Here is a 68,285-nt window from a genome sequence, read left to right as displayed (position 1 = left end):
ATTAGATTAGATATTTCTGCCTGCTTGAGTGGATAAACAGTAGACTGAACCAACTGAAAAATCCAGAACAATCCACACCAATTTGCTGAGTCCTGAAAAGAATGCAATCTCAAATATATTCATCTACTGAAACCATGACCCAAACCAATATCACCACCAAACCTACCCACCCCACCAAACACTCACTGAGGGAAGGGAGAGAGGGTGCAGAATAAGGACAAAAGGATTTTTTAAAAATCAAATAATTCTGCATAGTAAACCTGAACTAAAGCAAAATTCTATCAATCCTGCTTTTCCCATCAAAGACTAAGCATTTTAGAAAATAAAATAAAATAATTTAAGGTACAGTAATTTGCTTTCACCAAAATACAATTTTCCAACTTAAGAGTCACTTACATTTACAATGTGATTCAAAGTATCCTTTTAGTCTTTAATAAACCAAGCATTATAATGAAATAGTGTCTAAACAGCTTTCTCCTTTTAGTGGTCTGCACCAAAGAAGATGAATAGATGGGCTTAGCTACAGAAAAGCAGCCTCCATGGACAGGAGGTGAATGCATCCTTCTTCTGCATATGGTGCTGAGAATCCAGAGTGCTTGCAAACTTAATGGGATAGGTGTATCCTTCTTCTGCGCTTCACAATTAAGGATCTGGAACATCCCAGCTACCTCCAGGGTTGGCAGCAAGGAAGGTAACCAGATGTAAAAGAATGCAAAGGGGATCTCTGGAAGGGAAAAGTCTTTCAAGCTCTTGGGATTCTTTGGCCCCTTATTTGAAATTGTGTGTACCCTACTCTCCTGGCCTAAGGAAGGACTAGTGCTTGGTGAAGGCTGAGTTTTAGAAGTATGGCCACAGTGGCTTTGCAGCTGGTTTTCTGAACAAGTCCAATTAAGAGGCAGATTGAGATTAAGCTCAAAGAGAAGATTTTTAGTCATGGGGTAAAACTTAATTTTCCTGATGAGAGAAACGAGAGCTAAGGCGAGAAAGTGCTAATGAAAGATTCCAGGCAAAGAAAGCAGGGCCAGCTGCCAGTTCACAGACTGAGCTTGGCAGACAGACAGTGGAACTCTGACAGGGAGTTTCTCTGTGCATTTTAGAAGAAGGCAGAATAGATCTAAATGCAGCCAACCTATTGATTTATTCTCTTTGTACTGGACATGGCTTTTTATTAAAGAAAGCAGATATTCAATAGTGTTAACTAGTAATGGGAATTGACTTTTCACTAATTGCACAGACCTTGGCATTAATACACTTTAATGGAACCTGGGCTCTGTGTCCCTCAGATCAATCCTGAAGTTTTTCTCTAACTCTTTCTGGTCAAAGGATATGAATGGCATTGTAACCGAGGAGACCTTTTTTAATTTTTAATTTTTAATTCATGGAATGAATAGGCTGAGGAACTTTCTTTTATTCCAGGAGACCAGAGAGAGGGGTAGTTTTGTGTCCTCTAAAATGCATAGAAACTTTGTGGGTCTGAACTGACTTTGGAGTTTGGTGTTGGCTGTTTAAAATTTGGTTGTGAAGGCTGGAAAAGAGTTCAGCTTCCCATGTACCCATTGCTTGATTTTCTGAGGCAGAAGATTCATCACTTATTTATCATTCATTTGTTAGATTTATTAAAAGTAAATAGGATCCCTGACAGCTGCTAGACTTACATTCAGAGCTGGAACCAAGGATATGAGAATATATGCTGCCCTGTCAAACCTCTACAGCAGAATCTGACCTCACTCAAAGGCAAAGCTGCATGGAATACTGGATCCTGCCATGAACAAGGACATTCCTGAAGACCCCAGGATGGCAAATGTCCTACATCCTGTCCTCCAGAATTTATTGCCAGATTCTTTCTCCAACCACAGAAGACTAGGAGGACCCTCTACATCAATGATGCTTCATATCCAAAGCATGAGACTTTGAGGTTCTCAGGGAGGATGTTTGTCTCTTAATAATCTTTGACTATAACAATGCCTGGAGTAGGAGCCAGACAAACCCAGTTTAATTTACAGTTTTACCTCTTTCTAGCTTGGTGGTATTAAGTCAGTCTCTGAGATCCTCTGTGTCCTTATTTGCAAGAAAATAGAAACACATGCTTCAAAGGGTTGTTGAAGAATTCCAATAAAAATACTGTATGTAAAGCTTTTAGCTCATTGAGGGCTTCTTCAGTGAATGGTAGTTATGATTATCATCATCTTTGAATCCTTTGCACTTAGACATTGGGTAAATGTAAGTTCAGTGAATGGGTTCATTCTTTGATTCAACTGATTTTGTGCCTGTTACATCCCAGATACTGTTCTGCAGTGCACAGACACATCTCCTATGGGATGATCTCATGGAGTGTACAGTTTGGTGGGGTTACAGGAACAGAGAAGTAAATGAATGGATAAACTGTCGAAATTTAATTTTGGATGGTAATAAGTTTTATGAAAAATATCAAGCAAGATAGAATAGAAAGTGACTCTGTGTGTGTGTGTGTGCGTGCGCGCATGCGTGTGCAAGAGAGAGAGAAAGGATAGAAAGTGAAGGTCTATGGAGGAGACAAATGAATAAATATAAACAGGGTTTTCTTTAGGTACTTATAACGCACCCTGCCATACTTGTTTTAATCCCTCTGACCATGTGTTCATTCAACAACCTCTCTCTTTACTTGATAAACTCTTGTGCTATAGTTTCTCGTTACATAACTTCCATTAGGTGAGCGCCTTTATTCTTTCATCCTAGACTTTGGGTCCTTTTTCCTAAAATGTCCCCCACCTCCATCTCAGGACTTCATTTCAAAAATGAACATTACAACCTGGAGATTTTTCTACAACAATTTTATTTAAGGGAGGCAGGAAGATGCTTCCCTCTTTATATCTGACTTCTGTACTTCCAGGCTTGCCTTCCAGAAGTGGCCATGGATTCGAGATGTCTCAAAGTTTGAAGGAGTCTCTGCTTTCTATCTGGTCCTGCAAAGTGTTCCACAAATGGACTGCCATATTGAATTATTTTCAGCAGTAGAAATTCTTCAATGGCCCATTTCCGACCAGGCTCTAATTTGAAAGTAATAACATTTGGGCAAAGCTTAGATGCACTAAGTTGCTGCCGAGGGCTTGGTGGGCTTCGAGGTAATTGGTTTTACTCAGTTGCTGATGCTTCACTTGGACAAATGAGAAATCAAACTACAGCTCAGTTTGCAGAAAAGCCTGTGTCAGCAGTTTAGTCTGACTACTATTTCAGAGTTTGTTATGTTATTGGCAATAAAATGCAACTAATATACTGTTAATTAATATTGCATCCTACAGCTAATTTGTCACATTATTAATCAGAGTGATAAAGCCAAGGAAAATGCAGTTCACCTTTAGTGTCCCTTCATTTCTTTTAAACACTCGTATTTCTGCACAAATAGGTGTTTTGGTCAACACTGCCAAGTGTATGGGTGGTCCTGGATGAGTGTATTCCATTTTCAAATAGTAACTTGCCCCTCAGGAATATTTTATTTAGCAAGACAGGACTTAAAGTGAAAGGGTAACCATTTCTGAACGTAACCTTGGCTTTGTGCTTCTAGTAATTATCCTTTAATTGCATTACCCTATTTGAAATAGAGTTGTAATTGGAAAAAAACAATTTGACATTCCCTGATGCTTACTCTGACATGCACTATTTGCTTTTTATTCAAATGTAAATTTTTGCCATAATACTATCAAAGAAAGAAAAAAAATTAAGCAAAATTGAAATGTCAGTTGCAATTTCTGACATGCAGGCAGTGTCATTCGCTGGTGTTGTCTGGAAGGCAAGACTTTCACTTCAGATGGAAAAAAATACCAAACTATGAAATTAGCATGCTCTGAGGAGAGGGAGAGATGGATGGCAGAATCACAGATCTACTCCTTTGGGATATGTGTCCACTTTGCACAATGGCTTCGAAATATCAAACAAGCATCCAGCTATGATTTTCAGATGAATAATCCTTTATGCTTAATATAAAAAACATTTTTTCTTAGAAATAGAAGAGTCACAAACTTACCTCTATTTTACCTTAGGCATCTTGAAGGTATAATTTTTATTTGGAGTATATGTTAGGCAGTCTCTAAAATGGCTCTAATGGATTCTGTCTCCTGATATCACATGTCTGTAAACCCTTCCCTTTTGGTTGTGGGTTGGACCTTTTGACTTGCTTCTAATAAATAGAACACAGCGAAAGTAATAGCATGTCACTTCCAGGACTAGATGACACAAAGTACTGTTGCTTCTGCTTTGGGCTTCCCTGTTTTGCTTTCTCACATGCTCACCCTGAGGGCGACCAGCCACCATCTTGTGAGCTGCCCTATGGAGAGGCCTTTTGGTAACTGAGGGAGGTCTCTGGCCAGTATTCAGTTAAGAATTGATGCCTTAGGCCCAGTAACCCATGAGGAGCTGAATCTTGCCAACAGGTTGTAAGTGAATTATCTCTCAGTTGAGCCTTCAGATGAGCCCAAAGCCCCAGCTGACACCTATTACCTCATGAGAGACCTTCAGCCAGCTAAGTGGCACCTTGATTCCTGACCCACAGAAACTGTGAGGTACTAAGTGCTTGTTGTTTCAAGTTGCTTAGTTTTGGGGTAATTTATTACATGGCAATGCATAACTAATACAGGGCAGGAGAGAATAAATATTAGATAAATAATTCCAGATAACGTTTGGCTTGTCACATAGGTAGGAAAAAACATAAACAATGGTGGAGGATGACAACAGTTCTGTCTTTGTCATCAAAGAAGACAAAGAAGTTCTGTGAATAAATTACTCAAAAAATTTCTAAGTACTGTACATACATGAAATGATTGGTATTAAAGCTAAGAAATAACTGTTTCAGTCCAGGACCAGTGTGGCACTGACAGTGTAGTAGAAAGAGCGCTGTGCCTCAGTAGACCTGAATTCCAACCCAGGCCCTTTCATTAACCAGCTGGGTGACCTTGAGAAAGCCACTTAAGTTCTATCAGCTTCAATTTTCTGATCTGATAAACCTTTAGACACTGAAAGGAAAGAAAACAGGGCAAGTAAGTTTTGATTGATGAAAGCAGCTTAGGAGCATGGGTATAGTAATTGGGACCCTTTGGTCAAAAGTGACAGAAATCCAAGTTGAAATAGATTATCTCTAGGATCTACTTTAGGATTAAAAATATCGATTTTTCTTTTTTTAGCATTTCTTTTGCTTTCACTAGGTTTCCAATAGAATGTGATTATAATTTTCTTTTACTTTGAAGTCTACTTTTAAGGACATTTGTGTGTTGGAGTGAAAGAAAAAATACGTTTTCGAGAGCACATTTAGTCAAGTGACTCCATCACACAGGCAGGCACTGAGCAAAGGGATTGAGACAATGAGGTCTAGATGCTAGGCGTGGCAGAGTTGAGCACCAGCGCCTGTTTCTGGTCTTCGGATTTTTCCATCCCACTTTCTTTCTATGACTAAATCAGCCTGGAAGAGGTGTATTTATTTCAGGAAGAATCTCACACACTTCTAGAGTCTGAATTTTGCAGCTATGGCCTTAATGATGTTATGATAGCAGGGCGGGCCCTTGCCCAACTCTGAGATACGCATCTCCTTGAATCATTTGCCCCAGGCACTTCACTTGCCTCATCCAGTTCTGGCCCTGTATTATTTCCTTGGACCCACTGAACGTAAGCCTCAGGACTACTCTCTTCCTGGAAGGCAGAGTAGACAGCTGCTTCACCAGAGCTCTGAGGATCCTCTGAAAGTCCCCTGGACCACATCATCTTCCTCACTGGCCTTCACCAATATCCAAAAGTCTAAGCCTGGAGTTACTTTCTAAAGCAAGAGGGCATTGGGAAAAGTACACAGGATTTGGAAGCAAGAGAAAGGGGTTGAAACTCAGGCTCTGGCAAAAAATAACTGGGGGAACTTGGGCAAGTCACTTAATTTATCTGGACCTAATTTTCTAGTCCGTAAAATGAGGAGGGTATTATCTGCTCTCCTTTCCTCTGCATCTTTATGTGGATCAACTGACATACTGATTGAAAAATCATTTTGAAAATGGAAAAGCAGTATGTAAGTGCTTACTGTGATTGTTGAGGGTTAATATATTACTCTCTGTGTTAGAAGGAATAAAATTATCTGTTCAATGCTTGGAACACTGTAAAGAAAGGAGACAGGTTGAGTAAACACTGATTGATGAGCAAGGGGTGACAACATATGAGTCAGATCCCTTTGTTCAAGAGAAATCCAACTTCGAATAGTTTAGGTGAAAAAAAGAAGGAAATTTCTGAAAGGGCATCACACTTAACCTAAAGTAGAACAAGCTGGGAGATGGTCCTCAGAAAAAGTTGGAAAAGGAACTCAAATCCAACTAAGACTTCATTTTTCTCATGGCAGATCTTCCTTTTCTCTTATGTAAACTGTCTTCTTCCCTGTGCTGGGAACTTGGCTGATGCATGCTCCCCTCATTCAAATCCTATTGTGTCTACCAACCAGAGGAGCTGATTCTCTGTTGCTTCAGTTTTGAAGACTCCAGGGAAGGATGCTGATTGGCTTGGCTAAAGTCATATGCCCACTTCTGGACCAGCTGGAACCAAGGAGGCAGAATCTTTGTGGGGACACATAGCAACCCTTTCCCAAAGGAGTGGGGACACCTGGGAGCAGATGTCAAATGTTGTCCTCTGCAGTAAGGCCCTGACCAGGTCACTGGCTGCCACACACAGTTGTTTAGGTTGTGCAGTGTGCTGTCCGCAGAAGCCCCACCTGGCTGGGGAGACAGCTAACATGCAAGGTGCCTGTACAAAAGCAGTTCATTCCCGAAAAGAAATATACCCCAAAATGTGGCGGCTAAAGAAGTTTTCCAAATGTTAGTCCAAATGAGAGAAGATGGCAAAAGTTCCCATTGGAGGAAAGGATCAGCCTGTGCCAGAGAAGCCTTTGTTGGCCCTTTGCTCAGAGCCCATGAGTGCCAGGCAGTGGCCTGGGATGGATGACAGCTCCCTTCTCAGAGGTGTGGCCTCTCCACATTTTATATTGATGTGATGAAATGGGAAATTAAACTCTGACACCAATATGAATAGGGGAAAAAAGCAAAAGCTACACAGCGACCGTTCTTGCTTCAGACTTCAAAGACATGATTGCCCTGCCCAGTGTTGTTGGCAGCATGTTCCAAATTGTTTGGGTTGTTAATGTGGAGGAATGCCAGCCACCTTTGTCCTCTCCTGCCAGGATGAGTAGGTGGCACTGAACCCACCCGTCCCTCCTGCTGATGCTGCCGGGCTCATTTTCCTCCAGTCCACATGTGCTAATCCTGACTTTGTCCTGCTTGAAAGCCAAATGTACTCTCACCGCTGTCTGCCAACTCCTTAAACAGGCACCCAAGGCCCTTCACGCTATGGCTCCAATCTGCCTTTCCAGGTTTCTCTCCCATTTCCTCTTTAAGTCCATAAATATAGACTTTTGTTGCCCCCAGATATGCCAAACCAAGTCTCACCTTTGGGCCTGTGCTTGGGCTATTTTTTCTGCCTGGACATGTGCTGCCTTTCGAAAACTTCCCTATTCATCCTTTACAAAGCATTTCCTGGTTCCCCCCAAGTAAATGTGGCTTCTTGTTTTGATCCCCAGAACACATGGTTTGTACTTCTTTATAACACTAACCACACTCTGTCTTAAGTCATGGTTGCACTTGTTATATTTCATTCTTCCAGATGAGAAGATCCTTGAAAGGAGATTTGTTTTAAATGGTGATGATAAACACATATATTTCTTACTCTGTGCCAGGCCTGCTACATATTTTAAGTTATTTAATCCTAATGACAAACTTTTTCCAAATGAAAAACAGAAGCACAGAGGGATTTAGTAATTTGCCAAAGGTCACACAGCTAACCTAGGATTGAATCCTGGGTAGTGTGCTTCCCTGAGTCCATGCTATTGATCACAATTATAACATCTTTTTTGTGGAGTCAGAGGAGTATTTACTGGGAAGCCAACGAAGGTTTTTTCAAAGCAGCAATTTATAATTTTGTATACTTGTTCTAAAAGAAGTATTCAAATTTATATTAACTTCAGATCCTAAAAGATCCCTGGATGGATGTACTTGCTTGTGTTTGAATCCTCTAAAACTTCATTTGGTAATAATGATTGCCATGATGATGATGATGACGATCATTCCAACCCTTGTACAGAGCTTTTGCAAGGCACTCAACTATCTCTGGATCCTCAGAACAACCCAAAAGTTAAGCATGATCCTTGTCACTTTTACAGAAGATATGCTCACCTCAAAAAGATTGTGATTTTGCCTAAGGTCAGTGATGGAGCCGAGATTGAATCTCGGAGCCTCTGGTCCCATATGTCATGCTTCCTCCCCTCAGACATTTGCTGCCTATGGGTTCTGAGAGCTTTACGGTACTTAGTAGATGGTGCTGCTCCCCGCCCCAGACCCATGCAGACTCATTTGCAGAGCGCTCCATCACATCCAACAATTATCTAAATTGAAGTTGTCCATCCTGCCTTTTAAGTTCTTTTCTGGCTAATGAACCTTTTCAACCAACGCAGGGTGCTTGATGTTAATCACATAGAGAAATGCAAGCTCAATCTGTTCACCTTTGAATAGATAGCACCTAAAAGGCATAGAAATTGCATTTAACTTCTCAAGCCCTAATATTAAGAATTTCTTAGGGGAAACTTCTTCCACTGACTGTTTTCAAGAGACTTTCAAAACCCTCAAGCAATTGCTAAAGTGATACTAGAAACACATTTGCCTTTATCTAGAGACTTGGTGAGTACTAGCCTATAATTTATCATTCTGTGTAACAGAAAGCCTGGAGAATCATATTATAAAGAAGTCTTCAGCTTTCATAGCTGATATGTAAACATATTCCTAAGGCAGAAAAGTACTGGATTATTAATGATGCCTAAACACAGACCCTGAGGAAAGCACTCCTCATCCAGTTGTTTTTAAGGACATATTATCTCTGTGTCATGCAGGAAAGTGCCTGCACCAGAAAGGCCTGTCTTCCTTCCCAGACTCACATAGTCTGTGGTAAAGAGGTCACTGGAGATAGTGACTGAGAAGCCAATCTCTGGAGTTAGGCCAGCCCGGGTGTGACCTGTATATTCTTGCATAAATAGGGGTACGTGCACATATGCATAAACCTGGGTGCGGTTTATTTATATTATTTAACTTTATTCATTGATTCAACAAATATGTTCTGAGCACCTACTAAATGCCGGACAGTTTGGTAGGTACTGAAGAAAAAGGAGTGAACAAAACTACCTTGGGCTGCTTCCATTCATCTGCAAAACAGGACTGATTGTAGCACCTCGCCCATGAGGCTGTTTAAAGATTGCAACTGAGCCTGGTACCTGGCACATACTTATTAGCATAAAAACAAAATAATGTTTTATCTCATTTCTAGATTTAAAAAACCTCATGGTTCATTTGTTTATATTTTGAGCAATTTCAAACCATGTTTTTCAGAAAATTATTGTGGGGTTTCCTTTGATGGCGCCTGGCAGATATGAAATACAGTATCCAGCTCTTTGGGCTAAGTGAGCAGGAGTTGCAGTAGAAGGCAGGGCGGCCAGTCACGTGAGTGCATTTGGTAAATCTAGTCACGGTCACAAAGTGTTCAGGTGGCCTTGGCATAGATAATCACAGAAGATCTTCATTTTCAGTTTTATTCTGAAGGGATAGTGCTGATATTACTTTACCTCTAGAGTTTCTATCTGTCAAGAATACTATTGAAGAGTTTCAAATAAAGCATTTAACAGAAATTCCTGATGTTGTGGCTCAAATTCATTTTCTTCTCTCTTGCCCTCCTGGTCTCGGTGGTGGAGGGTTGAGTTGGACAAACCCATCTACTTCTGCCCAGTCTTCCGGGTACTTGTGTGATATTCCTTGGGCTTCTTTGTGATGCATCAGAACACAAGGCCCATCTTTGTGTGTGGGCCCATCTTTCCTTTGTACACAGATACAGAGACCCTCTGTCTCTGATAGACAAGTGGACTTTCCTTTCCTCCCACTTCTGGAGCATCATGCTTTCCTGTTTTATTTCCTTTGTCTTTTTATCCTTTGGAATTTGTTTCCCAATAGGGTCTGGGATCCTAAATTTCTTTGCCCCCAAATTTTGAGATGGGAAGTGAAATAAGAAGCAAAGTCAAATCTTAGGAAATTGCCAATGTCAATTATTTCTGACCTAAAGGAAGGAAGCAAGGAAGCAAAGAAGGAGGGAAAGAATGGAGGAAAAATTTTGAGGAAGGGAGGGCTAGAATTAGGTGACTACTTATGTATTCTATTCTTTAATGATAATTACAGTTGATTGAATGCTTCCTCTGCACAAAGCACTGGCTAAACATAGTTTTACATATATCACCTCACTTAATCATCAACTGCATGATACTTCCCTCCACCCCTAAATTATTCGCATTTTAAGGATGAAAAAACTGAGGGTAAGAGTTAAAGTATTTACCCAAGGCACTGCAACATTTAACCATAAAAGTCATGGTTCATCTGCTATATGAGAAGAAAGAGATACAAATCATTAGCACCAGCAACTTCCACTACCTTTTAAATAATGTTATATACATTTTCATGCTTATAAAAGTAATTATGTTCAGTACAGGAAATTTGAAAATTATAAAGATTTGATGGAGAAAATGAAAAATCATATGAAGTCAAGGATAACTTCTATTATTATTGTAGAGTCTCTCTCACTTTGTTTTCCTGCTTTCTGACAAATTTGGAATTGTTTTATTTTCTTATTTTATACTCTGCCTTAAAACAATTAACATTGTTAGGAATTTTGCCCCATTATTTAAAAATTTCTCCAAAAAACTTATTTGGATATATTACACTGATGCACAATATAATATAGAATATTATATATATAATATACCTTTATTCAATTGTTTTTCTCATGTTAGAAAATTAAGCAATTACCAAATTCTGCTGCTATAAACGTGATGAGCATCATTGTACAAAATCACTACTTTTGACACCAGTGGCAGCTGTGTTTGTCATTTAAAGGTGATTTCTTTTCCACAAGAAGTGCCATCGCTTACATTTTCTGGTTGTTCGGTCGCAGTCACCTCCATGGCGTGACTAGGTCAATGGAACTGATACACTGCATCTGTTGGGAGCTGACCTGGCCAGTCCTGGGGTATAAGTGTCCAGACCAACGCCAACTCCAGCCAGGTGAGAGGACGTGCAGCTATCTCCTCCCCTTGGTGCTGTCCTGGATTCAGCCTGGAGAGGATTTCCTAGAGGAGGCAGGGATGAGCAGAGTAGACAGCTGTGTTGCTCTGAGAGCTTACTGCTGGCTGCCACACGGAGGGCAGCACCTGCCTTAGCACCTTTGTCACCTGGTGGGGCCTGAGCTATGGATACTGCACTTTCTGAGACCCCAAAGTGTGGCCTATGACAGAATTCTAACCTACTGAACATTAAATAAAAAACAGCAAAACACTTCCTTTTATTTCTTCTTCCTTCTTTCATTCCCAAACTTTATTCTTACTTGGTTAAACTCACTTTGCTTACTCAAGAAGAAAGGAGGTGGCTCATGCCTGTAATCTGATCACCTGAGGTCTGGAGTTCGAGACAAGCATGGCCAAGGTGGTGAAACTCCGTCTCTACTAAAAATACAAGTTAGCCGGGCGTGGTGGTAGGTGCCTTTAATCCCACTGTAACCCCAGCTAGTCGGGGTGGGGCTGAGGCAGGAGAATTGCTTGAATCTGGGAGTTGAAGGCTGCAGTGAGCTGAGATCCCACCATTGCACTCCAGCCTGTGCAACAAGAATGAAACTCCTTCTAAAAAAAAAAGGAAAAGAAAATAGGGGCATACCTTCTTTTATTGGGGCAAAGAGAAGAAAATAAAGGGGAGAAAGCCGAAATATACATATTAGACTGCACTGCCAGTTTTACCTCTTGCCTTGTGCTTTTTTTCTTAAAGTATGACTTTACTTTTCTCCATATTCTAAAACATTTTATTCAACAAAATTTATTGAATGTATATTACGTGCAAAGCAATAGGAAATGGAAATGACTTAGGCTCTACTTAAAGAAAAATTTTACATAACTTTGCTTAGAATGGGTGCTAATTCAGAAGTTTAGAATATTGTCTATATTAATTTTTCTACCTACTAGAAATGTCAAGCCCTATATTAATGAATTCTAAGTTTCTTAAAGTCTCCTCCATTTTTATTTTAGTTTTCCCCTCTGTGCCAAAGAACTTTCTGTTTAACATTGTTAAATTTAGCAAAGAGAAACACAGGACATGCAATTAATACTGGATTTCAGGTGAACAAATACCTTTAAGTATATTTCATTAAATATCCATACGTGTGTTCCAAGTATTGCATGAGACATACTTAAACTAAAAAATTATTTGTTCCTTATCTAAAATTCAAATTTAACTGGATGTCTTATATTTTATCTGGAAACTCTATTTCTATTGAATGAGAAATTGCCATTTATTGAGTCTCTGCATTGGGCACTTTTTTTTTTTTTTGAGACAGAGTCTTGCTGTGTCGCCCAGGCTGGAGTGCAGTGGCGCAATCTCTGCTCACTGCAACCTCTCTGTCTCCCCATTCAAGCGACTCTCATTCCAGGCTCCCGAGTAACTGGGATGACAGGTATCCACCAGCACACCTAATTTTTGCATTTTTAATAGAGACGGGGTTTTGCCATGTTGGTCAGGCTGATCTCAAACTCTTAACCTCAGGTGATCCCCCCACCTGCCTCTGCCTACCAAAGTGCTGGGATTACAGGCGTGAGCCGCCGTGCCTGGCCTGCATTGTGCTCTTAACCTGACACATTTAATGTTTATACATCTCTATAATGTAGGTATTGCTATCCACATTTTATATGCAAGGGAGGCCTCTAGAAAACAAGTGACTTGTCTGAAGTCCCAAAACAAGCAAGTAGTGGAGATGGCATTCAGACTCAGGTTCATCTGACACCTGGGCCCGTGTTCTTGCCTCTGGATTACAAGTACTTAGAGCTGAAGTATGGACTAGTTCTGGAATATTCCACTTTAACTGTATTTTAGTAGAATATTTGATTTTCAATGGAAAGAACAACCTATATAAGAATGAGGTGGGCGAGAAGGCGGGCATTTTGCTCTTTTTCCCATGTTATTTAGAAGAAACGTTTTGCCACCAGAGCACTTGAACAAATGACACTTCTCCAACTCCACCTTACGATACTCATCTTCTAAATCTGTATTGTTTTCAAAGCGGTTGAGCATTTCATTGGAAGTTTGTAGTAAAATATCGCCCTCTTCTGGACCCATGGATATCATACAATGCAGATGGCTACAGAGGACTTTTTTGTTTTGTTTTAGTTTTTATTTTTTCCTTCCAACTTTTTGATGCGTGGGGTACATGTGCAAGTTTGTTATATGGGTAAATTGTGTGTTGCTGGGGCTTCGTGTACAAATTTTTTTTCAGCCAGGTAGTGAGCCTATAATAATACCTGACAGGTAGTTTTTATATTGTCATCCTCCTCCCACCCTCCACCCTCAAGTAGGTTCTTGTGTCGGTTGTTCCCTTTTTTTGTGTCCACGTGCACTCAATGTTTAGCTCTCACTTATAAGTGAAAACATATGGTATTTGGTTTTCTGTTCTGTGTTAATTCACTTAAGATAATGGCCACCAGCTGCATCTATGTTGCTGCAAAGGACATGATTTTTTTTATTATTTTATGGCTACATAGTATTCCATGGGATACATGTCCCACATCTTTATCCAGTCCACTGTTGATGGCCATCTAGACTTAGTCCATGTCTTTCTTAATGCGAATAGAGCTGCAATAAACATACACATGCATGTGTTGTGTCTTTATGGCGGAACAATGATACAAAGGCTTTTTAAGAGTTAGGACAAAAGTACAATTCGATTATGTATCCAATCACACGATAATCAGTGTACTTTAAATCAGTACACTGATCAGATGTACACCTTCTTTGCTGTGACTTCTCAGAATGAAAACAGAAAGACATTTTAGAATTGGCTGAGTAAAAAATTCCATCCATGTTTATGGAGCTGGCTGAGTGGTGGATATGAAGTGGGCAAAATCTTTACCTCCAGGACACACGTTAAGTAACCAAACTGCAATAATACCCAAGTCTCAGAATCACATAGCTTCAGAGAATCCTGAATAGGAAGAATTTCGCATGTATAAGATGGATGGTGAAAGAAGAATAGAAAAATATCCACCAGCATTGACACTTTGGCGTCAAACAATCTATTTGGATTCTTCTCTTCCACTTACAAACTATGCAACCTTAGGCAAGTTATTGAAACTCTTTAGCTCTCAGTTTCCTCATCTGTGAAACGATAAAAAGAGCCATTTATTAGGACAGGTGGAATCAAGAAATGCGGTAATATCTGCTAGGGTCCAAAGGTTTTCGTCCCCCTGAAATTCATATATTGAAATCCTCACCCCGACAGCGATGGTATTAGGAGGTGGGGCCTTGGGAGATGGTTAGGTTCTGGTGACAGAGCCTCACAAATGGGATTACTGCTTTTATAAAAGAGGCTCCCGAAAGATCTCCTGCCCCTCCCACCATGAGAGGTTTACAACAAAGAGACATTGTTTACGAGCCAGGAAGTGCCCTCAACAGACCCTGAATCTGGAGGCAACTTGAAATTGGACTTCTCAGCCTCCAGAGCTGTGGGGAACAAATTTCTGTGGATTGTATGCTATCCAGTCTATGACATTTTATTATAGCAGCCTAAAAGGACTAAGATATAAAGTATAAAAAGTTTCATTTTCTAAAGTGTCCTATTTTCACCTAAATCTGTTTAGCAAACCATATTAGTTCTCCAAATGTATCCAATTTTAGAGCTGTATATTTTATCGAGAAAGTCAATGATATCACCATAAAGATGACTTGAAGCAGGAACCTCAGAAATATGTGAACCTATGAAATTCAAACCAAGTATAATCTAGCCTTTGTCTTATGTAATTTCAAAACTGAAAAAAGTTAAAAACATACATCAATATACTAAAATATCAAAAAGATGAAATTCTCTTAAATATCCCCATATCACAAATGATTAAGAATATCCAGCTTTATAAAAGATGCTGTCAAGTATCAGAAAGTCATTGTGCATTTATTTTGGGCATCATTATTTCTGGAAATGACATAGAGAAAATGTTGAGGTGTGTGCTGGGTTCCCTTTTGTTTGGCAGGAGCCAGTTTCACATTCCCTTCTTTCACACCACAGAACTGAGAGTCCTGTGAGGGTAAAAGGGAAGAACAGGAGCTGCTGATGCTTACACTTCATTTTGCTCGCCCTGTGTTATAAAGTTAATGATATGCCTTTAACTGCCTGACAAGTTATTTAATCCAGCTACAGCTATTAAAAATTCCTATTCATTTGACCTAGGATGGAGTTCTAGCTATGAAACACAGGATGACAGAGAAAATTATTCAAATATTCTCTGTGTAGCTTATAAAAAACAGAGATTTAGTTCTTACAGTTCTGGAGGATGAGAAGTCCAAGGTCCGATTTTCAAATATGCTAAGCTCTTTAAAAGCAAGTAACACAAATTGGTAACTTAATTACAAATGCCTTATTGTTATCACAGAATGTTGAACCCTCATAGTAAATTACCACACACAGGCCATGCTACATTTGTCTAAAGGAGGTTGACATCCATGAGAATGGTATGGAAGATTCTCCAGGGAAGAAATGAAGATGTGGCTGTAAGTCACAGCTGTTTGCTCTTCTTTAAAGATATGAAAGTTCCCAAGGGCATGAGTTTCAAACAGGCCATTCTACCCTTGCCCTTTTATCCTCAGATGAGTAGAGCTAACTTTCCATCTAGTCACTACGTGGTATTCACTTCATGGTCAATCGTGTGCAAAAAGAGAAAATAACTCACATAACTGAAAAGTCCAGGTTTGACTTCAGGCATAACTGGGTCGAGATGCCCAAATTCTATCTATCTTGGTCTCTGGCTTCCACATTCATCTGTTTTCATTCTAAGGCAGATTCTTGTTTAATGCCAAGATTAGCCACCAGTAGGCCCAGTCTTAAACCTATAAACTTAACAACCCTCACTGAAAAAAAGCAGCACTTTTTCCCTAGTGTCAGTGACTGAAGTTGATTGGCTTTGATTGGCCTGGCTATAGTGCTTATTACATGCACTAAGGATAGTGAGATGCTACACTCTCAAAGGCTAGGACTTGGTGATACAACCGCCCTGCAACCCCAAAGTAAAGCCAACTGCATCTGAACCACATGGGCTGAGTACAAGGTTTGTTTCTCAATGGGAAACTGAAGAGTGCTAATTCCAGAAGGGAAAATGATACTGGGCATGCAAAACACGACAAAACTTTGATGTGGTGGAAACAAAAACAAAAACCCAAAGCAGATTCAGTAATTTTTCAAGCAGTGACCAAGCGGATTTGATAATATGAACAAGAGAAAGGAGTAAAAAATAACTGACTATATATCTTATTGACTCATCTAAGGCTAGATACAGCAAACAATCTAATAAAGTGTTCATAATTTCTTTGAGCCAAGACTTGAGAATGAAGTTGAAATAGAAATTAATTAGGTCACTGTATTAGTTGGGGTTTTCCAGAGAAAAAGAATCAATTGCATGTGTCTGCCTGCCTGCCTGTCAATCTATCGATCTGTTCATCCATCCATCCATCCATCCATCCATCCATCCATCCATCATCTATCAATCAAGAGGTGTAAGGAGCCTCTGAACATGGATTGTGGGTATGTCACACAGTGTAAAGCTTGGTTTGTCAAGGATTTGTAGCTGTGCACTGACCCTAAAATCTATGTGTAGTTCTTAAGCATGTTTTTTCAATTATAAGTTTTGGGGATGAGTTGGAAACTTTTACTGAAAAAAATTAGAAAATCTTTCCTTTTCAACATTTTCTATAGGAAGGTCTATTGTCCAATTTAGAGATGTCATGAGCTATTTTGGAATAATAAATTTATTTTCATACACCAAACTCTAAGGCCTAAATTTTACAGAGAAATTTTCTTTGCATAGACTCATTCACTAAGCCACAAATGACTAGATGCTTGCTGGCATTTTTTAAAAACCTCAGTGATACCAAAATTCACTAAGCAATCCCAAATACCTCTCTTAATGCCAAAATTCAATTTGTATTTTATCTAGAACCTCGTAGCCTCCATTTACATGGTACCAGTACTACCACCATTGCTTACTCCATCTTATGTGACACAATAACCAATTTAATTTTCAATTCAAGCCCAAATCATGAATTTGGGGTGCGAGAACACAGCAAAAACCAACAATTTAAATTACATTTTTCAAATTCTTCAATGTAACTGATTGCATATTGATAACAAAGGGAAATTTGTTAAGTTTAGCAATGTTTGCAAACATTAGTTTTTTTTTTTTTTCCATATTCCAGTATTTTTATTTATTTATTTTATTTTATTTTATTTTTTTGATTTTTTATTGGATTATAGGTTTTGGGGTACATGAGCAGAGCATGCAAGACAGTTGCGTAGGTACACACATGGCAGTGTGCTTTGCTTTTCTTCTCCCCTTCATCCACATTTGGCATTTCTCCCCAGGCTATCCCTCCCCACCTCCCCCTCCCACTGGCCCTCCCCTTTTCCCCCCAATAGACCCCAGTGTTTAGTACTCCCCTTTCTGTGTCCATGTGTTCTCATTTTTCATCACCCACCTATGAGTGAGAATATGCGGTGTTTCATTTTCTGTTCTTGTGTCAGTTTGCTGAGGATGATGTTTAATAAGTCCATTTAGTTCAAAACCATAGGGCAGATAGATTATGGCAAGTTGTTTTTTGTTGTTGTTGTTGTTTGTTTGTTTTGAGACTGTCTCACTCTGCCACCCAGGGTAGAGTGTGATGGTGCAAACTCAGGTCACTACAACCTCCACTTCCTGGGTTCAAGTGTTCTCCTGCCTCAGCCTCCTCAGTAGTTGGGACTACAGGCATGTGACACCATGCCTTGCTAATTTTTGAATTTTTAGTAGAGACAGGGTTTCACTATGTTGGCCAGGCTGATCTTGAACTCCTGACCTTGTGATCTGCCCACCTCCGCCTACCAAAGTGCTGGGATTACAGGCATGAGCCACTAGGCCTGGCCAGCAACTCTTTAAAAAAAAAAAAGTTTGTTTGCTTGTATTCTCACTCATATTCTTGAAACTTAACACCCAATATGGTTGACTGCTGTTGGGCAAGACCTAAGAATGATAGAGAAACCATTTGATTTTCAAAAACATCCACTTCAGCAGGCTATTACATAATTACATGTTCACAGTTAAATTTATAAGAGATTAAGGGAAACTAGTAATTGCTGAGGGCAGTTTATTTTCATGAAGATACCAGACGTCAGCAAAAACAGGCAGTGTCATGAATTTTGCACAAGAATGTTAAGCTATAAGCAGGGCAACCATAGTGGAGGTAGAAAACCTCTACCAAAATCCAGTTCAGATAAGACATCAGTTTTCTACACTGTGACTCAACATGTAATCACCTTTTGGAGGTGGAAGGGGTATATGAGGCCAGTGGGATCTGATGTTTCAGGGCAGTCATAGCTCTTCTCAAGGACTCAACTGTTCTGCTTTTGTTTTTCTTTAAAACAGCCACCCACAACACTATTTAACAAACCAATCAATAATTTAGCCAATCTCGACTGAAAAAATAAAACGGTTTACAGAACATTTCATACCACCTAGGCACTCTAACACATGTTCAGGAATTCTGAACATGGATATTTGTGAGTACATAAATGCAGGTATTTTTCTGGGAAGTTAGTTCATAGTTTTCATCACCTTCTCACAGGGGTCTTTAACTTCCAAAAAGTTAAGACCATAATAATACTCACTACAATTATTTTCGTATTAATAAATCATTATGGGTATTTAAAAATTTACTTGCTAAAAATTATTTCCTTGAAACCATGCCAGGTAAGCAGTTTTAGAATAGACTGTCAGGTTGTAGAACAGCCTGTTATACAGAACTAAACAAAATATTTTAAAAATAGAAGAATCCTGTATGTTACAAGGTAAATAGCTATTTCCATATTGTAAAAAAAAATCCTAACATTTTATTCATATACATGCATTTCTACCTTAATATTTGTGATCAACATTGTGTGAGACCAACATTTGTGATCTAACTTCTCAACTAGCATCTACACACAAGAGAAACTGTTTATAAAACTTTGCTTTTTAGATTAATAGAATTTTAAAGTAATTTAGTCACCTGGAATATTTAGGCACAATATAGAGGCTCTAGATGATTTCATTATATTGGTTATTTCTGTAATTTCATATTACAAAATAGTAAGTAGGCGCATTAATTTTTTCAAAACACAGCTTTATTACAGCTTTACTGTAAATCAGATACATCTTTCTCTGTACACATTTTGTATGCTCATTAAAAGTTTGGTTCCCTAAATTGGTATGAACAAATATTGGCAAAATTGTTCAAGAATATTTTCCTTTGAAAAACTTATTACTATGTCTTTGAAAAATAACAGGTCTAAGAAATGCTGCAATATGGCAATTTTAAAGTCACTTATTCCGTAACAAACATTCCTATTTTAAGTAAAAAACCTAAGATTTTAATTTGTCCCTATGAAAAGCCTAAGCAATGTCATACTTAGAAAAACTAAAAGATGGTAGAAACAATGAAGATCTAAATGATCCTTATGTTTGGATAAAACTGGAGTGTTTATATTCTCAATAACAAAATATTTCCTTAGAGAAAAGAAATCTAGTATCTGACTTAAGTGAATAAAGCTGAAATGGTATTTTTGCCAGTGCTCAGGCAAATCACACAGATCAAGGAAGCTAACTGTACTTTTGATACGGCAAGTGAATAGGTGAATGTACAATCAAACCTTAAAAATGATATGTAATTCTAAAGTTGAACAAGCTACTCCGTCAAACCAAAAGCAGTTACTTTAAAAACATAAAAAACAAACAAAACCCTCTAATGGTCAATTCAAACTGGCTGTATAAATTGAGTTTTAATGGCTACAAAATCTTTCAAATTGCTAAGAGCACAACTGATTAAACTGAAGGACTGTATTTAGGGTGGAAAAAAAAAACCCAAAACCTATGTCAGTGACAATGTCCTAATGTGACAAAAAGCTTTTAGACAAAATGACAGCCGTCTTTAAAAAAGTGCAAAGAGATGATACCATTTCCCCATCTTCCAAACAGCATCCAAGCAATTTCCATCAAGATGCAATCTTATTAATCTCTGTATTAACCAGTGTTTCTCTTTTTCATCATCACTCCCTAAGGAGTCTTTTTATAATCCTAATCAACCACCTCCCAAATTTTCATACCAGGTATATTATCTGTTTATGTACAGTGTGTATATTCATGCTTTATAGATTTTTTTTGTCCCCCAGAACCATTTTGACAAGGAGCACGTGGTGCAAACAATGAAAAGTTTATAGTATTAAAACGTTTTTATTTGAATAAGCAGGGAGAAGAGAAATATATTTCAGCACTTAGATATGTAGATTATTTCCAAAATAGTTTAACACTCAACTAGTCAGTTCTGTCAAATCAGTTTTCCCCAAAGCAGGCATTGTTTCAGGGACAAGCAGTCCTCACTTTGCACAGTATCGTGGGACCATAAAAATAGCCATGCAAAACAATCTTAATAATCAATGGGGAAAATGACTGCTCCATAACCTTTAAAATTCTGCTAAAATATTAAAAACTCTTAAGATCACTTGTAAAAAATGCAAAAAAGTTTAAAACTATTTATGTAGTACAATGTTATTTAAAACATTAGAAATAGAATTAAACTGTTTTATTCCATTGTAGAAACTAGTTTGACTAGGGCTTGCCTTTTCTTCTGCCAAGTAACGTATGGTACTGAGTAAGCATCTTTTCTATTCATGGCAAACTGTCATACCACCTTTTTAAGTTTGGGTCAGCTTCCCCCTTTTATTGCTTGTGCTTTTGAAATATTTCTGTATTCACATTAAATATTCTTTAATGCATTTTTCCCTTCTTCTGGGACATATTTTTCTTTCCTGTTGCTGGAGTGCAGTGGCACAATCTCGGCTCACTGCAACCTCTGCCTCCTGGGTTCAAGCAAATCTCCTGCCTCAGCCTCCCGAGTAGATGGGATTACAGGTACATGCCACTATGCCAAGCTAATTTTTTGTATTTTTAGTAGAGATGGAGTTTCACCATGTTGGCCAGGCTGGTCTCCAACTCCTGACCTTGTGATTTGCCCACCTCAGCCTCCCAATTACGTGGCCTGTCTGTAATCCTTGGCTCATGGATTATAGGTGTGAGCCACTGCACCTGGCCGGGACACATTTATCTTTACTGCAACCACTTTTCCTACATGTACTGATAAGTTTGCCTTCGCTAAGCTCCTATGAATGAATAGCAGCAAGAACAACATTCCCATGATCAGTGACTTCTACAAGTCCATTTATGTTTGATTCAAATTTCACTTCCAGTGTTATTACTATTTTTCATTGCTTTGCTGCACTTTGATCTTTGTTGGCTAATTGTTCCCTTCTATAAAATGTCAAGTGGATGACAAAAAGACAGCATAACTACGTGCTCTGCTGTGAGTGAACCGAGTAACAGATGCGCAGGGACCAACCACTGGAAGAATTTGAAAGAAGTAACATGACTGGTTGCTGATCATGACCATGAAGCATATCTGTTGTTTACATAGTGATTTGTAGACTGAAGAACTAGCAGAGAAGTTTGTACCTCATGTAATTACTCATAGTTATACTGTGCTAACTAAAATTTTAACTTAGATTTAAACATCACCAGTTTTCTTTCCTTCCTGGTAAGGAAACTGGTGGTGTTTAAATCTAGGTCATTGAAATTTGTGCCCATGGGAACCATGCAAAGTGAGGACTGCCTACACCCTCTACTTGTGTATACTGATCCAGACAGGCTTAACACTGACTACTGAGAAGTAGCCTATTTAATTTATATCAAATAGTGAATCTTAAAGCACCGAAGATGAAAAATTACTGCACATTGAGGTGGTTTCAAAATCTCTGTCATTTGACAATCAAGCTTGAAATGTATCTTAGAGTAACAGAATTTTAGAAATAAAGACCTTCAAAGGCCCCATAGTTTGATACCACAGGTTAACCAGCATGTTTATTATGAATTATTTCTCCTCCTTCAATTTCAATTTGCTCATACAGCCATTTGCGGTCACAGCGGCATTCCGCTCCACATTTGGTAGAACCACAGGCAGGACAAGCGTAGAAACATCCTAAGCAATCTTCATCGAGGCAGTCACAGAGGTCCATCCCACTAAAAATCAGGAGCCCCTGGCTATCATAGACCTTACTCTTCGCTGGTATCACCTGTCTGTAAAATAAAACACAACGAATTATACCTCATAAATACGTTATTTTTGATTTAACTGAAAATACAGTATAAAAAAATTAAAGGAGATAAAATATTTTGAGATGAAGTCCTGCCAAAATCATCTATCATTTATCAGGCTCAAGGCTTATTCTATCATCAGCAGTAAATGAACTCCATGTGAGAAGAGACGTAACTCTAGAGTGTTGAGACAAATCCAAGAAGTCTGATGTGCCTCCTGAAGTCCCTTTAAACGTCACCTCAGCAAAGGAATGAACAAGAGCTTTGTCTAAAAAATAAGTATAATTTTCCCTTTACTTTAAACAAATGTAAAAGAATGATGGGTTAATAGTGGTTCATTTTACTAGCCACCAATCTCTTCACTGTTTTATCAACATAGTTTTATTTGTATTACAGTATGCTGCCCCTACAGATTTTTAACCTGCAATTAATGTTTCTTCTTTAATGGATTCTAGTAAATTTGGCCTAAAAATATTTAAATGACTCTATGGTAAACTTTAATAGACAGAATAAATGGCATATACAGAAATTTTGACTGAACTTAAAATAATTCTGAATGATTATGCTAACATTTGTTTTAAAAGACTCATTTATAAACAATTTAATTCTCCATTCTACTGACTACACAAACTGCATTTCTATTTCAGACATGTAAAAACTAAAAACCTTGCATTCTCATAAAATGTAATTACCTTTTAGCTGGCACCCATAGAACAGAGATATATGAATTACAGGCACACTTCAGAGGTATTGTGGGTTTGGTTCCAGACCACCACCAATAAAGTGAGTCACATTTTTTTTTTTTTGGCTTTTCCAGTGCATACAAAAGTTAAACTTACACTATAGTCTATTAAGTATGTAACAGCCTTATGTCTAAAACAAAAAAGGATGTACCTTAATTTAAAAATACTCTATTGCTAAAAAATGGTAACGGTCATCTGAGCCTTCAATGAGTTGTAGTATTTTTTGCTGGTGGAGGATCTTGCCCCAATGAGGACAGCTGACTGATCAGGTGGTAGTTGCTGAAGGCTGGGGTAGTTGCGGCAATTTCTTAAAATAAGACTACAGTAAGGTTTGCTACATCAGTGGACTCTTCTTTGACAAAAGGTTTTTCTGTAGCATCTGATGGTGTTGGATAGCATTTTACCTACAGTAAAACGTTCAAAATTGGAGTCATCCTCTCAAATTCTGCTTCTGCTTTATCTACTAAGTTTATGTAATCTAAATCCTTTGTCATTTCATTCATGTTAACAGCATCCTTACCAGTAGATTCCACCTCAAGAAATCACCCTCATCCATTCAAGTTTTATCACAAGATTGCAAAAACGTTGTCACATCTCCAGGCTCCACTTCTAATTCTAGTTCTCTTGCTATTTCCACCACAATTACTTCCTCTACTGAAATCTTAAACCCCCTCAAAGTCATCCACAAAGATTGAAATCAACTTCTTCCAAACTCTTGGATAGTGAATCCTTTCCACAAGTTCAATTTACTTTGCCCAAATCTACTGGAAGAATCACTCACTGTCTATGGCAGCTCTGGCTTCACAAAATATATATCTTAAATAACAAGACTTGAAAGTCAAAGTCCTTCTTGATCATGAGTTGCAGAATAATGTCACGTTACCAGGCATGAAACATTTCTCTCCTGGGACATCTCCAGCAGAGCTCTTGAGAGATCAGGAACATTTTCAATGAGTAGCAATATTTTGAAAGGAATCCTTTTTTCCAGTCAGGAGGTCTCTCAAGTGGGCTTAAAATATTCAGTGAACCATGCTGTAAACAGATATACTGCCATCCAGGTTTTGCTGTTCCATTTATACAGCACAGGTAGAGTACATTTAGCATCATTAGGACTCTAGGATTTCTGAAGAGGTAAATAATTGGCTTCAACTTAAAGTCACCAGCTGCATTAGTCCCTACCAAGAGAGTAAGCCTGTCCTTTGAAGACTTGAAGCCAGGTATAGACTTCCACTGTCTAGCTATGAAAGACAACATCTTCTTCCATCAGAAGGCTGTTTGTTGGTCTGTAATCCCAGCACTTTGAGAGGCTGAGGCAGGCAGATCATGAAGTCAGAAGATGAAGACCATCGTGGCTAACCGATGAAACTGTCTCTACTAAAAAGACAGAAAGTTAGCGGGGTGTGGTGGCACATGCCTGTAGTCCCAGCCACTCAGGAGGCTAAGGCAGGAGAATCACTTGAACCCAGGAGGCGGAGGTTGCAGTGAGCTGAGATTGGGCCACTGCACTCCAGCCTGGGCAACACAGCAAAACTGTCTCAAAAAAAAAAAAAAAAAAAAAAGACAGCTGTTTGTCTACACTGAAAATCTGTTGGGTAGTATAGCCAGCCACCTTCATCAACTACCTTAGCTAGATCTTCCGGATAACTTGCTGCTTCACCTTGCATTTTTATGTTATGGAGATGGCTTCTTTCCTTGCCCTCCTCATAAACGAATCTCTGCTAGCTTCAAACTTTTCTTCTGAGGCTCCCTCACTTCTCTCAGCCTTCAGAGAACTAAAGAGGGTTAGAACCTTGCTTTGGATTAGTCTTTTGCTTAAGGGAATGTGTTATACATAGCTGGTTTGATCATCTATCCAGACCATTTAAAGTTTCTCCATATTAGCAATAAAGCTGTCTTGCTTTCTTATCATTTGTGTTCACTGGAACAGTACTTTTAATTTCCTTCCTGAACTTTTTCTTTGCATTCACAGCTTTGCTAACTGTTTAGTGCAAAAGGCCCTGCTTTTGGCCTGTGTCAGCTTTTGACACGCCTTCCTCCCAAGCTTAATCACTTCTAGCTTATTTTAAAAAATGAGACACTTGACTCTTCATTTCACTTGAACACTTAGAGGTCACTGCAGGGTTATTAGTTGGACTAATTTCAATGTATTTGTTTCTCAGGAAATAGGGACACCAGAGAAGAGGGAGAGAGTCCAGGGAACAGCCAGTAGGTGGAGCAGTAACAACACACACAGCATTTATCAACTAAGTTCACCACCTTACATTGGTGTGCTTCCTAGTGACTCAAAACAATTATAATAGTAACACCAAAGATCACCATAACAGATATAGTAATGAAACAGTTGGAAACATTGCAAGAACTATCAAAATGTGACAGAGATAGAGAGTACATGCTGTTAGAAAAATGACACCAGTAGACTTGCTTACCAGAGTTGCCATAAACTTTCAATTTGTTAAAAAAAAAAAAAGCACCTTGTAGAGAGCAATAAAGTGAAGTACCAATAAAATGAGGTATGCCCATATATAACAATGCTTTTCAAATAAGTCAATTATCTTAATTGTAATTATTTTAAGTCTCATGACAAAATTACTTTCTTCAGTTTATTGCTACCTTCTTAGAAACAAAGTTTGGGAGTTGACAGGGATACCTTAATTTTATATGAATAAAAACAAAGGCCTTCATAGGTTTTTACTAATTCCATATTATCCAATTAAAAATATAAACCCAGACAATTCAAAATTTAAGAGAAAAATAGGGGAACAATACAGATGTGAAGCAGCAAGTTAACATGTCTTCAGTAACAGCCTACCTGTCTGAACCAGCGGTTGCATTTTTGGTAAGCCTTCTTTTTTCTCTTTTACCAGGTTCTGGAGCAAATTCAGTTTGCCTTCCTGGATTTGTAAATTGTAATGATCTCAAAGCTTTCGCAGTTCTTCCCTGAACAAAGGTAAACAAATGATCAACTCAAGTCTGGACATCAGACAATAGATTAATGTTTTATTTAATGTTAAAACAGATGATTCCCTAACCTGGAAGACAGTCTGGAACACACAAAAAAGAAAACAAGGGCAAGAGAATTTACATGGCCCTAGACCATATTCAAAGCTTACTGGTGAATGTATTAGTAACATTTCCATTATTTGATTTTAGTCTCTGGTGTATTAGGAGCAGAGGAGGAAGGTATTGTGAAAACTGCAATGGCTGCTGCCAACACAGGCGAGAAGGCACGAAACAGGTTGTTTATCCCGCTGGCATATAACAGATTTCCTAAGAATCTTGGGTCCTTCCTTATTATTGTATTTTATATATTTCTAAGAGCAGAGAATATGATTTCAAGTTCTAGAATAATATTATAATCTTTTTTAAAAGCTTTGGCAAAAGGAAATTTTAAGGGTTTATGTTTGTTATTTGGGGAGGAAAGAGCCTCAGTTGATACATTCTATAAGAACATTGGATAGATACGGTGAAGACATCTACAGTGACACTACCAGCAAGTATCTAGTATGAATTGCAGATATATTGGGCCCTTAAGATGTGCCACTGAAAAGAGAACAACAGGAAAACAGTATAATTTCAAATTTCAACTTGGTTTCATAAAAAGGAGAAAATTGAGAGAAGTATTCCAGAAGTAAGAATTATGAAATCATTACAAGTAAAAATTCTCAGAAGTACTTCTTTGACATACTTTTCCCACACAAAACATGGCTTTATGAAATATTCAGTTGTTCTGTTATGGTTAAATATGCATGTAGGCACGTAAATAAGGAATACAGGTAAAATATTTAATACTTTACAATGTAAAAATGTATTTTTTTTAACCACAGGGAGTCCTAAAATTAGCCTTGACCATACCAAGTAGGAATTCAGAGCTAGAAGCAAAGAAAACTCACAAGCATTTAAAAAACTCAAGAATGGCATCGTGTCAAAGGAAAAAGAGTGAAATAAAACACAATTACTGTTAAGTCACCTCTCCAATGTTCCTTTTAAAGGAGTGATTTCCAAGTCCTTCACAAAAAGGGGAATTCATCCTGTTACAAAGACCCTTGCTGGTTGCCATGTCCCATGTAGTTATACTTTGGTATGAGAAAAGAAACTAAATCTTGGCTTGGCCAGAATGTTCTCAAACCTACTCCTAAAGTCTTAGTACTATAAGTTGTAGCTTAGAGTCTTAGGCATATTTTATCATTCCTTTCACAGGCCTACTTCCTTTAACCCCCAGTCTCGACCTTCAGTATATGTAAATCATATTTAGAAACATCATCCACTTTCCCCCTCCTGTTAATTCACTGTATGCTAACAAATACAGTAATAATGTAAATATAGCTTCCTTACAGTTAAGCAAAATCTTACATGGTAGAAATCACATAGTAGGAAAAATAACTGCTATACATACATCTGACTCAGGTTTCCTTCTCTGGCGGTCTTCAGTATCAACATCCACACTTCCGTTGATTATCTGTGTGCATTTTGGACAAAGCTTCCAACCAGGTACAAGCTGTCTTCCAAATTTTGCACTCAGAAAAGTGGCGTCATCTAAGTCAATTACATGCAAATTCTTTTTTGCTAGTTTTTTGTGTATGTTAAATGGGTCACAACATGACTTCTGTAAATCCTCAAATCTGTCAATGTAAATTTTTACATGATGAAAGCAAATTGTATTGTTCCCAGAAAGTGTCATTCCAGTTCTAAGTTGAAGTAAAAGCATATCATTTGATGACAATTCTTGCAAAGTCTTAAAACCTGTGTGACGAGTATAGTATGTTTTATGGCACTCATTTGTAGTACGAAGCTGGACTCCAACTGAGCATGGATCCATCATTCTTGATTCTAGCAAATTTTCCCTGCTTTATTTTGTCTAGAGGTCTAGGTCATGGGCTGATCACCCTAGAGAAAATATTAAAGAGAATCAAATTTGCACTGCAAGTTTATCTAGGAAACTGAAAAAACATTTGATAAAATTCAACACGTCTAAAAGAAAATAAGGGGAAAAAAAGGGTATTTACCAAAGTCCTATTACAAACATTGAATAATCAAACAGAAGCATTCCCTGTAAAGCCAGAACTTCATCAGAACACCTGCTATTCAGATATTTAGGACCATATAAGAATTAAAAAGGAGGAAATAAATATTATTCAAAGATGATATCAACATCTACATGAGAAATACAACGGGTTTAACAAACTATTAGAACTAGTAAGAGAATTCACCAGGGATGCTAGAAACCAAAAAAACACTGTATCTTATAAAATATGTGAATCTTACAAAAGATATACAACGAGACCTTCATGGAGAAAACTATCAAATTGAAAGACGAAAATCAATACCCTAAATAAATGCAGCTATAGATCATGGAGTGCCTCACTATAAAAAATACGTCAATTCTCCAGGAATTCATCTATAAACTCAGTGCTATGCCAATAAAAGTTCCATGAGATATTCTACTCCCACCCTCTTGGAATTTAGTAAGCTGGTCTAAATGAAAGAATAAAGTTCTAAGAAAGCCAAGATAATGTTGTAGGAAAATACAGTAAGATACTGTACTATAAACCTATTCTAATTCAAACTGCAGTATTAGTATAGTACAGACAAACAGATCCATGAATAGATGAGGGCTAGGTATATGACACATGGTACTGTTTAATCAATTGGTATCACACATTAATGTAGAAGGGAATTTAACCAGTTAACTATATGGAAAAAGAATTAGATCTCTTCTGCACAAACAAAAATCAATTACAGGTGGATTAAAGAATTAAACCTGAAAAGAAAAACTAAACATGTTTATGAGAAAATAAAGAATGTTTTGTGACATGGGAGTAGGGAAGAATTTCAAACAAGCAAGCAGGTACCAAAAAGAAAAAAAAGATGGATACATTGGATTATATGCACAATTTACACACTTCTGTATAACTAAAGGAGAAAACAATGACACTTGAAAGGTGTTGTGAGGATTATTATTGCAAATATTCAAGTAACTCCTCACTTCTAAAAATCAATTAGAAAATGACAGTCCACTGGAAAACTAAACAAATATAGCTAGGCAATTCACAGAGAAAGAGAACAAAAGCCAATACATGCACACAAACTCTTTCCATCATAGTTCCTAGGAAAATGCAAATTAAATATCATTTCTTAAACATTTGCTTGAAATCAATTTAAAAATCTGATATCTGGTTAAGATGTGGCAAACTCTTACATGCTCCTTATAATAACTTTGGTAGGAATGTAAATTGCTGCAACTGTTTTAGAATGTTTTTGGCAATTTCTTGTAACACTGAGGAAGCACGTACCTTGGGACTGAGCTCTTTTTAGTTTTGGGTGTCAGTTGGAGAAAAATATCTCCAATGTGAGCACAAGTTATAACTTTCAGCATTCATTGTGAAAGATGACAAACAACCTAATTGTAAAGGATGTGAAATTGTTACTCATACAAGGGACTCCTGCATGTTACAACAGTTAAAATGAATAAACTACATGAATTACATGAATAAATCTCAAAGATAATCTTAAGTGAGAAAAGTTGCAAAGGTTATATAGTATCATCATTAAAGGTAAAATTAAGAAAAATAAGATAGTATATAAGATTTATAGATGAAATGTGAATACATATATACATGAGTGATACTTCTTAGGGGAAAAAACATTTTTTTCCCAAAAAAATTTACAGAAAATAAGGCTCGGTGACATGTACATAAGTGCCTCACTACTGTCCATAGTTCCTATTTGAAATTTTTCCTAAATAATAATTTTCAAAGCAAATAAACAAAACTAATTTGAATTGTCAAGAAAAGAGCAATCAATGCAAGTCATTAGGAAACAAACTGCTATTGAGGAAAGATGTGAACCACTGAAATCTGAGTGGCAGTACTGTGAAATCTAGGATTCAGCAATTTTACAAGTGTTTTTAAGCTTGGAGCCAAATTAAAAAAAAAAAAGAACTGGACAGAAATCTTAAACACTTTTTGATGTAGTTTCTTCAGAAAAAAACAATAATCAGCAAAATTATATAAAAAGAAAAGACCCTGGCCTCAGGTAACAAAAAATGGTGAATAAATGTCTGTTTGCGTTTTAGGTCAAAATACTATATTTAGAAAGTTAAAAAATAAAATACACTTTCCAGTGTTAAAAAATGGTATGGAACATTTTAACTGAAAAAATGCTTTAAAGCTGATAAAAACAGAGTATATTTGCATTCATTTATTCTGTTTTAGCCAGATTTTACAATGAACTAATATAGGCCCCAGTCAAATCAGATAAAATGGCTTCTATCACAGTATTAGAAAATTTTTTCTAGCCAGGAGCTGTGGCTCCCGCCTATAATCCCAGCACTTTGGGAGGCCCATGTGGGTGGATACCTTGAGGGCAGGAGTTCTAGGCCACACTGGCTAATACAGGGGAACCCCATCTCTACTAAAAATACAAAAATATTAGTCAGGTGCGGTAGTACAGCTACATGGGAAGCTACGGCATAAGAATCTCTTGAACCCAGGAGGCGGAGGTTGTGGTGACCTGAGATTGCATCACTGCACTCCAGCCTGGGCAACAAAATGGGACTCTTGCCTCAAAAAAAAAAAATAAATAAAATTTTTTTTTCTTCAAACAGATACATGGATTAAGATAAATTAAGGAGGAAAAAAAGCAAACCAGAGGTCAAATTACAAAACAACAAACTATGTGCGAATGTATCTTACCAAACAAAGGACATAATCTGGCTCTGATTTTTCTTAATAGTCAATACAAGGGAAACTAGATCAACTTTTCCTCAGTACTGTACCGAAAATGCTTAATATCTTGTTAATGGCACAGATTCTTTACATTTGTAGGTAACTATCACCAATTTTTAGCCACAGATCTATAATGGAATTTTTTTTATCATAAAGCTATTTCCTAGCATTCAAAACTTGGGCTACTTCAGCCATAATTGATAGGAAAAGCATTTAGGAATATAATTACTTTAGAAACCTTATCTGTCCATAGTAATAATACATTTTGACCCTTTAGAATAATTTCATTTACCCTATTAATTTTAGGTAAAAAGTTCTTTTCCTTAGTTATTGGAGAGTCTCTGTTCCATTAGTTTCCTTTAATCCTGACTAAATTACTACAAAATTCACAAGAGTTCATCATGATTAAAGGAAACGAATGGAACAGACTCTAAGTTATGTCAGTGAAGTTGAATACCTATTTCTGAAACTGCTGGCCTCAAGTGATCCTCTCACTTCAGCTTTCTGAGCAGGTGAGTCCTGTGATTTGTTTACAGGAAGTTCAGGTTTTTTTTAGTAACAGGCAGGACATTGAGCTGGCACCAAAGAAAGATCTCTACTTACTAGATGTAGAAAATGGGGTCACCAGATTTGGCAAATAAAAGACGCAGGATGTCCTGTTAAATTTGAATTTCAGACAATGAATTACTTTTTTACCAGATCAGCTCATTTTAAAATTAAAATATCCTATCTGATAGAAGACATTGTCAACTGTGATAAAAACGAAATTTTACAGATTAAAACTCAGCAGCAAACTAATCCCACTTGCTTGAGTAAAAATGCTCACACCTAACTCAAGGTAGTTCTGTACTCAGTCTTCAACAGATTAGCTTTCTGATCTACGATTAGGCAGTTCGTTCACGTACTGTGGAAGAGTCCAAGTCCAGCCAGCTCAAGGCACACTAAATTTCAGACACTGATCATAAGTAGTCACTGTCTGCCTTCTAAAAATTACACCGTCTGGTTGTTCCTCCTCTGTTATATTCCTCCATATCCTCATTTCTACCTCTTTCTGTCTCCCTCCTATAAGCTAAAGTTCTGCTGTAGAGCTCTTTGGGTCTGTTTCCTAGCAACAGTTTTTGCTCATTTTGGTCTGTGTTCTCGCAATGTGGCCTACAATTTATATTTTATTTTCTTCAAATGACAGTCCAGCAACTTCATGTTGTTCCTTTTACCTACAGTATAGTGTTAAGTTCTTCCATAAGGATGATTTATCTGGCCCCTTCCTTAATTAACACAGACAGAAATGCGTTACTATTTACTACCCCTGAATCAGCACTGGCCATCAGCTGAGACCTCAGGAGAAATGCAGAATCTCAGTAACAGCCCCAGACCCAAAGAATCAGGATCTGCATTTCAAAAAAAGATCCCCAGGTGATTTGTAAGCACATTACAGTTTGTCAGGTACTGCTTCAAATAATTCAATTAAAAAATTTAAATTTGAAATGTTTTGATATCTTCTATATTTTATAGGCAATGAATTACTTCTCTGTTTTATAGAAGATATCAAAAAAGAATAAGAAAAACACAGATATGTATCTGCCCTACAGGAAGTCTAACCTTGGGAAGATTATTGGGGGAGAGGAGATTTAAACTTGATGCACTAAGGACACAGAAAAGCGTGCTTCAATAGAAAACTGCACTGTTGAGAGCACAGCCTTTCAGGTTTTCACATTCTGATTATATGGAAGTCTGACTCTTTCAGCATATTGGAGCAATTTTACAACTGTCAACTATAGATAACCAACAGCAATGCAAAATACTTGTCTGTATTCTTGTAAATTCTATCTGGTGAAGGTTCAATGGACTTCCATCTCACCGTGGAAGCAGCCAATATTTGCCTTCACTTGCACATTTATTTCAATATTCCTACTCTATAAGCATGTCTACCTTTTATTGTCAGTTAAACTGGTTATAGCATGTTACCAGTTCCTATGTTAATAATCTTTTAACACAAGAAAAGATTTATTTGCTCCAGTCAATCATTTTGGTCAGTATAATACCTAGTACTCTTCATGGGAGAAGAAAAAGCATCCAGCTTCTTATAACAAGCAAATCAATAACCAAAACTCCAGTCTTCGAAATTCACCATGGTATAAATAAAATCCAGGTGTTCAATACTTTTCAATGTCAAATAATAAAGATACTTTTTGACAAGTTGAATTTTGCTTGAGCCCTGTGCTGGTTCTTTATTAGACATAATTTAAAAAAAATCCTCCCACCCTTGAGTTAGGTAAGACTCAAGGATCCCTCCTTGTTTACCTATGACCAGGCAAGAGAAAGGCCCTCCAAATTCCCATTTTTTGCTTCAATTATGAATTTATGAATAACATGCTGAGCTGCTTGGCCCTACAGATCAAATGGAACAAAATACTCGTTAATCGAACTTTAGTTTCTCTCCCTCCCCCAGGTCCCTGAAGTTTGGCCAACTCTCAGCCAGAGCCAGGGAATAAATTTCTCAGATCCACTATTAGATCAAGCCACCCTTATATCCTACTTCCTCACACCAGTTCTTTCTAGCAAGTTCATTCCTTGGAGACTCTTGCAAACCTTTTGGTTCTACCCATTACAAAAGTCCCTTTTCTCCTCCTGCAATAACCCTTTTGAATAGTCTCTCCTAAATCTAGATGTCTTATTTGGCATTGTATTTTAAAAATTCTGTACAGGAGAAAATTCAGACTTTCTTCTGTCTTAGGATTGACATCACTTCAGTGCTTAAATATAGGATGTTTTGTGATTATAGGATTAACATTTAATATTTTTGTAGCACTACCAAAGAGTCAAAAGAGAATGAAATAAATGCAGAATAGATTGATTAGACCTGTTCTACTACCTTAGGTAGCAAACAAAAGTATTTGTTCCTCATACAATTTGAATGCTGCCAGCTCAGGGAATTATCCAGCTTTACTTTATAACATCTGTAGTTTTAATGAGTTCTTAAGAATTATCTCCTGCTACCCATTACCAAACGGTAAGGAAGGTAGGTTAGGTTAATTGAGGAAGGTGAGAAAACTCATACGTGGCCATGATGCTTGTAAGACTTCCCAATAGGCAAGGTCCAGGACATTATCACAGGGGTTTTGAGGTGTTAAAGCAGAACACCCTCACCACCACTAACAAAACAGCAGAACAGTCACTAGCAAAACAACAGCAGAGGGAATTAAGGATTAATCAGGGAACTCACTTTTTCTCCCTAAATTTGTAGGAGAGATGTGGCAATACCTGTTCCAAAATGTCAATTTCCCTTCACATAGTTTTTTAGTTTACCAGTCTCCTTACTAGCGGGAAAAGTTACATTTAGAGGGAATTTAACCAAACAAAAAAATTACTTCGTTTTTGGGTCAACTGATGTCTCTTTTATGAAAAACATGGAAAAAAAAAGTTTTCATGAAATGTTTTATGAAAAAAAATTAAAGGCTTTTTTTGGCATAGGGTCTTACGACTTATAAGGTGTCTTCCCAGACGATCTCTTATTTAATAAAAATATAATTTATAGCTACTCCTACCCTCCAAATTAGCTTTAGTTATGGACACATATACCAGTCACACATCTTGCAACTGAACTTTTTGTGCCTGTCATCTTGAAATACTGACTACCTGTATAACATGAGAATTGGCATTAATCAAAGGGCGCAAAGGAGAAGAGGAGAGTCTCAATCCTCAAGATCTTGGCCCAATAATAAAGGTAAAGACAATTTGGCTGGCGCAGTGGCTCATGCCTATAATCTCAGCACTTAGGAAGGCCGAAGAGGATGGATCACGAGTGTCAAGAGATCCAGACCATCCTGGCCAACATGTGAAACCCCTTCTCTACTGAAAATACAAAAATTAGCTGGGCATGGTGGTGCGCACCTGTAGTCCCAGCTACTCGGGAGGCTGAGGCAGGAGAATCGCTTGGACCCAGCGGCCGAGGTTGCGACAGGGCGAGACTCCGTCTCAAAAAAAAAAAAAAAAAAAAAAGGTGAAGACAATTTAAAACAAAAATATAGTCCATAGCATCATTGAAAAGATTTGGTTGAAAGATTTGGTAGTTAGGACATGCCGGGTACAGTGCTTAGGGCAGACACCATCTCGGGAACCTTCAAAGCCACCCTGAGGTTAAGTACTGTCATTCTCATTTACAGATAAAGAAACTGAAGCCTACAGCTGTTGTTATCATGCCTGACACAGTGCCCAAATCCTGCTGTGACTCCCACCCCAACCCCGTAAGAAGCCACATACATTTCCTCCTTTGTCCACGGCTATTTACAAATGACTAAAACCAGCAGATCGGTCCCATGGGCATCTACTAAGTTCATGGTACCAGGATGGAAAAATAAACATCAGCCTCTGGCCTCAAACGGCCAGGGTTGACAGGATTCGGATTTGACAAATTAAAAACAGAAACAGCAGAGATACAGGCCGTCTACGGGGTTCAAGGCCACAATCACTCTAAGTAGTTCAACTCAAAATCGTAGCTTTGAAGGTCCTGGCCCTGCCCGACAGGCGACAACCCTCGGAGAGGTCAGAGGCGGCAGAATCTGTGCTGGGCTTTGACCCAAGGCGTCGCGGGATAGGGGTAGAGTGGGGGTGAGCGGTCCCGGCCAGCACCCGGAAATCCCCCTGCGCGTGCGGGCCTCCTCTTTCACCTCTCCCCCGGGTCCCCAGTGACTCCGCCGGGCTCCGTCGCCACCCAGGGGCCCATCTCAACTCTCCCGCTCCTTCCCAGGGCCTCCCCCACTCTCCTTCCACCTTAGCTTGAGCTCTCCTCCGCCCGGCGGGGCAGGATCTGCGTCGGTACAAGCCTCGCTCGCCAGCCGGCTTGCCAGCCTTTCCCCGCGCTACCACTGAAAGGACGGCAAGACCGGGCTAGAGAGGCTCAGCGCCACCACAGAGAGATGGCCAGGAGAAGCCTAGAGCGAACCCGAGACTGGCGGCCTCCGGGGGCGGAAGGGGCGGGGCAGCGTGAACTGGTAATATGACTCAAGGCGAGGCAAGAGTTGCTTCAGATGCTGTTTTTTGCAGTCCTCCTATAGGTTGGGGATTTGGGAGGTCCTTGGGGGCCGTCTCTTACAAGACACAGTTCCCACTAAATTGGATTGTATTTGTAAATCTCTACACCTGTGCGTGATAGTAAACTTTTGCACCCGAATACCCCTGCCCGTGAAGGAGAGTGAGTGAATTAAAAGGATCTGAAGAACGGACCCTTTGTTTAAGGTCTCACATTTTATTTCTTTCATTCAAGCGAAATACATTCCAAAATGCATCTTTCATTGGAAACTATAAAAATAGCTATTACTTCGAGTAAAATGTAGGCTCCAGGAAGTTGCTTGTAAATTTTCTTGGGACAGAAACAGTATCGTTTTTTCATCTAGAATCCTGGAGAACTGAAAGTTTCGTAGATTGAGGATTCTTGGCCTTTTAATTATCTTAAGGTCGGGATGGAGGGGAAAAAAACTGGTGAAAAATGTGGAACAAGCAAATAAGCTCCACTAAGGCCCAAGCTTGTTAGTAAGTCTCTGCATCTACTGTAAGCTGTTTTCTGCAGTGATCTGTGGTCCTCCCACCACTTTAATGCTGCTCCCATACTAGGCAGGCGATTGATGCCTAGAACGAGGGAATGACAGAAAGGAAAAAACAATGGATAATTTCTTCAGCTGTGTCTGCAGGAGGTTGCATTCTATAATTCTTAGTTTATTTTGTGGTTGGTACTTGGTTAATGACTAGACAAAGGCATAAAATTTGTGTATGCTTCCAAGGAGCTCACAGACTAGTGAGAGAGGAATAAATCACAGTGTGGTGTGAAAAGTGTCATAACAGAAACACATGAATATAAACAGGATAAAATGAGAGGGGCTAAAGCAGGAGCGTTCTGGGAGGAAATTAATGCCTTCATGGGACTCATGTGAGAAACGAATTTGATGCAATGGTGGCTTCCTGGTAAACTAGGCAAGCTATTCTAAAGGTAATGAAACAGAAGGCTCACAGGTTACATTAAGATTATTAAATAATATAGCCTATTCAATTTAAGTATCCAGTGAAAAGGTGAAAGAGTTGTGGTAAGTGGACACACTTAGGATAAGGTGCAAGCAAGTGGAAGGACACCTTCACCTGAATCATAGGTTAAGTAATGTTCATATATTCTATCTGCCACAACAGCCTTCTCCACTGATGGTATACTTAAGAGATGAGGTGTCAGCAAAGAGGTCCACAGGTGCAAAGTACTTTGGGCCAATGGTACACACCTGCTTTATTGGATAGAAGCAGGGAAGTATGCCTGGTCACAGCCAGAGCTTCCTAGGTAAGTTGTTGAACAGTACAGGTTTTATTTGCATTTCCTTGGCAGAGCACATATATGATATTCTAGGTGTGGGTGGCTGATTTAGGAGTGACATAGTTAATAGCCCAGAGATGTCGTGATTGCTCAAAGCTTAGTTTTTCCATCCCTTTTTGGCTATCAGTGACTCTCTATTCCATCATATTTCTATTTAACTTTGGCATGTCTTATAGTTTACTAACTTACTATATATATTTTACATAATCCTGCCTATGTTTCACAAAGTACATGCTTACTCATATTCTATATTTAAAATATGCTAGGAGTTTTGCATTTATCTCATAAGCTACTAGCTTACTGTCTATAGTTAACACTTCTTATGACTTTCATCCATCCCTGAAGAAACTGTAAAGCCTTTCAGTATGGCTAGAGTGGAAAGCTGGAAAGGCATGTAGATAACAAATAATGCCCTTTTTATGCCATATTAGTGATACTGAATTTTAAACTGTGAAAACTGTAAAACTATCAGGAGTGCAGAGAATAGAAGAGAGGTGCAGTCCTGGGCAAGATAGCCAGGTGGAAACTCTTGCCCTAATGCAGATGATTAAGAAGAGGGCCTCCATCAACTCAGTCAGTGGCTCTTTGGGGTGAAATGTGCTTCCCTCCCACTCACCTCCTTCCACTGGATTTGGTAATGTATAGACACGTTGTACTAGCAGGGGTTGCTACTAGTATCTAGTGGGATAAAGGACAGGGTAACCACTAAACATCTAACAATGAACGTGACAGCCCTCCTCCTCCACCAACAAAGAACTAACTGGCTCAGTAGGGCCAAGATTGAGAAACCCTAAATGAACGACATTTAAAAGGCAGAGAGGATAGAAGTTAAGCAAGCAGAATTGGTCAGATTTTTTTTTTTAACTGATTAGATGTAGAGGTTAGGAAGAAGTAATGAATTATTTTAGGTTTCTAGCTTGGATGACTGGGAAGTCCAAAGAAGGAATGGGCTAGGGAGACTAGAGATAAGAATTTAAATACTGAATATGTTAAGTTTTCTCAAACTTAGCAAGTGTACCTCCAAGTGAAGATAGGGAGTTGGAAGAAGGGAGTGGGATATGAGAAAGATCTGAGCTGGAAAATAAGAATTTTGGGAAATGTTAGTCTGTGAGTGGTAGTTATATCCTTGGAGGTAGACGGGGTAGGGAAGATGAGTTACCCATGGAATACAGAGGGTAGGGTTAAGTGAGAAAGAATAAGGCTAAGGATTAATCTAAATTTCTGGGCTCTCATTCTATTTTACTGAATCAGAATCTCTGTTCTCCAAGCCAGTCTACCAGATCATATTCTCTGCAGGTAAGATTCAAGAATCTGCATTTTTGGCAAGGAACCTAGGTGATTTTGCAGCACACTATGATTTTAGAACAACAGAAATCGGCCTCAGAAGAGAAGTCTAAGAAGGAGCAGACATGGAGGTAGCAAGAAAACTAGGGAAGCATAGAGACCGACAAACCAAGAAAGGAGAGAGTTTAAAGCCAGACCCTGTCAGTGCAAGAGGTTGCTAGAAAGCAGTACTGGCTAATAGAAATATAATGTGAATCAATTGTACATTTTCTAGTAATGATATAAAAAGGTAAATGGAAGCAAGTGAAATTAATTTTAGAGATATAGCTTGTTTAACCAATCATTAAAACATTAGCATTTTGCATTGTAATTAACATAAAAACTAATGAGGTATGTCACATTCTCTTATTCATATTATGTCTTGGAAACCTGGTCTGTGTTTTACACCTCCAGCCCCTCTCAATGAACTTAAAAGAAGAGGAGTCATTATTTGAACTTCTGTCTTCTAACCTCACACCCACCTTGTCCTTTCCTTCCTTGTAACAATATTTAAGAGTCAGTTGATTTAAAGAAACGTGATATAGGGGATTTAACTGATGACTGGACAGAAGGACAGATTGAAACTAGCTACACTTCAAATATTCAGTAGCTGCATGTGCCTCGTGGGTACCATAGTGGATAGCACAGCTGTAGAAGGTCAAGTAAGAAAAGAGCTCTTATCTTCCAACTCAGACTAAAATCAACTAGAAGGAAAATAAAAAGAACTAAATATATTCCTCAGCTGTACTAATAAGATAGTCATGGATGGTGTGGTAAGACCTGTTTCTGTGATGTGGTGATGGTAGAAGCCAGAATATACACAGTTAAAGAGGGAGAAGTTAGAGATGCTAACAGCTCCTGAGAAAACATTTTCAACAAGCTTTACTGTTACGTATAAAGAGGCCCCCTTTTTTCACCTCTGAATATGAATTTTAAGAAGAACACAATTCAGTTTTAAATTTAGGTTTTAACAATTACATTTGGATTTCTGCTTCTGCAAAATTACCCTATCGCTGGAAACACCTGAAAAATTGGGCACGGTGACTCACATCTGTAGTCCCAGCTACTGGAGAAGCTGAGATAGGAGGATTACTTGAAAAAAATATATATATATTTTATACATTATATAAAATATGTAATATGTATATAAAATATAATTTATATAATAAACATACAATATTTACATGTAATATGTATAACATAGATGTACTATATAAAATATATTTTATAGAGAATATGCATAAAAATATATAATATATACATAAATACAGTTATATAAATAAGTGTATATATACTTACATCTATTTAGGAAGGGGTTGTATATATACATATACACATATATGTATGTATATGTGAAATCATTTTTTTTTTCAGACATTAGACAATAGGCAGTGCAGGATTGTGATCCCTGAGAGAAGGGAAACAAATGAATTAAGTTCCATAATGACTCCATCTTACTATCTGGAGGCAGTGTCCAGAGCCTAGAACAGGGAGGGGAGCCCAAACAAAAACCAGGGATTTCACTGAATGGAGGCAACAGAGATGGGAATTTGGGAAGGTTGATGGGCAGAGTATCTGAGAAGAAGAAAAGGCTGGCACACAAGAGTCCTGGACATCTGTGGGAGTGTTCCTTTGTATTGAGTACTTCACTTTGGGGCCGAATACTTACTTCTGCAATTGAAGGGTGAAACTCTATGAGACTGGGGAAGACACCAAAAAAGCAGTGGGCCACACAATTTCTAGTTCTTACGGAGGGCTGGGAATAGTTTGTGTTCCCATAAGCTAGAGCAGATTGACAGATCTTGTAAGAAGCACTTACTTGTTTCCACCAATCAAAGTATCAGTAGGAGACAGGTCACCAGGTTGGTTGCTCTCTATCTCTCTGTCTCTCTCTCTTTTTCTGTTTCTCCGTCTTTCTTTCTCTTCCTGTCTCCATATGGGCTCTATGCTTAGGTTAGTTTGGTCTTCCTCACAGCATGGCAATCATAGGGTAGCTGGATTTATTACATGGTGTCTCAGAGCTTTCAGGTTTTGTACTCCAGGAAGCAAGGTGAAAGCCTCTTTGCCTTTTATGACTTAGCCCCTGGAAGCATGTAGCATCACTTCCACTGCATTCTCTTGGTTATGTGGGAGTCATTAAGCTTGCCCCAGATTCACAGGGAAGGAATGTAACCTCTACTTCTCGATGGGAGGAGTGTCAAAAAACATATTTTTAAAAAAATATTACAATACTTACACTAATGAATACAATAGCATGGTCTGGTGTCACATCTAATAACTACCATAATTGCCAAGTAGTAATGAATATGAATATCTCCTGAGATACCTGTAACACTATAATATGATACAAAATATAGGTGATTTCTTTTGGTGACAAAATTGCAGGCACTGTAGACAAAGTTATTAGTACTATAGCAGTACTAATAGGCACTGCTAATACTATTATTTGTTGCCTATCATTTGTAAGTAAATGAAATGCCAAATTTCAATTCAAGATTAGGAAAAACAAAGAGATAGCTCACTAGAGACATAGAGCAGTATTTAGGACCTAGATGAAGTTAGAGATCATCATTATGCAGAGACATCAATTAATGATGTGAAAATTTCAATTTTTCTTTTAGTGTATAAGTTTCCTTGTGTGGGACTAGTGAAGGCAAACAACAGGATTAATTTAAAGGGGAGCATTTGATGGCTAGATGTGTAAGAAGTATAAGAGACAGGAGAGTTTAGGATTTTGTAATGGAAGTCACTAGATGGTGAGAATCGCGAGGTAAGACATAATGTTGGTTTAATTTACTATAGTATTCCAAGAGCCTAGCACTGTTAGTTGAGTAAATGGAATGGTTGAGGTGATAAATCTCTTCAAATAAACAACTGAATGACAGAAGGAAAGCTTATTGAGAATGAAGAGAAGTGGGGCTTTCAAAATCAAAATTGAAGGCAAGGGGGTGAATCTGTGATCATATTGAAAGAATGAACGGTTGTAATCAGAGAGTGCAACTGGAGTTTAGGATATCAGCTGGTGAGGTAGTTACCTGTGAGAAATTCACAGCTTCTCATTAAAGGCACTTGGGAATGTGTGTAGTAACCAAGAATTAGGAAAAATGAGAAACATTTCCATGCAAGAATCCCAAGTTTGGGATGAGATGGCCTGCACTCTGAAAAGGAATAAAGGGGAATGAATTCTTAGTAATTGTTTTCATTTTCTTTGTATAAGCTTTCATATTGAATTTTGGCATACCACAAAGAAGTACAGAAATTCTAAGTCTATAGCTTGATACATTTTTTGTCTGTATAACCACTACCCAGTTCAAGAAATTATGAGCTTCCCAGAAGTCTCTCGTATGCTGTCTCCCAGTTATGAGCACCTTTGCCAAAGGTAACCACCAGTCTAGCTTCTTTGACCATAGATTGGTTTTGGCTGCTTCTGGACTTTGAGCTTTGGAATCGTAGCATGTATGTTATTTTGTTTCTGGTGTGTTGTGGTCAATATTATGTCCGTGAAATTCATCCATGTTGTATGTAGCAATTAATGATTTGTAATTGCTGAGTGGTTTTTCTATTACATGAAAGTGACAACATTTTCTTATATCTATTTCAATGTTGATGGACATTGAGTTCATTCAATTTGGGGCTTCCACAAATAATGCTGCAACAAACATTTGAACATTCTGTCTTTTGGTCCACATATGTTTACACTTTGATTTGGATATGTAGTAGGGACTGGGATTGTTGGATTATAGGCAATGTGTAGGTTCAGTTTGAATGGATACTGCTGAAGAGTTTTTCAAAGTGGCTGCATCAATTTACATTCCTTCCAGCACCCATTTACACTCATAAATATGCTTACCACCACTTGGAGTTCTCAGTTGTTGTTGTTGTTGGTTTTCATTTTAGTTATTCTTGAGGGTGCATGACTAATTGCTTTCTAAAGTTTCAATATCCTCCTTGGAGCATGAAATAAAACTCTAAGTGGGCTCTGGAATCAGACTGCCTGGTTCAAATTCTGGCTCAGCCACTAGTAGGATAACATGTGGAAATGGTATTAGTTCTCTAAGCTTCAAATTCTTATCTGTAAAATAGAGAAAATAGCATCTGCCCTATAGGATTTTTGTGGGGAATAAATGAATGTGTGTGTGTGTGTGTGTGTTACTTTTTATATAAAGAGTTTAGCATAGTGCCTGGCACATAGTGAGTTCCCAATGACTGAATAACAATAGCTATAATTATTCGTGCTACTATTTATGTACCTCCAATTATGTCTGAAAACACTGGAATGATGAGCTCACACATGTTATCTCACTCATGACATGGTATATTTCAATCTTGAAAGTTGGATATTAAGCTTAAAAGAAGTGGAGTCATTATTTGAAGTAGTGTCTTCTAATTTCACACTTACCTTGTCCTTTCCTTACTCGTAACAATATTTAAGAGTCAGTTGATTTTAAAAAAAACGTGATATAGGGGACAGAAGGACAGATTGAAACTGCATTTTTCAGTAGTTCTTCTGATTTGTCTCATTTGAAGTAAAGATTTCAGACTGTTGTGGGGGTGGCATAGGGGAAGGAAATACAGATTTGTTCACAGCTGCTACTCAAAATACTAGCCATATAACTAGGAAAGAATTTGGCTCAAATAAAAATCCCAGGGCTCTTTATTGCCATCACGATCATTATTGTACCAATTAGGATTCATCTGGGTGTCCACAGTGTGTTTGGCACACCATCAAGGAAGGAAGCTGATTATTACAGGAACCATTTTGGTTACATCTTCAAATGACCCAAATGGTGTGAATTAAATGCAGAAATTAATTATTAAAAATTAGTGATTCAACAGCACTGGGAATCAAAAGATATTAGAACTAGAAAAGGATCCAACAATTCTGTTGTGTAGCTTCCTTATTTAGAGGTTGATGAAACTTAATTCCATAAATGGTAATGTTATACAACCAGCATATAAGTGACAATTTTCAAAGGTTACACAACCAGTAAGTAATAGGGACAGTCCAGACACTCGCCCAGGTTGTCTAACTAAAAATGCAGTGTTTTTCCTACTCAATCAGGATGCATCTCAATCTGTAAGAATCATATTCTTAGAAAACCAGAAAATACAATCTATATTTATAATATTGATATCAATGACTTCTTTTGAATTGCTCTCTTGGAAAATTGGTCAAGCCATCAGATTCTACTTGTTCTATCTTTTCTGTATTCGTCATTATCTGTGATAAGAAGAGAAGGTAATGACGGCTTTGGTGGGCTTATTTAGATGAACATTATGAGCATTTTAAATATTTTTGGAAAAAAATTACAAAAACATAATAGATGTTTTTGAGATTCCTTGAAACAATTTCATCTGGGCCTTTGGACAGACCTGTGAAGAGCAATACTGCCTAAAAACCAGCAGAGGGAGAACAGAGCATTGCTTTGCTAATTTTCACCAAGTTTCTCCTCATTCTCTTTTACATTTTATTCTTCCACATATTTAATACATTTCTTGACCATGAGAAAATATTATCTTCTCATGTACTTTTGGAAAGGGAAGAGGATGCTGCTGTCATTGAATTAGAGTTTTATTTAACTTACTTGTTAATAGGTTATCAAATGAGCTGGGTTGGACAGTTTTTAAGCATAGTTTATTTATGTGGCTTTCACATACTTTTCTCTATAATATTGTGTTAATTGGGTGATTTTAAATATTATATATAATCAAGTCAATTATATAGATTCTCTCACCTCCAATAATTACTGCTGAGAGAAAGTTACAATGTAATCATAAGGTTTGGAATTATCTCATTGGTGACTTGATTTTGCTCTGTGAGAGGATGAAGCTATATTGACTCCAAAGAAAGTTGAAAATGATGACTTTTTAGAATGAGGGTTTTAGAAATAAAATTCAAATGCCAGTTAGTTGAAGTAATCACCTACTCATTATTCCAAAAATCTTCAATACATTTCCACATTCACTATTGCTTTGTTTTCCATATCTTCAAAGTTTGGGGCACAAAACTGAATATACTACATACTTGTCCTCAAAGAATTCATGAGACAGACACAGAAACAGATGATCAAAAATGTGAACAGTAGTGTTAGATGTGTTCATGAGGCAGTAGGTGTGCATAGGACACAGGCACCCAAGCCAATAAAGGGAAACTGGAGTGCTTCCTGGAGGAGGATCATCTGAGCTGAGATTCCTTATATGCTTAATTTATGCTTTTCTGGGTGATTCCCTTCCCCATCCACCTGGTTAAGGTGAGAGTAGTTATTCTGTACATCATCACACTGCGTCCCTGAGCCACAAGTGTTTGAGCCATGAGTGGGCACATGAAACATGCTGAGCCAATCACTTTCCCTCTCTAGGATTTTTCCACATGAGACTTACTGAAGCTTGAGAGCTGTCAGGTGCTGTGTTTTCTGCCGTTTGATAGAGGAAAACCAATAATAACAACAATGTGAGTTACACTGACATGCACAAGGAGAAGCAGAGACAAGCTGTGAAGAGAGTGCATTTTCCAGAGAATGCATTCTCCTGTTACCTACAACAGATATGCAATCACTTTCTTGCCCTCTGTTTCAGGAAACATCCCAGTTTCCTTACAGTAAATCTCTCTTTTTTCTCAAGTTAGTTTGAACTGGCTTGCCTTCTTCTGCAGCCATGAGAATCCCAGCTGATTTGAAGAGTTACTAAGGCAGAGGAAGGGTGAAGGACATTTCATGGACTGCATGAGCACAGCCACAGAGACATAGAAAAGCATGGCATGTATAGAGAAAAAGCAATCGTTCCGTTATGTTGAAACAAAATGAAAGAGAAAGAGTGCTAAGAGTGTTGGTGACAGATCTGTCATTTAAAGGGTTTAACTCTACCCTGAAGGCAGTGAAGAAGCCATACACTGGTTAAGAAAGTGAATGACATAGTCAGATGTGTCATTTTGATAGATAGATCACTCTGGGAGGAGTTTCTTCAATAGTTCTCTCTTATCTCTGGGCTGATCCTGTGTTCTCTCACCCAGGACCCTGTGGGAAGAAGATGGGACCTAGACAATGTATTCTTTCACTAGCCAGAGAAAAGCCCAGAGTCATGACTTTTTATTGTTTCCATTTTAATTGCTATTTAACAGTCTGTCTTTTCTTGCATTCTGAAAGTCCCACTGGAGCACATGCCATGTCTGCTTTGTTCACCATTGAATTCCCAATGCCTGTCTTAGTACCTGGAACACATGGTGAATCAATAAGAAGTTGTTAAGTGAGTAAATGTCTGAATGAGTAAATAAATAGTGATGAGGTGGAGGAGACAAATTCAAGGTATATTTTGCAGGTAAATAGTCAGGACTTGATGAGTTTTATACAATAGTCACCTTTACTGAGCACTTATGTGCTTTACAGGGGACAGAGTGCTTTGCATGCATTAATCTAATTTAAACTGCATAACAATCACCTGTGTAGTATGTACCATAGCTCTCTCTGTCTTTTCATATGGGGGAAAAAGAAGCTTAAAGAGACTAAATGCTAGTTTGAACCATAAGAAATTGCCACCTAATAACGTGCCCAATATAGTTAATGAGTAAATAATACTCTACAAACTGAATGTGTGTTTCCTCACCAAATTTATGTGTTGAAACCTAATCCCCAGTGTGATGATATTAGGAAGTGGGGCCTTTGGAAGGTAATTAGGTTGCACATGTGGAACCCTAATAAATGGAACTATTGCCCTTATAAGGGGCTGAAGAGGTCGGAGTTCTTCCTTCTACCATATGACAATACATACCATATCTGCCAGCTGCTGGGTCTTAAAGTTTATAGCCTCAAGAACTGTGAGATATAAATATCTTTTGTTTATAAGCCACCAATTTATGGTTCTTTATTATAGCAGTCTAAATGGACTAAGAAAAAGTGATGCTGAAACAGTTGAATATCCAGACACAAAAAAGTAAAATGTGATTTTTATGCCATACCATATACAAAAATTAATACAAAACAGATAACATATCCAAATATATCTAAACTATAAAAGTTCTAGAATCAAGCCTATAAGATGAATGTTTGTAGTTTTATGTAGACAAAAAAGCCAAAAAAGCCAGAACCATAAAAGAAAAAAATGATAAATTGGATTTCATCAAAATGAAAAACTCTCTTGCTCTTCAAAAGACACTAATGGAAATGAAAAGAAAACAACACACTCTGATAAAATACTTGTAGATATATATATGACAAAGAACTTATTTCTAGAATGTATCAAGAACTCTTATAATTCAATAATAGTAAGACAAATGACACAATTTAAAACAAAATTGGCTACAGATGTGAAGATATACTTTGTTGAAGAATGGTATGTGAAAAGATGTTCAGTATCATTAATCATTAATAAAATGCTAATTAAAGCCACAATGAGCTGGCACTTTGCATCTAATATATGGCTAAATTAAAAAAAAAAGATTGATAAAACCAAGTGCTTGAGGTATGTAGCAAACGACCTTCTCATACATTTCAGGTGAAAATGCAGAAGGGTACAGCCACTTTGGAAATGCCATTTGACAATTCTTACAAGTTAATCAGATCACTTAGAAATCCCACTCTCAGGCATTTATCAGGGACAAGTTTAAGTACCTACCTAATCAGTGATTTGGATCTGAATGCTCATAGCAACATTATTCATAATGGTTGACAAAAAGAAATGACAAAAGTGTCAATTGAATTATGAATGGGTACATAAATAATCGTATGTCCATACAACGGAATACCGCTCAGCAATTAAAAAAAGCTAATCTACTGATAAGCATAACATGTATGAATCTCAGAAGCATTATGCTATGAAAAGAAGCCAGATACAGTATGTAGTCTTTTCATGATTCCATTTATATGAAATTTTGGAAAAGGTACAAGTATAGAGATAGAAAGCAGATCAGTCATTCAACAATGTGAATGAGGAAACTTTTGAGACGATACAAATATTCTATATTATCATTGTAGTGACATTCAAATGACTGAATTTATTTGTCAAAACTTATCAATTGTATATTTAAAAACTGGTGAATATTAGTGTCTGTAAGTTGCATTTAAATCCCAGTGGCTAGTGAGGGAGAGAAAAGGAGAGGTGAGAAAGAGGATAGAAGCTGACCTACCCCATTCCACAAGCACAAGTGGCCCACTACCCACCTGCCTTAAGCAGAGGAAGGGAGGAAAAACTTTACTTTTGAATGAAAACTGAAGAGGTGTTTAATATTGTGGACTTTGCAGTTCCACTTTCTGAACTGAGACTATGGTTTGTAACTAGAGTGACCGTAAAGCCAACAGTTACCTAAACTGAGAAAGTTATGAGGTCCATGAAGCCCTCTTTTCAGTCAGAGAGAAAGATCCTCCTCTGAATAACTTTAAAGGGCCATTAGGAGGCAAAGACAAAGTTGAATCCCATAAATTATGCTTGTCTAAAGTAGTCAGTACATTGACAAGAGAGTATTTCAGAAAGGTAGCCATGAGCATCAGGATGGGCAGACAAGGAAACGAAGCCAGGGGAGGAGAAAATGACGGGGAGAAAGTAAAGGAAAATAATGAGCAGAGGTTATTAATACGAAAAGTTGCTGACATGAGTGAACTGAAAGGATAGAGCTTAGTGTCTTTTTAAATATATATCTGCAGGTTTAAAGACCAATTTCATATCATTTTCCTTTTAGGTTTTCATCTTTGCAACAAAACTCATTCATGTATTAATATATTCAGTCATTTATGTATTCAACAAATATTGTTAAGTGCCAGCACACTGCTAAGCACTTGGATCTTGAGGGAAATAAGTAAAACATAGCCCCACCCTCCTAGGATTTACAGTTTAATAGGAAAGGGGAAGCAATTAAATACTGGAAGCAATTAATACATGTGCCGTGTAACAATATTTTGGTCAATGACGCAGTATATATACAACAGTGGTCCAAAAAGATTGTTCCTGTATTTTTACCGTACCTTTTCTATGTTTAGATAGGTTTAGGTACACAATACTTACCATTGTGTTATAATTGTATATAGTATTTCATACAGCAACATGTTTGACAGGTTTACAGCGTAGGAGCAATAGGCTACATTATATAGCTTAAGTGTATAGTAGGCGAAACCATCTCAGTTTGTGTAAGTACATTTTACGATGTTCACACAATGATGAAATCACCTAACAATGCATTTCTCAGACTGTATCCCCATCATTAAGTGATGGATAACTGTAGTTTTGTTTATAATTGTATCCATGAAACCTAGCATACTGCTTATTATGTGCTTAATCAATATTGTTAAATTAAAAGACACATTTTATAATGTGTGTATGTGTGTGTATGAGTATCAAAAAAATCCTTAAAGCTGCTGAAACTTATTTTCTCTGTGGTGTATAGATTAACTTGCAGTTTTCTCAATTAAAGAAAAGTCTCTAGCAATGTTTGGTCTTGCCTCTGTTCTCTGCATGACTTTTGTGAGTCTAAATGTATAGAGAAATTCTTATTCACCAAAATGTTCGCAGCATTGGAGAACACAGACATGCTTTTGTGAAGTGAGGTCTACTTTCCATTAGGAGAATTAGGCTTCCTATGCATGCTAAGAAAGAAGACATGTAGGAGCATGAGCTTTTGGAAAAGTCAGAGCCTAAGAGGTCTGGCTGAGAAGAAGAAAGAAGGAAGGTTGGAGCAGCAAGATGCCAGATGGCAATGCACACCACAATAAGATTCTCTTACCTCTGTGAATCCACAGAACCTTGGAAAATCTATAAAGAATATAAATGTGATTGGAAATTTTGTGTAAGATAGTGAAGCCTCTAGATCTGAGGGGCACGGGAGCAGGGTAACCTGAATAAATTCAGAACTAGAGGCAGAAAGAGGAGAAAATGTGGTCTAAAAATCGTGATGTAATTCTGGGAGTTTGATAGGCTGAGTCTAAGCAAAGCTACTCATCTCTTTAACCACCTAGAAGTTATTGATTAAAAAAATAACAGAAGACTGACTTCTCATAAGATAGATATTAGTGGGTGCAAGAAAAGGAAAATTAAAGCCAGAGCAATAAACTTACCAGCTAATGCTGTGGAGGCTAGGGAAGCTGGTGATTGGATCTAGCCACTGGGAACTAGGGGCTGTAGTTTTGAAGGTCTCCTGGAGGCAGAAGATAAGGCTTTGACTTGTGTGAGGCAGTAAGTTGGAACTGAGAACCCAGCATAAAGGCAGAATCTTAGAATCGCTCTCTCTCAGTTAATGGGGAATTAGAAAAATGAAACACTAAAACTAAAAAAAAAAATTTCCCTGAGAAATCAAAGCTCCAAAGTTTTCCATATTCAAATGTGAAGTCTCAATTGACATTCTTCTAGGATTTTATAATGAATAACAATCCTTCACACCAATGAAGTTCTGGGGCATCCAGCAGAAGCAAAACTGTATAGCTACACTTCTGACAGTCCAAGGTGATAAAGAACTACCAACAAGAGCTTGGGATTAAAATTTATAAATCACAGAAGAAAATAATTCACCATGGCCAAGAGTAATTAGCCATAGTGAAGACGACTGTTAGAACTTTAAGGACTTGAGAAACTAGAACAATATGAAAGATATTACAGAATAGTTATACTTAATTAAAGTGATAAATGGAGTAAAAACCACAAGGAAAGAATAAGATATAAGAATACGTGAACTTGAAAAACAGGAAAGAACTCCAAAAAATGAATTAAAAAATTTTTTTTGAAATTAAAAATTCAATGAAAGAGTTAAACAATAGGTAGATCATAGCTAAAATGAGAATTACTGAACTGGAAGACCGAGATGGAAAAGCTAACCAAAATGCAGCAAAGATAAAAAAAAATGGAAAACAGGGGAAAAAAGGTTGAGACATAGAAGCAGACTGAATGGGCCGAACATGTGTCTAATATAATAAGAGTTGTAGAGGATGAGAAACTAGATTGGAGAAGAGGCAATATCTAAAGAAATGCTTATAATCAAATGTGTGATGGTTATAAGCAGCGTAGAGTTTAAGCTTTGTTTCTCTTTTCAGTCTGGCAATCTTTGTTTTTCTATTGGAATATAGATTCTTTTCTTGTGATTAACATAGTTACTGATATATTTGGGTAGATGCTGACCATTATACTACAATAGCTGTTTTCTTTTGGTCTCATTTGTTATATGTTTCCTTTTTCTTCCTTGATGAATTAATCAAATATTTCTATTAATTATCTTTTACCTTTATCAGTATGAGACTTATGCATTCCTATGGCTACGGCTGTGCTATCCAGGACTGTGGCCATTAGGTACATGTGGCTCTTTAAATGTAAATCAATTAAAATAAAAAAGAAAATTCATTTCCTCATGTCAAGTACTCAATAGCCACATGTGTGCAGTGACATATATTGGATTGCACACACATAAAACATTTCTACCATTGTAGAAAGTTCTATTAGATAATATTGATTTTGATAATCTGTGAGTCTTTTTTAAGTCATCTGGGCTTTATTTTTGTCTTGTTTCTCCATCTGCCTTTGTAGGGAATAAAAGATTTCTCATCCATCACAAGTTTCACGGCTGAGGCACTTATAATAAAAGACAGATTAAAATGAGGAAAGCATGCAAATTTACTTAATGTAAGTTTTCTGTGACACAGGAACCTTCAGAAGTAATGACGCAAAGAAATAAGGAGAACTGTATTTTTATGCTTAGGTTTGCTGAAGAGTGGATAGTCACACAGAAGTGTGAACAAAAGGGGGTATGATCTAAAGGTTTCAAGCTGGGAGTGGAGGGTAGACTTAGTAAGCGTTGTTTGTTCAGATGCTTCTTGGCATCTCTGTGTGTTTGTGGATAAGAGGGTTTCTTTCTTTCAGATATAGGGAGAGGGTCTATGGAACTAAGGTCTTATGACCTGCTTCAGGGGAAGACTAGCTAGGTTTTTATGGCCTGCTTCAGGGGAGAAGAGGCAAGGGGAGGGTGAGAGTGATCTTATTGCTTTTGTTGTTTCCCGAAATCCAAGGTGCCATATTTTGGTGTACTGTGTCCTGAACTCCATCTCCTTGGCATCTTTTTATTAAATGATGAATATTTTATATGAAAAAATTACATGTGTTCAGATGATTTTGTCAGTCCCCAGAAAGGGTTCGCCTTGTTCTCTGTCAGGAAACTACAGTGAGGAAACTACACTTTAATTTAATCAACAACTGAATTTAACATAAGGTGTCTGACTTACAGTTGTTATGAATTCAAATATACACTTGTTTAACCTCAGTCTTGGGGACATAGCCTCAGATGGTCTTAACTGACAGGCTGGGGTATTTATCTGTTTATTAGGACCCTTTTTTATACTCTGTTCATATGCTCTAACTTGGCTCTTTTTCACTGTCACACTGTGGAAAATGACTTTTCCTTTAAGTGGCATTCTGCTTAGATTCTTAGCCGGTTGCTTTGTGTATCTTAAAAATGTAACTGTGTGTCAGGCTTGTTTCTTCCTCTGTCTTTCCTTCCTTGGCAGCTCTGGATTTCACTATTTGTTTTTTCTGTCCTGCAAAATTGCCAGACCCTTTTTCAGCTACTCTGCTTCTCAGCAACTATGCTCTTCCTGAGATACACAGCCTTTCCCACAGCACCAAAAATTAGGAAATTCTCCAAGCGGACACTTACTGGCTCACATTTTTCTGCTTCACTTCTCTTTAGGGTGTTGGGCCTTTAAGTGCTAACTGCCTAATTAGCTCTCAATGCTTTTAAATACACAGTGATTTAAAAAGCTCTCTTTTTTTTTCTTTGTGGGAGCTGCTATTGTTTGAATGTGAGTCCCTCCAAAATTCACATGTTGGAATTTAACTCACAAAGTGATGGTCTTAAGAGGAGAAGTACTTGACAGGTGATTGTCATGAGGGCTCCAGCCTGGTGAATGGGATTAATGTCCTTTTGAAAGTGCTGGAGGGAACTAGCTAGGCCTTTTTTTTTTTTTCCCATTGCCTTTCACCATGTGAGGATGAGGCAGCAAGGTGCCATCTGGAATGTGGAGAGCAAGACCTCACCAGACATGGAAATCTGTCTGCACCTTGATTTTGAACTGTCCGGCCTCTAAAACATGAGAAAGTCAATTCTATTATTTATAAATTACCCATTCTGTGGTATTTTGTTATAGTAGTACAGATGAACTACGACAGGAGTATCTTGGTTTGCTACAAGCTATGCTGTTACAGGTGGAAACAGAAGCCCTTCCACTTCATTTCCACTCATGGTTAATTCTGGTCCAAGCTACCAATATTGACAGGAGAGTCATTTTATTATTATTAATGTTTCTGTATAGTTATATCTTTTTCTGTTGCATCAATATGATTATTACTATGCTTCTATCTGTAAATTCTCAATGAAATATTGGGAATGTGTTGGAAAAATTCATAAGATTTAATGACCCTTATTTTGGGCAAATTTCTGAGAACTATAAGAACAGGTAACATTTATCAACCACCTGTCATATGCCTTGTGTGTTAGATATAAGTTGCTTCTAATTATTAATCATAATTCTGTACCATATATATTATTGCCCTAACTTTACTGATAAGAAAGCCAAAGCTAAGAATAGTTAGATAAATTCCTTTTTGAGAGGAACCAGGGCTGACTAACTTTTAAGTATTCATAGCCATTTTCCACCTATTCTTGAGAAGGTAGCAAAACCTTAGGCATACTCTGTTCTTCACATCCCCTCAAGTTTAACTGCAGAGTCATTTGCTGTAATTCAATTCAGTCTTTCTATCCCAAAGGAATAAAAATAGAAATAGTGACAACAGGCCATGCTTATTGCACTGAGAGACTCTAAAATCATTTTAATGAGCGAAATCTACTACTATTAGTAATAGTCTAGTGACCACCAGCATGTTGTCTGCTTTAGGCAAAGTTTAGTTGGCTGGGCAAAAATACGAAAATCACAGATGAGGACTTTTTCATTTAAATAAATTAGCAGTGCCATAGCATTCATTATCTAGAGTAGCTATTTTTAGCTCAGAGTACCATGCAGAGAAGATGTCAGGCAGAATCTTCTGTCTTACTTGCTGGCTTGGAAGAAAGTTCCATGACCCCAACACTGAAAGGAAGATAGAACCTGAAAACCGCTCATCTCCCTCCCTAGCTCTATGCTAAAGTGAAGATGCTCAACTGCCCATCACTGCTTGTGACTTCTTACTCCCTAGTCTCCTTCTACAGTTCCCTATATATGTATCCCGTTCTTTGTGAGGTTTTATTCTAAAGTGCAGTAGAATGATGAGAGCCTAAATTATAATGGTGGATATTCTGCAGTGGCTAAGTCAGATCTTAGCAAACTGATAGTTGAGGAATAATTCTAATTAAATGAGAACCATAAGATTTGTTTGGGACTATAACTTTATCTAGAAACATCTAGAAAGTGAGAGTCCAGATATTACAAGAAGGAAATCTAATCCCGTGAATGGCTTGCTTCAATATATTCATTGTTCAGAGAATGATGCAATACATATTTTTTCTGTTGCCATGGGGTCATCTTTTACTCCAAAATGAGTATGGTACCCATCAGATGAGTACCAGTAAATACTTTCTTTGTTTTTAGTCTGTTACTTTCTGTTGTTTTATTGCCTCTGTTTCTCCACATTCTATCCTCTGTTAGGTTCTGGTTAATTTTGCTACTCCAGGAAACCTATTCTAGATTTCATCTTTGGATAGCAGTGGTGAATTCCTGTTTTCTTAAATGGACCATCTATAAGGCAAACAAATTTTCCTTTTGCATCATAAGGCAGCCTTAGAGCATTCACATACTTGCATTTTTATGAGTAAAGGACTCTGCATCAGAGATGAGAATAGAAAGTGACAGAATAAAGGAGACAGAGACCCCATGCTCCAGAATTATTAATGAAGAGAGCAAGATGGCATGACTAATGGGAAAAGATTTTAAGAAGTGTTTTCTTTTTATGTTACAAATGTGAATTGTTGTACAACTCTAGGGCTTTAACTCATTTATTTATTCATCCATTCGAAAATGTTTATTAATTATATACTCTGTATCAGGAACTACATCAGACACAAGTAGATATATATTTGGAAAATAAACAAGATGGGACTCATGTATTGGCTAATATACAACCTAGTTTGTAGGTCAAACCGCCAACATCTTAAAAAAACAAATAGTAACAAGTGCAAAGAAGAAAAGGTGAAGGGTATGGTCACAGGGATTATGTGCAGTGTGGGTGTGTGCATGAATTAATTATATATCAAAATAAAAGTCATAAGCCTGTTGATAGCTTTTAAAGCTGTAGAAATTTATGAGATCAACAAGGGAAAGATGAGAGAGAGATAAGAAGAGATTCCTAGACTAAGACTTTAAGAAGCAATTTTTATTTTTTTTGGTCTAAATAAGGCTAAATCTGGTTTGATCCACTAAGATTGCTTGAAAGTTTGTTATCAGGCATTTTACTTTACAGAATCCTTCCCCTTGCTTGGGTTTTACAAGAACTCTGGGGACTTAAAAGTCCTTAAAGGCAGACACAACAATTCATTTGAGGTGAATCTTTCCAGTCTGTGATTTGTTTCCACTGTACCAAATTTAAACAGAGGGACCCTCACTTAGACTTCAAGGAGTATAGCACTTCCTACCTAATTATAGCCTTCTACAGTCCTTGCACTACACAGGCAGTTTAGGTGGGATCAGTCCTCACACCCATGGCAAGTAGGTATATGTTAAGAGAATCAATAGCCATCAACCTGTCAGATAACACTATAAAGCCTCCAATTCTTCTCTCCTTTCCAAATCTTTGGTTCATTAAATGGACCTAGGTCTTTGAAGCACAGAGACCTATTTGGGGTTGTCTTCAGTGGTAGTGTTTCTCTGCCTAGCAACTCCTCCTTCTGGCTCTAAAACACAGTATCATTGTTTATTTTTTTCTGAACTAAAAAAGAGCCTGTACCTTAGAAATCAAGACTCAACTACCTTCCTGGGTGATGAAATGAATGACATATTTTCTTTCTTCCTTATGAATGTAGAGTAACCAGAAACAAGACAAAATTATTACTTCTTCCTTATGAATGTATAGAATCCAGAAACAAAATGAAATCTATTATATTGTAATCTGCCACTTTAGGTGGCAGAATATATTTTAAATGAGCTTAACTTTAAAATACACAATGCATCACTGGTGGGAATAGAAACTAGTACAATATTTCTGGAAATTAAGCTAATAGTATAAGTGTTACCATATAGTATAAGTGTTAGCATACCTGTGAACCAGCAATACCATGTCTGGGTGTGTATTACATGGGAGACTTCCCATGTGGATGTATAAGGATATTCATCACTGTCAGTATTCAAAGGTAACCTAGGTGTTTTTATCACTAGAGAAATTGATACACAAAATACGAGAGACACATGCTGTAGAAATTTATGCTGCAGAGAATATAGCATTAGAAGCAACCAAGTAGATCTATATATAGCAACATAGATAGATCTGAAAATATGGGGAAAAAATGGGGAAAATACGTAAATGAAAAATACAAACATAAAGCATATTTATAGGCTGTATAATTATAATTAGTACCTCATTTTAAATGCTCAACTGTTATTTAGTTGGATGTGTGGGGAAAACCTGTTTATCTAGAATGAAGGGAGAAAATAAGTAATAAAATAAGAGAGGGAACCTGCAAAGACAGCCTGATAATCTTCCATGAATTAAGTAGTATATAATACTTATTTTCTTTGTGCCTGAGGGAACAAACTAGCTTCAGACATCAAAAATGATAACCCAAATTCTTAGAAGAAAAGAAGTTACATTTTCTTTCTTTTTTAAAATTTTATTTTAGGTTCGGGGGAACATATGCAAGTTAGTTATATAGGAAAATTGCATGCCACAGGGATTTGGTGCACAGATTATTTCATCACCCAGATAATAAGTATAGTACCTGATATGTGGTATTTCAGTCTTCACCTTCTTCCCATTCTCCACCTTAAAGTAGGCCTGGATTATCTGTTGTTTTCTTCTTTGTGTCCATATGTACTCAATGATTAGCTCCCACTTATAAGTGAGAACACATGGTATTTGGTTTCCTGTTCCTGTGTTAGTTTGCTTAGGACTGTGTTCTCCAGCACCATCCGTATTGCTGCAAAGGATATAATCTCATTATTTGTTAAGGCTCATTATTATTTCATGGTCTATATGTATCACATTTTCTTTATCTAGTCTATCATTGATGGGCATTTAGGTTGATTCCATGTCTGTGTTATTGTTATAGTGCTGTGATGAACATACATGTGTGTGTGCCTTTATGGTAGAGTGATTTATATTCCTTTGAATATAGACCCAATAATGAGATTCCTGGGTCAAATGAAAATTTTGTTTTAAATTCTTTGAGAAATCGCCAAACTGTTTTCCACAATGGCTGAACTAACTTACATTCTCGTCAACAGTGTATAAGTGTTCCCTTTTCTCCATAACCTTGCCAGCATCTGCTAGTTTTTAACTTTTTAATAAGAGACACTGACTAATGTTAGATGGTATCTCATTGTGGTTTTGATTTGCACTTCTCTAATGATTAGTGATGTTGAGCATTTTTTCATATGCTTCTTGGCCACCTGTATGTCTTCTTTTGAAAAGTGCTCATGTCCTTTGCCGGCTTCTTAATGGGGTTGTTTGTTTTCGGCTTGTTAATTTGTTTAGGTCCCTTATGGATTCTAGATATAGGATCTTTGTTGGATGTATAGATTGTAAATATTTTCTCCCATTCTGTAGATTATCTGTTTACCCTGTTGATAGTTTATTTTGCTGTACAGAGCTCTTTAGGTCCCACTTGTACACTTTTGCTTTTGTCACAGTTGCTTCGGCATCTTCATCATGAAATCTTTGCTAGGTCCCATGTCCAGAATGATAATTTCTAAGTTATCTTCTATGATTTTTATACTTTTAGGTTTTACATTTAAGTCTTTAATACACTTTGAGTTACTTTTATATTTGGTTCAAAGAAGGGGTCCCATTTAAATCTTCTGCATATGGTTAGCAAGTAATCCCAGCACCATATAATGAATAGGGAATCCTTTTCCCATTGCCATTGCTTGTTTTGGTTGACTTTGTCAACAATCAGATGACTGTAGGTATGTGGCATTATTTTCAGGCTCTCTGTTCAGTTCCATTGTCTATGTGTCTATTTTTGTACCAGTTCTATACTTTTAAATTACTGTAGCCTTATAGTATGTTTGAAGACAAGTAATGGGATATCTCCAGCTTTGTTCTTTTTGCTTAGAATTGCCTTAGCTATTTGGGCTCTTCTTTATTTTAAATTAATTTCAAAATAGTTTTAAAAAAATTCTGGGAAGAATTCCATTGGTAGTTTGATAGGAATAGCATTGAATCTGTAAATTGCCTTGGGCAGTATGGCCATTTTAATAACATTAATTCTTCCTATCAATGAGTATGAAATGTTTTTCATTTGTTTGTGTAAACTCTAATTTCTTTCACTAGTGTTTTGTAATTCTCCTTGTAGAGATCTTTTGCTTCCCTGATTAGCTGTATTCCTAGGTATTCTCTTTTCTTTTTGTGGATATTGTGAACAGAATTAAGTTTCTGATTTGCCTCACAGCTTGGATGATGTTGGTGTATAGGCATGCTACCAGTTTTTGTACATTGATTTTGTATCCTGAAATTTTGCTAAAGTTGTTCATTCACTTAAGGAACTTTTGGATGAGGACTGTGGGGGGGGTTTCTAGTTATAAAATATCATTCATCTGCAAACAGGAATAGTTTGACATCCTCTCTTACTGTTTGGGTGCCTTTTATTTCTTTCTCTTGCCTAATTGCTCTGGCTAGGACTTCTAGGACTATGTTGAATACGAGTGGTAATAGAGGGCACCCTTGTCTTGTTCTAGTTTTCAAGGGGAATGCATCCAGCTTTTGCCTATTTAGTATGATGTCGGCTGTGGGTTGGCATAGATGGCTCTTATTGTTTTGAAATATGTTCCTTCAATGCCTAGTTCGTTGAGGTTTTTGTTTGTTTGTTTTTTCAACATGAAGGATGTTGAATTTTATTAAAACTCTTTTCTGCAGCTATTGAGATAATCATGTGTTTTTTGTTTTTAGCTCTGTTTAGGTAATAAATTACCTTTATTGATTTGTGTATGTTGACTCAACCTTGCATCTCAGGGATAAAGCCTGCCTGATTGTGGTGGATTAGCTTTTTGGTATGCTGCTGAATTCAGTTTGCTAGTATTTTGTTGAGTATTTTTGTATCTAAATTTGGTCAAGAATCCAGGTCAAAAATAATGGCCTGGAGTTTTCCTTTTAGGCCATGTTTCTGCCAGGTTTTGGTATCAGGATGAAGCTGGTCTCATAGAATGAGTTAGGGAGGAGTCCTTTATTCTCAGTTTTTAAAAATAGCTTCAGTAGAAATGGTACCAACTCTTCTTTAGATATCTGGTAGAATTCAACTGTGAATTTTTCTGGTCCTGGGCCTTTTCGGGTTGATAGGCTTTTTATTACTGATTCAATTTTGAAACTTGTTATTGGTCTGTTCAGGGATTCAATTTCTTCCTAGTTCAGTCTTGGGAGATTATATGTTTCCAGAAATTTATTCATTACATCTAGATTTTCTAGTTTGATTGCATAATGACATTCACAGTAGTCTCTGAGGGTGGTTTGGTATTTCTGTGGGTTTGGTGGTAACAACCCCTTTGTCATCTCTGATTGTGTTTATTTGGATCTTCTTTTCTATTAGTATAGCTAGTGATCTATCTGTCTTCTTTATTCTTTGAAAAATTAAGGATTCATTGATCTTTTTATGTTTTTAGAGTGAGTCTCAATTTTCATCAGTTCTGCTCTAATTTTGGTTAATTTTTTGTCTTCTGCTAGCCATGTGGTTGGTTTGCTCTTGTTTCTCTAGTTTCTTTAAGGATGATAGTAGATTATTAATTTGAGATTTTTCTAACTTTTTGATGTGGACATTGAGTGCTATGAACTTCCCTCCTAACATTGCCTTAGCTGTGTCCCAGAGATTCTTTGTTCTCCTTAATTTCAAAGGATTTCTTGATTTCTACCTTAATTTTGTTGTTTACCCAAAGTCATTCAGGAGTAGGCTAATTTTCAGGTGACTGGTTTTGAGTGATCTTCTTAGCATTGGTTTCTATTTTAATTGCTCTGTGGTCCCAGAGTGTGGTTGGTATCATTTCATATTTTTAGATCTGCTGAGGATTTTTAGTGGCCATTTGGGTGGTTGATTTTAGAGTATTGCCACGTGAAGATGAAAAGAATGTATATTCTGTTGTTTTAGGGTGGAGAGTACTGTAGATGTGTATTAGGTCTATTTAATCAAGTGTTGAGTTCTGGTCTTGAATATCCTAGTTAGTTTTCTGCCTTGATGATCTGCCTAATACTGTCAGTGGCTATTGAAGTCTCACTATATTATTGTGCAGTTATCTAAGTCTCTCTGTAGGCCTCTAAGATCTTGTTATATAAATCTGGATGCTCCTGTGTTGGGTGTATATATATATATATATAATAGGTAAGTCTTCTTGTTAAATTGAACTCCTTACCATTATGTAATGCTCTTCTTTGTCTTTTTTGGTCTTTGTTGATTTGCATTCTGCTTTGTCTGAAATCAGTATAGTAGCTCCTGCTCTCTTTTGTTTTCTGTTTGTTTGGTAGATTTTACTCCATCCCTTTACTTTGAACCTATGGATGTCATTGCATGTGAGATGGATCTCTCGAAGACAGCATACCATTGGATCTTTATCCAACTTGCCACTCTGTGCCTTTTAACTGGGACATTTATCCCATTTATATTCAAGGTTAATATGGGTATGTGTAGATTTGATCCTGTCATCATGTTTTTAGCTGGTTGTTATGTGGACTTGTTTGTGTGGTTACTTAATAGTATCAAAGGTCTATGTACTTTAGTGTGCTTCTGTAGTGGCCAGTAACAGTTTTTCCTTTTCATATTTAGTGCTTCCTTCAGGACCTCTTGTAAGACAGGTCTTGTGGTAACAATTCCCTTGGCCTTTGCTTGTCTGAAAATAATCTATTTCTCTGCTTATGAAGCTTAGTTTGGCTGGATATGAAATTCTTGTTTAGATGTTTTTTCTGAGATGTAGTTTCCACTCTTTGTTGCCCAAGCTTGAGTACAATGATGCGATCTTGGCTCACTGCAACCTCTGCCTCCTGGGTTCAAGCAATTCTCCTGTCTCAGCCTTCTCAGTAGCTGGGATTATAGGCACCCACCAACACACCCAGCTAATTTTTGTATTTTTAATAGAAAAAGGATTTCACCATGTCGGCCAGGCTGATCTTGAATTCCTGACCTCAGTTGATACACCTGCGTTGGCTTCCCAATGTGTTGGTATTACAGGCATGAGTCACCACCCTCAGCCTGTAATTATTTATTTATTTTTTAAAGAATGCTGAGGGCCAGGTGTGATGTCTAACACCTGTAATTCCAGCACTTTGGGAGGCCAAGGCAGGCAGATCACCTGAGGTCAGTAGCTCGAGACCAGCCTGGCCAACATAGCAAATCCCCATCTCTACTTAAAATAGAAAAATTAACTAGGCATGTTGGCAGGTGCCTGTAATCCCAGCTACTCAGGAGTCTGAAGCAGAATAGCTTGAACCCAGGAGGCAGAGGTTCAGCGAGCTGAGATCATGCCACTGCACTCCAGCCTGGGTGACAAAGCAAGACTCTTGTCTCAAAAAAAAATAAATAAATAAAAGAATGCTGAATACTGGCTCCCAGTCTCTTCCAGCTTGTAGGGTTTCTGCTGAAATGTCCACTGTTAGCCTGATGGGGTTGCCTATGTAGGTGACCTGCCTCTTCTCTCTAGCTGGCGTTGATATTTTCTCTTTCATTTTGTCATTGGAGAAACTGATGACTCTGTGTCTTGAGGATAGTCATCTGTGTACTATCTCATAAGGGTTTTCTGCATTTCCTGAGTTTGAATGTTGGCTTCTCTAGTGAGGTTGGGGAAAGTTTCATGGATGATATCCTGAAATATGTTTTCCAAGTCACTTGCTTTCTCTCTCTGTCTTTCAGAGATGTTAATGAACAGTAGATTTGGTCCTTTACATAATCTCACATTTCTCAGATGTTCTATTCATTCTTTTCTCTTTATTTTTGTTGTACTGAATTACCTCAGATAACTGATCTTTGAGCTCTGAGACTTTTTCCTCATCTTGGTCAATTCTGCTGTTAATACTTGAGATTTTGTTCTGAAATTCTTAATTTTTTCAGCTCTGTCAGATCAATTCGGTTCTTTCTTAAAATGGCCATTTTGGCTGGGTGCGGTGGCTCACGCCTGTAATCCCAGCACTTTGGGAGGCTGAGGTGGGTGTATCACGAGGTCAAGAGATCGAGACCATCGTGGTCAGCATGGTGAAACCCCATCTTTACTAAAAATACAAAAAATTAGCTGGGCATGGTGGTGCATGCCTGTAATCCCAACTACTCAGGAGGCTGAGGCAGGAGAATTGCCAGAACCCAGGAGGCAGAGGTTGCGGTGAGCTCAGATTGCGCCATTGCACTCCAGCCTGGGTAACAAGAGCGAAACTCTGTCTCAGAAAGAAAAAAAAAATGGCCATTTTATCTTTCATTTTCTGTATTGTTTTATTGTATTCCTTAGAATCCTTGGATTAGGTTTTGACTTCCTTCCAAATCTCTTGATGATCTTCATTTCTAACCATATTCTGAATTATATTTTGGTAATTTCAGCCATTTCAGACTGGTTAAGAACCATTATTGGAGAGCGAGTGTAGTTGTTTGGAGGTAAGAAGAAACTCTGGCTTTTGGAATCACCAGAGTTCTTGTTCTCCTTTCTCATCTGTGTGGACTGACGTTCCTTTAATGTTCAAAGTTGCTTTCCTATGGATGTTTTTTTTTTTTTTTTCTGTTATCTTCCTTGATGCCTTTGGGGGTTTCATTGTGATGTAAGGTTTGTGCAGTCTACTGGCTTCATTTCTAAAAGATATTAGAGGTCAAGTCTCAGCTTAGCACTCCTGGGGTACATGTTTTAACCCCGGGTAGCTGGTATAGGGCCCCCAGCTTTGTTCTCTGGTCCCTTGAGGTTAGGAACTTGCTGTGCTGAGAGACTGAGGTATTCACAGACCACCGATACAACACTCTGATGGATGATACCAACCAAAGTGCTTTGTCAGGGCAGTTACAGCAGGATCTGTGCTTGTTCACATGTGCCAGCAGTGGCCGTGCAGTGGAGTGAATGCTTGTCAGCTGGGATAGGGTGCTGGTGGGCACCAGGCTGCTTGGCCCCAGGTGCACATTCACAGTGAATGGAACAGTAAAACTGGGGCAGGGGAACAAGGCCACTGGCATCAGTGTGCATGTTTGCACTGATGGTGATTGGTGTGGGGGTGGCTGCTGGTGGATGCAGAACTGATGGCCTCCATGGAGGGCAATTGTGCCAGTAGTGGTGGTGATGCAGTTCAGGGGAGGGGTTGGGGGAGGGGTGTGGGACCACTGGCCTTTGTTTGCATGTTGGTGCTGGCAGTGGTGGTGTGGGGGTGGGATACGCTCATGCCAGCAGCAGTAGTGCAGTGGGGTACACTGCATGCCAACTGGAAAAGGAAGACAAGGTCTACCGACGTGTAGACAAAGAAGTGGGGGTGTGGCTGTGGGTGAGTGTGTACTGGCAAAGCAGCTCAGGAGGGGCTGTGGTGGTAGGAGAGTGAGGGTGGGCTAGTACATGTCTGTCTGCAGGGGTCACTCTTCTGGAGCTCTCCCCCATGGTCAGTTGCAGTCTGCCATTGGTGGATCTAGGAGGCACCATGGTTGGGCATCTGAGTCTGCACTGCAGATGGGTGTGGCCAGGCTGGGACCCTGGAAGAGGCCAGCAGACAGGGTGGTGCTTAGATTTGATTGGCCTCATCTCATGGGCAAGACCACCCTGCTCTGTTTTGGGTTGGACAACTCTTCCATGCTAAAGTCTCCTAGAGGAACATGGCGAGCATTGGGAGATGGGAATCCTGACCATACTCCACTGCGGATGGTCTTGTACCAAACCCTCTGGGCTCTGCACATTCAAGAGTTGTGTCCCTACCACCTCTCTAAGCAGTTCTGTCTACCAGCTCAGGTGTCTGTGGGTATCATGGGGCCTCCTGCTGCCAGGGTTCCAGAGGAGCAATTATGAATTGCTCTTCACCTGTTCAACTTTTTCCCAGTAGTCGTTGAGGGCCAGGAATGAATCCTGGTGCATGGTAGCCCTGTGTAGTGTGCCCAGCTTACTCCCCTTCTGTAGAAGTTATGTTTTCTAATCTTGATATACCAAAGAAATTCTTTGGCCATGTTCCTTAGATGAGGGCTATATTACTTCATTGGGTTTAATCACATTTAAGTTTATTGGCAAGTCTTGAATTCTGAGAAAGTATACTAGAATGGTTTCTTCAGAGATATGTATTAGCAGGTATTGTATAAAAATCAACTTTGTTGATATATAATTTACATGCAATAAATTTTATCCACTTTTAAGTTCAGTGGATCTTGACAAATGTATTCATCTTTGTAATAGCCTCCCCCACTGGGATATAGAACATCTCTGTTATCCCCAGACAATTTTCCTGAGGCTTTTGCCAGGCAATCTGCCACTCCAATTTGTAGCCCAGACAACAATCACTATACATCAGTTTTACCTATCTTAGAATTTTATATAAATTGAATCATACAGTATGATTTTAGTCTGCCTTCGTTGGCTTAGTATAATGTTCTTGAGAGTCATAGATGCTGACTCTCGAATTCTATGTATTAGTTGTTTATAGCTTTTTACTATTTAGTGGTATGTCATTGTATAAAAATGCCAAAATTTGTTAATTCTGATGTAACCTGTTGATTTATATTTAAGCTATTTGTAGCTTTTGGCTACTATAAATAAATCCTTAAAAATATTTTCGTGCAAGCCTTTGTGCTGACATATGCTTATATTTTTCTATTTGATGTTAGCAGAGATTATTATGATTATTATTTTGATTATTATGATTATTATTTTGGATCTAGATATTCAAATTTTCCAACATTGTTTGTTGAAAAGGCTATTTTTCCCCCTTGCATTCCCTTGAGACGTTTGTTTAAAACAGTTATGTTTTTAACAATATGCCTATGTGGGTTTATTTCTGGATTCCTTTTTGTTCCACTGATCTGTAAGTAGCATATTGTCCTTATTAATATAGTTTTGGAGTAAGTCTTCACATTAACTATGCAAGCCCTCCAAAATCATTCTTTATTTTTAAAACTGTTTTTGCTATTCTGGCTCTTTTGCATTTCTATATCAATTTTAGGATTCCCTTGTCCATTTCTCCAGATATCTTCCTGGAACTTCGCTTGGTATTGTTTTGACTCTATGTGTCTACAGAGAATTGATATCTTAAAAATATTAAATCCTCCAACTACAAATATGGTATATATATTTCTCTATTTATATATATTTCCCTTAATTTCTCTCAACATTGTTTTACAGTTTAAGTGCCTAGTTTTTTTTTTTTTTTTCTTTTTGGAGATGGAGTTTTGCTCTTTCACCCAGGCTGGAGTGAAATGGTGCAATCTTGGCTTACTGCAACCTCTGCCCCCAGGTCAAGCGATTCTCCTACCTGAGCCTCCGAGTAGCTGGGATTACAGGCACCCGCCACCATGCCCAGTTAATTTTTGTATTTTTAGTAGAGACAAGGTTTTGCCATATTGGCCCTTATTTCTATTACCTAAGTAATTTTTATTTTCTTGATATTTTCGTAAGGTATATATTTTATTAAATTTCTTTTTAAAATTATTTTGTTTTTAGCATATAGAACTACAATGGATTTTTAAATCTTGGCTTTGCATCCTACGCTCTTGCTAATTTCACTCACTAGTTCTGGTAGTTTTCTGTACATTCTGTAGAATTTTTTATTTATGTAATAATATCTATCTATAACTAAGGACAGTTTACTTATTTGTTTGCAGTTGTTTTATTGCCAATTGTACTAGCTAGGACACTTATTAATTATGATGTTACATAGAAGGTGACTTAGTTCTTCCTGATCTTAGAAACAGCATCCTTGCTTATTCTGCATTAAGAATTATGTAGTAGTAGGCTTGTACTAAATGTTGGCAAAGGTTATAATTATTGCTATAATTTTTCATATGTATATTCATTTTTTCCAGCATCATTTGTTGAAAAGATGATCTTTTCCCCATTTTATTATGTTGAGATATTTGTTTAAAACAATCATGTTTTCTGCTTAGTTCTGTTACCTTCTCTCTGGTGGTCTGCCTCACAAATTCGAGCTGCTTAGCCTCCCAAACTCTGATCGTCACCTCAACAGTTCTGTAGATGAGTCTTTCCTGCTTGGCTTACATTTCTCCACTTTGTGATCCAGACAGTTCTTCAGGGTAGAAACTGGGGTTAAGTAAAGGGATCACAGTCCTACACTGCCTGTTGTCTAAAGTCTGAAAATAGTTCTTTTACAAGTTTTGTTCACTTTTTGTTTGTTTACGATGAAATATCTAGTCCAGCATTAGTTAGTCTGTCAGACCAGAAGAGGATGGTTTTCCTGTCCCAGAAGTCTATAGTCATCTTCTCTTAGGCCAGAATTACTTATATTTTCATATTGATTCCTGAACCAGTCACCAGCAAGTGGCTTATTATTATTATTATTTTGCCATTTTTGGTGCAAATCTAACAGTAATCAGAGTCCACTCATGCAGTTGAGGATGGCAAAGGCCACATTCTATTTTTATTTATTTATTTATTGTTGTGACGGAGTCTTACTCTGTCGCCAAGGCTGGAGTGCAGTGGTGCAATCTCGGCTTACTGCAACCTCCACCTCCTGGGTTCAAGTGATTCTCGTGCCTCAGCCTCCTGGGTAGCTGGGACTACAGGAGTGCACCACCACTCCCAGCTAATTTTTGCATTTTTTTTGGTAAAGGTGGGGTTTTGCCATGTTGGCCAGGCTCCATTCAAAACACGTGACCTCAAGTGATCCGCCATCCTTGGCCGTTCAAAGTGCTGGATTACAGGTGTGAACCACCATGCCCAGCCAAAGGCTAAACTTTAAAAAGAGTGCTTAGCAAAGGGATACAAGGGAACTTTTTTGGCCAAGTGAAATGTTTTGTATCTTGGTGGTAGTGCTGAATACACGACTTTATATTTTAAAAATTCATCGGCCGGGCACGGTGGCTCAAGCCTGTAATCCCAGCACTTTGGGAGGCCGAGACGGGTGGATCACGAGGTCAAGAGATCGAGACCATTCTGGTCAACATGGTGAAACCCCGTCTCTATTAAAAATACAAAAAAATAGCTGGGCACAGTGGCGCGTGCCTGTAATCCCAGCTACTCGGGAGGCTGAGGCAGGAGAATTGCCTGAACCCGGGAGGCGGAGGTTGCAGTGAGCCGAGATTGCGCCATAGCACTCCAGCCTGGATAACAAGAGCGAAACTCCGTCTCAAAAAAAAAAAAAAAAAAAATCATCAAATTACAAACTTAAAATTGGTAAATTTTATTGCAGTTAAATTATACCTTAATAAAGTCATTTTAAAAAACAATATATTATCACCTGTATATACAGAAAACTGTATTTTAAAAGGTACAGATATAAAAGGTACTGTATTTTAAAAGGTACAGTTTTTTGTTGTATATACACAGATATCAATAGAAAAAAGAGCCTGAGTGTGGCTCTGAGCCTCACTGTGAGCCTTATACAGGGTAATATTTTAACTATAGAATGCCTAATAGCCAAAAATACTCTAGAGTAATTTCCTAGGCCAGAAGCCTTGAGAGCTTTTATCTTGCATTCTGTCTCTTATTTTATTTTATTTTTATTTTTTGTTACTGTCATCTCTCAGGTAGGCAAGTTCTTTCTCATATCCCACTTGAAGAGAAAGTGCTTTCCTCTCTCTCTAATGAATGGCCCCTTTTTTTCTTAACAGGGGTCCACCCTCCTTAGCCGCCCTTAATAGCCTGCAGACTTAAACAACATAGAGGAGAGTCTTTGTTTATCTTCCCAGAGAAATAGTCTTTTGTTTAGTATCAGAAGTGTCTTATCTTGTTATTACTCAGGATCATTGGTGAAAGAAGTCCATTATAACTTTGAAGTTACTGCCCTGTAGTGGACTGATTGCCTGCCATGCATCGCCTCGTCTTTTTCCTGCTTAGTAGAACACGGAATCTTTTCCAGTATCTATTATACTTTCATGCAGCCTATGTGACTCAAGAGAAATTGATGTCTTTCCATGTAATATGAGCTCAGTAAATCTTTGTTGAATAAAATGCATTTATTAAACTTTAACTTTTCATTTGATCTCCTGTTTCCCCTAGTGTGATAGGATTTGGATGTTTGTCTCCTCCAAATCTTATGTTGAAATGTGATCTCATTGTTGGAGGTGGGGGCCTGGTGGGAGGTGATTAGATCATGGTGGTGGATCCTTCATGTATAGGTTAGCACTATCCCCTTGGTGATAATGGAGATCTCATTCAGTTCAAGAAAGATCTTGTTGTTTAGAAGTCTGGGGTCCCTCCACACGACCTAGCTCCCTTGATCCCACTCCTTCCATGACGAGCTTGTTCTCCCTCTGCCCTCTGCCATGATCTGAAGCTTCCTAAGGCTCTCACCAGGAGCAGATGCTGTAGCCATGCTTGTACAGCCTGCAGAACTATAAGCCAATTAAACCTTTTTTTTCTTTATAAATTACTCAGTCTCAGGTATTCCTTTATAGCAATGCAAGAATGGTCTAGCTCACTTCCGATTGTCTTACTGTTAACACAGAGTATAAAGCCAAGAGACAGAGGGAGATGTGAGAGACCTAAAAAGAAAAACCCAAAACCAGAAATGAGGTTTTGTGTTCTTAGCATTGGTTAGGTTGTGCTGCAGTCACAATTATTTCCCAGGTATTGGCAGCTTTA

At 37.9% G+C, this 68,285-nt stretch overlaps 1 protein-coding gene across 6 annotated transcripts; it reads right to left on the bottom strand.

The window, feature by feature from the left end:
• Positions 1–19,275: 19,275 nt before the first annotated feature.
• Positions 19,276–35,646, bottom strand: ARL14EP (ARF like GTPase 14 effector protein). 6 transcript variants are annotated; one of them, XM_035262292.3, is made up of 6 exons: positions 35,040–35,646; positions 31,383–31,435; positions 29,346–29,452; positions 27,449–27,939; positions 25,865–25,992; positions 19,276–22,294 (listed from the first exon to the last, which is right to left on the bottom strand). In XM_035262292.3, the coding sequence occupies exons 4-6, from the start codon at positions 27,872–27,874 to the stop codon at positions 22,066–22,068; spliced, it is 783 nt and encodes a 260-aa protein (XP_035118183.1). In that variant the 5' UTR covers positions 27,875–27,939; positions 29,346–29,452; positions 31,383–31,435; positions 35,040–35,646; the 3' UTR covers positions 19,276–22,065. The 6 variants fall into 6 exon arrangements, with proteins under 6 accessions (XP_035118183.1, XP_017833462.1, XP_078195406.1 ...); XM_017977973.4 differs by having other exon boundaries at positions 35,550–35,646; XM_078339280.1 differs by lacking the exon at positions 31,383–31,435.
• Between the last annotated feature and the right edge of the window lie 32,639 nt (positions 35,647–68,285).

The sequence above is a fragment of the Callithrix jacchus genome, chromosome 10 (genome assembly GCF_049354715.1).
Source record: "Callithrix jacchus isolate 240 chromosome 10, calJac240_pri, whole genome shotgun sequence".
Taxonomy (NCBI): Eukaryota; Metazoa; Chordata; class Mammalia; order Primates; family Cebidae; genus Callithrix; species Callithrix jacchus.
The sequence above is the reverse complement of the archived record's forward strand: the minus strand, read 5'-3'. Positions and strand labels throughout refer to the sequence as shown.

What these genes read in the sequence shown, in the direction of transcription:
- ARL14EP (XM_035262292.3), bottom strand. Translation starts at nt 27,874, where the DNA reads ATGATGGATCCATGCTCAGTTGGAGTCCAGCTTCGTACTACAAATGAG. An exon ending in GAAGGAAACCTGAGTCAGAT is followed by an intron (nt 25,993 to 27,448) that starts GTATGTATAGCA and finishes ACCTTTGTTCAG; the next exon opens with GGAAGAACTGCGAAAGCTTT. An exon ending in GCAACCGCTGGTTCAGACAG is followed by an intron (nt 22,295 to 25,864) that starts GTAGGCTGTTAC and finishes TTTATTTTACAG; the next exon opens with ACAGGTGATACCAGCGAAGA.